Source organism: Carya illinoinensis, chromosome 13 (assembly GCF_018687715.1).
Source record: "Carya illinoinensis cultivar Pawnee chromosome 13, C.illinoinensisPawnee_v1, whole genome shotgun sequence".
Taxonomy (NCBI): domain Eukaryota; kingdom Viridiplantae; phylum Streptophyta; class Magnoliopsida; order Fagales; family Juglandaceae; genus Carya; species Carya illinoinensis.
The window spans coordinates 5,346,781-5,406,450 of record NC_056764.1 but is presented as its reverse complement, the minus strand read 5'-3'; the positions used below and the strand labels follow the sequence as shown (position 1 = coordinate 5,406,450).

Here is a 59,670-nt window from a genome sequence, read left to right as displayed (position 1 = left end):
AATCATAATAGCATAATTTGATTAAGAAGAAAAATTTTAAAATTCGAATTTTACAAATCTGGTGTTTATCGGGTGTTTTTGACATGTTCTAAACATTAAGTGCAAATAAAAAACAAAAAAATGCTTGTCGGTGCAACTATATGTCACGTTTTTCTTAAATTCACCAACCTACATATTACTTCATCAAAAATTTAATGTACAGTCACTTTTGCGTACTTTTTTATGTATTCTACTAATGTGATTAGTTGTGTATTTAAAAAGAATTGATGCAACCAATCACATCAATGGAGTGCACAAAAAATAAACAAAAGTAACTATACGTAACATTACTCTTATCTCATATTAGTCTTAGGTGTTGGGATATAACCGAAAACACTAGCCTTTTTGCTGCCTAAATTAGGGTGGCTCTTTCCAATGCTCTTTTTATTGTATGCATTCGATCAGCATATATAAGGTAGCCAATATTATGCAATGTACTATTGCAAAGAAATAAAAAGATGCAATAAGAAGAAGAAAGTTACCCAAAATGATGGTGTTTGTAAGGACTTTGTCTTTGTTTAAAAATACAGTGATGAATGGAATCATACACCGTTTGTTTAAGAACGAAGAATTCCATTGAACCTATACTTTAAAAGGATGAACAATATTATAATTAGAACTCATTAAAATTATTATAAAGAATAAAAACTTCTCATTCATAAACAAATAATGTCATATCTAACAATACATTCACTAGATTCCTCTACACAATCTAGAATATTACATAAATGTTATTTCATCTAACAATGTTTGGTTTTCTTCTTTCATTAATCACTCCATTAGGAGGGATTGCGCAGCCCCTCATTACACAACTTTACAAGAACAGAAAGAGTACAAGAACTGAAAAAAGCAAGCAATAAAACAACAAAACCCCGCCCAAACGAAATGCCGTCGGTAATCAACACAAGGGAAGAAATAGCTGGGGACGTAAAAAGGGACCTAAAGATCGATAATAAGCCTCTGTCAACAGCTCATTTGGTGCCATTCCCATAATGATCTTCTTCAGCATCTTAAGAGAACCCCGCATGACCCTCCAGTGCACCACCGGTCTTGATCCTAGGCAGAACCCTCTCCGCTTATTTCCTAGCCGAATGGTGCTACCCTTCCACTGCCTAAGCGGCCGTCTGCGTTGCCGCCACCATCCCACCATCACAGTAGAATTTGGTAACATAGAAATGGTTAAAGAGCAGAGCCTTTCCTCAACATTGCTAACTTGTGGTGTTGCTATGCTGTATGTGCTTTGTTCATGCCTAACTGTTTGTATATAGTGTGCCTTAAAAGATGGAATCATTGATGTTAATCATTAGGCTCATAATGGCAGCAATTATAACAATTTAGTGTGCAATAAAGTATTTGCCAAGCGATTTTTAAAACCATTTTCTTGTTTGAGCTTGTGGTTGTCGTGATTACAAGAGTCGAGCTTCTAGCCATATGAAAATGAGAGAAATGGAACCTTTTAGGTGAGGTGTACTGCTCTTGCATGTGGCAAACTGGAAAGGAGAACCAAGTTCAACTTTACTGACACTCCCTTAGTTTAATGAACAATAAGTTGAGAGACATAAACAAAAAGAATTCAGATTCCTAATTGGCATTTAATATTTAAAAATAAATAAAAAATAAAATAGGTTTATGCTGCATTTGTTTTGACATAAAATGAGAAAATACTTCTGATCGAAATTAATTTTGAAGGAACCCACTCTTTTTTTGTTGTCCGGTCATGAAGATCTGCTGGCCCAAAACCGTCAACCGCGCCTTTAAAATAAGCCTCATTAACAGCAAAAATTGTAAAGAAAAATTATAAAATGGACCCTAAACTATATACAAGTTTCAACTTGCACCTTCAAGAATTTAAAATATAATTGCTTCTCAATTATTTCTAGTATTGCAAACAAAGTATTTGAACGTTTCCTTAGATTTTCCTTTTCCTCTTTTCCTCTTTTCCTCTTTTCCTCTCTTTTAAGTTTTATTTTCTCATTTGCCTGCAGATGATATTAAAATACAAAGATAAAGAATATGAAAGAGAGAAACTTCTGCAGTTCTTTCAAACCTCGGCTAGAATTCCTTAAAATATGGTGCTCGCCTAATGATTAACGTTTTGGAAGAGGAAACTTTTGAAATGGTAAGAATGTATTACATTCTTGACCGGTTATTTGCAACACAAACACATAATCTGAATGACTAGCAGTCATACCAGTGATGAAACTAAGGAAATTAAGCGAGGTATGCATACGAAAGATGCTGCGAAATGAAAATATTGTCTTGCTTCAACAGCTAGAATTTACAAACACATTTACACTACTGCTACAGATTCTAGCAGTCCTGAATTTTCAAGTCTTATGATTCCTAAAATAGATTGACGAAACAAAGGAAAGGGCATTATATGAGACATGCTATTCAATAACAATAGGAGATGCCAAACTCTCACCCTCAACCTTGTCTAAAAATTCGGACGGGATGTCGCCTTTGAGAATGTGGACTCTGAGTATGATTTTCGTTCTGCAGGACTCCATGAGTTCAAACACACATGCATCTCCAGCCTTGAGATCATTGTCATCCGCAAACGCTTTCCATCCAGAACCAAGCCATTTCACACACTGTGATCCTTTATATAACATCTCCCAGTTCTTTCCCCGATAGGTCAGAACCATGGGGATCATAAGAGGAGGAATTATTCGATTTAATTTTACTGGAAGTGCCTATAAATCAACAGACAACGATTCAAACGAATTAAGTTGAACTTAATTTCATGAATAACCGAGCTCAATAAAAGGACTACAACTAATAACGGAATGTAGCCTTGAATCCCCCTCCACTAAAAAGATAAAAGAAGGGTTTGGCAGGAACCAAGATTATCTTATCTCAAGAGTGTTCACAAAATGTTGTGTATGCAACCCAATAGAGTGACTATCATTTGCCAATCATACTATTATCTTGTCTCTTAACATTTTTTCCAATGAATTTTAATTTGTTTACAGCATCCAAAACTTTAACATTCTAGTCACCAACTCTCCTAATTTTACAGGAAGTGTGAGATTACTAGTTATGAGAGAATACAAGGTGAGGTGGGAACTGAATTCGGTCAATCGTAACACAAAAGTGGAAGGTAGTTGATCTATTCATTTCGCTTCTAGTTTTTTTTGTTTTTTTCCAGCCCGATGGTTCAAACGAATGAAATTAGGACTGCAGATAATCAAAGGGTCTAAGTACCATTTGATACCGGGGCCCGACATGGGATTTTGCAAGAATGATGTCACAGTATGGCTTCCCAGAAAGCGGCAAATATTCATCCCCTTGCAACTTAGTTGTCATTGGATTTGGTTCAGGTTCTTCTGGTGTATCCTCCATTTGGGATCTGCTACTTCGACGCCTGGGTTAGCTGCCAAAGAGTCCACTAGAAAAATGTATGTTAAGCTGTTGACTATGTTCCAGATAAACATAGACTCAATTATACAAAGATAGCACACAAGGGGGGTCACAGAAATAGTTCCAAATTCAATAGCATCCATGAGAACAGAGAAAATGAAATTTCAAAATCAAGCACTGGGTATAGAAAGTTACATAAAAATTCGGGCTAGTTAGTCGATATATAGCATCAATGCAGATTGGCAATATTATTCAGACAGATGAGTCGGCACAGAAGGAAAAAACATAATGAAATATGGATTAGTCAGGAAAGCTCAATGGGCAATAACAAAGTATTAATGAGGAAAAAAGAAGATTGAGAGCACCCAGACGAATGAGTTCAATCTTGTTTGAAACAGTCATGGAGAGAAAGCAACGACTCCTCCCATGAAAGGAGCATTATGATTCAAGTGAAGGACGCGGAATTAGAATGATCTCGAATAAACAAAAGAAACGATTATTTGTCCATTATTAAAAAATAAAAATAAAAATAACCATGAAGGGGAATGTCCTGCTCCATGTTGGTTAACCATATTGACGTTAAAAGGATATAGAGACCTAAAAGGAGTATACGAACGTTCATTTTCTTCAGTGTATCAAATGCATTTTCTTCAACATGTCAATCATTTGCATTAACCACAACCTGATGTTTTCACCCAAATGGAGAATATAAGAGAGAATAAGATCCAATCAGAAGCGTTTAAAGAAAATAATTAAGCGGAAGCAAGATAAATTTGTAGGGATGATTATATAGGAAATAGAATTAATGAGGTGTTACTCGGATTTCTGGGAAACCAAACAGGGAGTCAAGTGAAGGACGGTCCACTCACCGATGAGACTTGAGAGAGATGGCGCCTCTCTCTCTCTCTCTCTATCTATTGTCTCTGCTGCGAGTTCAGGGCTTTGCTCTGGTCCCTGGACACCTGCACGCAGAGCGAGCAGGCTTTAATCTGTTGACCTATTGGGTCTTTGATTGATGTCTCGAGAAAAAGGAACCCAGCCCAGCAGAAGAACTCTTTGCTTTTAGTTTAGTTAGTTTAGGGTAAACCTTTTAACACTGTATTATAAATATTAATATTTTTTAATTATTATTTCATATTCATTCTCATGACCAATGTTTCTCTAATCATTATGATCTTATAATTAGCTTTTATTTAGAAATTCTCTTTACAATTCGTAGTGTACATTTAGATGTTAAGAGTATTTTAAATTATCTATAAATAATAATAAATTATTTATTTGATAAATAATTAATAAATTATTTATAAATAATAGTGAAGTAATTAGAGATGGTCTAAACTCTCAACCACAGCTTAAAAATCATAAATAGACGCTCTCCATTTTCTAGGAATAAATTGCCAAAAGTTAATGGTTATTTTTCCCAATTTTAAGAACATATTTTCATCATTTTCATGTTTTTAATTAGCATATATGAGAAATATTCAAAAGAAGGGTACAAAATATATTTTACTACGAGGCGCCTTATAAACAAACATGACATTATCATGTCAATCACAACACTAACGTAATAATTCTTGTGTCTAGTATGATATGTCCATATTAAAAATAAAATATCAAAGAGCATATTTCAAAGAATTTTGCTACATAATCACTCTTGTGTACTTGATTAGCTAAAACAGTTATTTTATATTAAAAAAAATACTGATGCAGTCAATCACATCAGTGGAATGCGAAAGAAATATATAAAAGTGACTGCACATAAAATTTTATATTTCGAAACACCTAGGTAACTAATTTAATAAAAAAAGAAAAATTCTTAAGCGACCGCTACTACCGCTACAAGGGATCGGTGGTTGGGGTGATCAATTCACCCAACCATCCGCGAAGAAGTACTGACTACGTACCACACTTGAGATGAGCAAGCTGTGCCTTGTGGGGCTGCTCGCTCCTTTGATATATGCACCTCTTTAATCCGAATTTCTATTTTATAATTAAAAAAATTGGAAGAAGAAACCAGATTATTTAATTGGGATTCAAACTAAGAAACTAGTCACTAGTAATACTGTAGATCGAATATAATAATTTGCACACTTGCGACATTGTACGAGGTATCTTTTTATCAGGATCATTGTGGTTCTAAAATACATGTCAGTGTCTATTCTTTCTGGTCGATAATATTTCGATCGTGTCAATGTCGAAGCCTCAAAAGGCCTTAAGAATTCGACAAAGTTACGTATTAAAATCATCTTTCGGTCCATATTGCATGCCAAGTTTGGTGCTATATATATATATGAGTCCAATTTTCATTTGTAATGATAAGAATAAGATGAAGAAAAAAGATCGAAAATGGAAAACATAAGTAGCTAATTTTCAAACACTCGTTTTAATCAAATATGCCGGCTAGCTTAAACAATATTATTGTACGTCAATCAGAAAAGGATTGTCTCCATTTGGGTTAACACGACATAGTGACTCTAATTGGGGATTCACAATGAATGCGCCCACCCTTCAAACAAAAGCACTTGTGTTAGAATTATAGAGCTATATATTTTAATTTGAACAATGCTATTTTGTTCATCCGTTTTGCCTACTTATTTTGAAAGCTTATATATTTAAATTTTTTTAAAATTTTTTTCTTTTACTTACTAATTAAAAAAGTAATTATTAGTGTATTGATATTTTTTTAAATATATTTTTGAAGAATATTTAAAAATAAAAAAAATTGAAAAGATAAATTTTGTCTAGAGACATGCCAAGCGGTCACTTATGGGCGGCACCCTAGCAGCACTCATTTTAATTTTCCTACTCTACTTCGAGTTTTGCTAACTTTGGACGGATTGAGATTTCTTATACTTTTATGTTTTAAATATATATACTTTTTACAATTTGAATAAAGAAATACATAACATGTAGAATATTTCATTATAGACGTTAATGCAACATTTAATATAAGAAAAATATTTTAATCACAAAGGGATATTTCATAAAAGTAAACTCATAAACTAACTTGCGTAGTTTGATATGGTATATTAGATTATAAAGCTAAATTTATTGTGAAATTATATTATTTTATGGATTTATTTTTACAAGATATTTTTGTAATTATAGCATTTCTCTTGCTATAATAGAGTCCACATGATCTTATGTTATATCAGACGTCTAAGTTGTAAAAAATTTTCTTCATTCAATTTTGTAATTAGGAAATGTCTCCCAATTTCTGAACAACCCCTATAAATTGGGTCTGAAATATGGTCCAGCACCGGTATAAGAGAGAGAATTACACGAATCAGACAAGCAAAGAATCATGATTCCATTGAATTCCAAACCTAATCTTTAGGACAACATGATGATGACTGGTACTACCACCAATTACACAGCTATTTAATTCATGGGACATGCATGTGCAATTGTCACCTCAACCCAATCTTCCCAAGTTTCATGAGATTTTTCTTTCTTTTCCTTTTCTTCTACTTTTTTTTTTTTTTTTTTTGGTTTAAAGCAAGTTTCTTGAGGCCAGGGTATTGAACGATCCCCACCACAGATAGTACTTTAATTTTGAACGAAAAGTGTCCCAAATGAAACAACTTTGATGCCAAAACTTTTCTCTTTTATACGAATTCTACAATGATCGGAGAGCGTTTTAATTAGGTGGTTGATCTTTTGTTTTGGCACGTCTTATCTAAACTTACATGGCCTATTAAACCGATACCCAATATGCTGGGAGACGGCGGCTGTCGAAGTTGGAAAGACACTTCTCCACGTACATTGCAAAATGTGACACGATATATATTTCTTTCACATTATTTAGTGATGATCAGGAAAAGCATTTTTTTTTTTTTAATTTCCGGGAAAATAGAACGCATATTAATAGCTTACATGATATGGTGCGGAGAGGTGAGATGTAGCTTTCAATGCCGTGGATCAACTTCATCTCTCCATAATGTTCTTGTTAGCAGAAAGGACACCATTATAGAAAAGTAGAAGAAAATTCATATGGGATAAGTTCTCAATATGAAGTCAACAAATCAAGAAATTCGTCAAATCTTGCTCAAAAAAAAAAAAAAAAAAATCAAGAAAAACGTGAATATATATGGATATATATAATATATCACTGCCATAGATATCTCATTGGTCAGATGGGATTCGATTCACTCGGCCAAAACAGTAAAAAAAAGCTGAGAATAAATGCCAAACGCGCCACCCATATACATTAGTCTCCATGCAGTGAAACTTGAAAACCCTTGCTTTTTAGGTCTATCCTCAGTCTTTTAGCATCATGAAACCCTACCGCACCTAAAACACCCATACAGCTATATATATGTGTGTGTGGGTGTTTTTGATACACAGAAAATCAACAGCTCCCGGTGACATTATTGTCGGTGCATGTGATGCTGGTCTGGCTTTTCTTCTTCGAAACTGCGTATTTGACAGCGTTAAGTTCTACCTTTCTGAGTGCAGCCTTGCCGAGATCAATGCCGCAGATATCGGAGAGCTGGACAAGATAGAGCAGAACATCTGAAAGCTCTTCACCCAGGTGCACTTTCTCCTCCTCTTTCCAATCAGGCAGTCCCTTCGGAACCTCTCCTTTCCACTGGAATATCTCAGAGAGTTCTCCAACTTCACCCACCTAGCGATCAGGACGACAAATAATCACGATCCCATAAACATGAAACCGCCTTTTTGACCGTTAATTTTGTTATGCAAATGGTACGACATAAAAGCAAAAGAGAAACTGGAAAAAAAAGTGGGTTCCAAAGATCATAAGTAACAAAACAAAAATGATGATCTGTTTTGCTAGGTTGGTCAAGTTTGACTCTGGTTAAAAAGTATATTTCACCTTATCAACTTAATCGGGACTTTAAGAAAGTAAAACGAGAAGGTGCATAATAATAATGGAAGCTCGGCCACTTGCAAGCAGCAGCAAGATACCCCATTAGAAAATAAACGGAGGAAACATTAAATCATTAGTACTTCCCTGACAATTCCACCAACTTTGACTGTATTTTTTGGGGTCAAATCTTCAAAAATCCATGAAGAAAGTAGGAAAAAAAATGCAATGTTTCTCCCTCTTCATGTAAGAAATGGTCTTGAAACAGATATGAACCAAACAGCGATGAGAGAGAGGAATAATAATTTCAGAAGGGTTTTTATGCGTTTGAGGGAGACTGCACATACCAGAGCCAGGAGGAGGTTTCTCGGGCTGTGGAACTGCTCCCAATCTCTTTCCTTGGCGAACTCAGTCATCTTTTTCTTGAGAAGATCGAGAGTAACACTTTCACCTTCTGGAGCCCCAGTCATCTCCGTATAATTATCTCTCTTCTTTTTTCCCTTCTCAAGAACAAACAACACAAAATCGAGGCAAAAAAAAGACAAAAGAAAATGAAAGTAAAAGAGAGGAAAACAAAGGGAGAGAAGGAGAGAGAGAGAGAGACTGAGTTACAGTTGGCTCAAACCCCAAAAGCCAGGACAAGGCTGCCCTCAAATTTTCTTGGGGACTTCGAATATAAAATGAGCAGCCTCTGAGAGAGTACCTGTAAAACGAGGGTTGCTTTGGAGGAGCAACAGAAGCTTGATACTCGCGCTTTTTTTCTGGGGCTGCAACTACCGGCTATTGCCGGTTAAACTCACGCATAAGTAGAAGGACACGTGTCCATTTCCTTCCATAAATTCTCGGCTCGATCCTAGGTGAGTGAGGCTTGCTTAGGGACCACGTGTTCTGCTTCTTTTTTTGTTTTTATTGGCTTTTAAAAAAATTGTATAGTAATATTAAATTAATTTTTTAATATATAATTTTTTATATTTTATTAATATAATTAATTAAACTAATTTTTTTAATACAAAATTAATTATATTAATAAAATAAATAAATAAAATATACAAAAATAACTGTATATAAATTTATATATATATTATATATCCATCTAAGGGGAGTGGGATCCACTTTCCCTAATTCCTCCGGAAGCTTCCAATCACCCGGTGACGTCTGTATCCGCCATGTCATCACTATATTCCTGTCGGTTCGGTAGCTACAGTATTATTGAAACAGTAATTTTAAGAGAAATACTTTTTGCAGTCGGGAAATACAGTCGACATGCAATTGTGGAGAAAAAAGTGAATTAATACGGGATCTACATGAAAAAAAAATTATTTTTATAACTTTTTTTTATTCATGTAAGTCCCTCTGAATATAAAATAATTTTTTTATAATTTTTTTTATTCATTCCGTACAGCCGACTGCACGCCGATTGCATTTACCGACTGTATCTAATAAAACCCTAATTTTAAACTTTTATTACTTGTCATCCATACTTTTTCTAAAAGAAAAAATTGATTTTATTATTATTAAAGTAATTAAATTCTTCTTATTATTATCTATATACTCCACATTCGATTAAAAAAAATGTGATATATAAGAATAATGAATAGAATTTTTTATAATTTGAAGTATAAAATTTATTTGGTTATATTTTTTTTTTAAAATAAATTATAAATAATAAATTTTATAATTCTTAACATATCAATAACTGATATGCGAAGATGTAATTTTTTAAAAAATATTTTCTTAACTATATTTAATATTCTCCTTTTTTAATTAGGAAAGATTTTATAAAACAAAAATTATAACTTGATATAATACGTTTTATTATAAATGATTTATTATTGTAAAGTAAGTATCATATATTATACAAAATTACATCAACTTATAAGCTTAATTTTAAAATATCTTTTTTTAAGTAGAAAAATTCTAAACGTCAGCTCTATACTTTTTCACATTATATAAATATGTGATTTTACTATTCTACTTTCTTTTATTCTATATTTTAAAAGTCTTGATATATTAGGTGTGAGGCTGCTATGTAGCACGTATCAATCTTTTAAATATATCAATTCTTTATTAATTTTATTATTTTAGATAACAATTGACATGATACATTAGTTATTAGTCAAATATAATTAAGAATAATAAAGTTAGAAACAAAATAATAGCATTGCTTTTTTATGAAAATCCAAAACGTCCCCTTCCAACTTTCTTCATTTACTATTATTTTGTCTTAATTCCAAGGATTTAATTTACCATTCTCCAATATTGCCTCGCTCGTAAATAAATGGTCATTTCAGATTTTAATTGATTATATCGATATTTGTATGGATATTAAAGTCAATAATATAATATAATATTACTTACACGAGGTTTTTTCATGCTTCATAGCCCAATCAATGTGCTTTCGACCTTAATTCGAACCAAATAAAAAGGGTACTGCTAGCAGGCCGTACCGCTAGTTTATTTTTAAAAATATTTTTTTAACACCTTCAATTATTAAAAAAAAAAAATTAATATAAAATTTCATTAATAATTACTTCTTTAACTATTAAAAAAAATACTTAAACTTTAACTTTGAGCATTAAAAATTTAAATAGCATTTACTAAATAGAAATATTTAATGCATGAAATTCACTTATTATCAAAAACATACTAATTTATACTTTTATTTTATTTATTAATAACAGATAAGAAGTTTCAAGGAAAATAAATAACTTAGCCTAGCTCCCAAAAACCTTAAAAAAAAAATAGAATTTATTTTTTAATTTTATTTTAAAAACTTTATATAACAGCGAAAAGATAAAACTATTTTTATTCTCCCTTGAGTGATCATTCATCTCAATCTCAGGGAACAAAAAAAGTTTGAGACAAGATATTGACAAGATTTATTTATACTTTATTCAATATCAAATATTTAGTAAGATTAATTAAAAAGCTTAATAAGAAATATAAATATTTCTGACGTCATATATATTATGAAGTTCTTTATTAATATATGGAATTGATTTTTTTTTTAGTTGTAATATATATATACATATATATATATATATATATACATACATACATACTAGATTAATATACATTATAACTTGTACGTCCTTATATTATAATATTAGCTATATGTATTCTTGAATTCCTTAATTTTACGCCAGCATGAGCTCATCGTATATAAGGGCCTGTGCTGGGTTCATTTATCCCTAGACATGCAAAGCTCTACATTGTTCCAATAAAGACTAAAAATCACTTCATTTATTTTATTAAAAAATAGAAGAAATTAAATCTGACTGGAAATTGCCATTTTACATGTGCTAGCACTGCACATACACAAATAGTACTTTAATATATATATATATATATAATATAGTATATATGCCGAGAAAATATACAATTAATATTCCTAATTATACATATATATAGTTAATATATATATTCTTCTCAAATTTAATATATAAATTATTACACATTTTTTCTATAGGAAAAATATAGTTGCAAGCATAATTGTGCACTAATCTGTGTACCAATATGATGTGATTGTTTAAAAAGAAGATTTTATTGAAAACAGTGTTAATTTAAATTTTAAATATGAATGAATCAGTATTAGTACACAGATTAGTACACGATTGTGCTTGTATATAGCAAAACTCTTTCCTATATATATAACCTATGTAGAATGCATGTGAATAAGTTATATATATATATATATATATATGTTTGTTGCTTTCTTTCTGAACCTTCCATGAATCTTTATGCAATTTCATCTGTCTTGATCAATGTCCCGGTATTAATTTCAAAGGTTATGAGAATTGCAACCAGTTCAGAGAAAAAAAGTGCTACCATCTTTAGAAGAAAACATTAATAACCAACGGGTATGTTATGCTCGTCCCACACAGGCACACCTTATACTATATATATTTTATTTAAAAAAAAAAATGCTTGTTGGTGCAACTATATGTCGCGCTTTTCTTAAACTCATCAACCTACATATTATCTCACTAAAAATTTTATGTATAATCACTTTTACGTATTCTACTGAAGTGATTGATTGTATATTTAAAAAAATTGATGCAACTAATCACATTAGTAAAGTATATAAATAGTAAGCAAAAGTGACTATATATAACATTACTCGATCTCATCTCATATTAGTATGAAGTGTTGGGATATAACCAAAAACACTAGCCTTTTTGCTGCCTAAATTAGGGTGGCTCTTTCCAATGTCTCTTTTTATTGTATGCATTCGATCAGCATATATAAGGTAGCCAATATATTTATGTATTGATTAATTAATTAAATTGTTTTACTTATTATTCATACATGATTATATACTTATTATGGAAAAAAAAATTAAAAGAAAGGTAACGTATGTATATCTTATGAGATGCAAGTAGTAGAATTAATATTTATGATTAAATTGCCAAAATTACTTGCTACGTAAGTACTTCGGCCGGTAAACATGGGTTAATCATCGTGTTATCAGTCGTCATGATGACTCACAACTAGAGAGCCATCTCAAAAGTACTGAATATTCCAGGAGTTTTGCTACACAACCACCCAACACCTCAATACCCCACATTTTTTTTAATTTTTATTATTTTATTTTTTATTAAATATTTAATATATAAATAATAAATTAATTAATTAAATTAATTTAAAAAGAATAAATTCAAAAAAAATATTAAAAAAATGAAAAAGAGTGGGATGTTGGGATGTTGGGAGGTTGTGTAGATTTTTTCATATTCCAGATCTACATAATGGCTAACCTAACCATGGTTTGAAATTTATGTGCGGAGATCCAAGATATTATCGAATATTTAGGATCTGTAAGATATTAATTTGGATTATTTTATTATTATTTACAAATTATTTTATTACTATTTACAGATAATATAAGATATTATAATTAACATCCAAATGGATCTTTAATCGTGCACACATGAATTTAGAGGGCTGAAATGGTTCTACCAGCGGCCTATATATTAATTTGATCCTGGCTACAAAAGTATTCGATCGAAGAATTTTGTAGCAAGCGGGAAGAATCGATGTTCCTTTGCGTCAAGATAGAGAAATTAATTAAGTAAATTTGTTGCTTTGCATGCATGCATGGCAGTAGCTAGCATGCGTTAATGGTAATGAATTGGATCCTCCCGTGCGTACGTACGTACGTTGTAATCCATCCATAATATAATGGACATGATGATCTCATAATGTAATTGGTATTTTAATCTTATATTAATTCTTGGTTCATATTTCATTGATTAAATATAAGCATCTAATTAACAACAAAGTGAAGAAATTGATGAATTAATGTCAAAACCCTAAACGGCTAAACCTATCTAGCAGCACTCAATATGATCGATCGTATACCTAGGCCTGGGCTCCGACTCCGACGGAGTCGGAATCGCCAATTCCGAACTCCGACTCTGACTGGAGTCGGAACCGGAGTTTCACTCCGACTCTGACTGGAGTCGGAACCGGAGTTTCACTCCGACTCCGATACCTTGTTCGGAGTTTGAACTCCGATCGGAGTTCCGATGGATTCCGAACGGAATCGGGCTCCGACATCCGCCCGATTCCGATTCCGAGTTTTTTTTTTTTTTGAAAAAAAATGATATATATATATATAATACATAATACATCTTTAAGAAACTCTTATACAATTGTCCAAAACATTGATAATAGTTTAAATGCTATTCCGAACATCTTCCAAATTCCAATACCAAAATAAAAACATCTTCCAATACATAGGTGCTCCAAAACATCTTTCAATATATCGTGGTTTGTCGTTGACTCGTTGGTGATACCTGAAATTAAAATAAAAAGTCACAATCAATAAAAAGAAAAAAAATGATTAAATAAAAATGATTCAGAAAAAAATGATTATCATTTCTCACCAATATTTTTTAATCGCGAGTTTATCAACTTAGCCACACTCCAAGTATCAGTCATCGGCAAGTATGCTAGGATTCACAATTATATCTATGAAATCATAAAAAGTATAAGGTTAATAGATTTATGAAATCATAAAAAGAATTAAATAAATCAATTGAAATACTCAAACAAAGTTACCTGATTCAAGCTTATAACTATCAGCATCAAAGCCAATGGTATCTAGTCCAATGGGCGTATCACTCAACCAATTCTGTGTGCAAACGAGGGCCTCCACAGTTGACGGTGACAATGAACTCCGATAAGAATCCAATACTCGACCTCCAGTGCTAAATGCTGACTCAGAGGCAACTGTAGTGATTGGAATGACCATCACATCTCGGGCAATACGAGAAATGATCTGATACTTTGTGGAATTAACCTTCCACCAAGTTAAAAGCTGAAATGACTCGCTAGGTGCCTCGACCTCTTCCATAAAATACCGTTCAATTTCAGAAGTACACTGCATAATATTGACAAACTTTCGGAAGCCTCTTTTATCGACTGTGGTAAAAGGCATCTCATCTTCAATTATCATCTCTGCAAGCATATCCCTCACCAATTTCTCACTGTATTGAGGGATGACCATTTTCTTCATCTGTGTACCATCAGTGGCCATAGAAGCTTCGTAACTAAGCTTGGTCTGATCAATGGCTGCCTCTCCCTTCGACATTTTATATCGCTGGCAACCTTGGAGATGGGCTATTAAGACAGCGGTGCCGTGCTTCTTTGAATGACATTTGCAGAGTTGCCCACAGTGGTGACATTGGGCCTGTGGGTTCTCAGGATTACCAGGAATCCTGGTAAAATGCTCCCATGTCCAAGACCTTTTTCTAGTATTTCGTGGTTGAGATGGAGTTGTAGATGGAGGTGGTAGATCCCCAATACCCATCTCCTCATCCTCATTAAACTCATCCTCCTGTTCTATGTCTACTGGCATTGGAAATCGGCTACTTGCACAAGAAGTAGCTGCTTTAGAAGTGGGTCTAGATCTCGGTGTCGATGACGGGATTGTGGGGCTTGGATTCTCTTCTGACCTTCCACTAGGTGAAGCCTCCATATCTATAAAAAAATAAAATAAAAGAAATAGTTAATATAAATAGAAAAATAAAATAAAAGAAATAGTTAATATAAATTCATCTATATGCCACATGAAAATCACCATGTATCTTGTACCATTTTTAAAATAGTTATTTTCCCCCTTCACCTTTAATAAAGTTCTCATGGTGCAATTTATAGAATAATGAAGATTATATTTAATGATTCACACTTTCTGTGGTGTGATAGGGCCCCATTTGGCAAATCGAGTTGGGATTCACATATTGATAGTTATGGGAATGAGTTAGCACATAAGTTACCTACACATGCTTGGAATATGAAGGATTTAGATATGTGGTGTGAGAATGTTCCCAAGTTTGTTTCTCAAGCCATGTGGCTTGACAAAAAGTACTTGTAATGTTTCTTTCTATCAATGATATTGGTTTTCCTATTAAAAATAAAGAAATAAATAAAAGTTGTAGGGATTCCAAATCCTTTTGAAGTTGTTTCATTTTGAGGTGGTTTCATTTTGAAGTTGTTGCATTTTGAAGTTGTTGCATTTGTTGTGTTTGTTGCTAGGAATGCCTAAAACTTAAAAAAATAGAATACCGCATTTAGAAGGGCATTATTTAGGAAAAAAAATATCTATTTTCAAACTCATTTTTTGATACATGAATATTATATATATATATATTATTGATGTAGAAGTTTACTGCTAATATAAAAATATATACATTTTGGATTTGTTCAAGTATGATAAATTGCATATTAATTAGCTAGGAACTCCACAATAAATTGCAAGTGCAAGTTTACCTTCAAAATTATTTACTTTCAAAATACCCAATATATTATTTTTCTAAGAGTTGAATCAAGATGGACAGAACCGACTCTGAGATAATGTTAAAATAATAAATGAATATGCTACGTACCATGCATGAAAATTTCTGAACGTAGAGATAATATATACCCATAGTAAGAACTTGATGGAAACACGTCAGATCAATGTGGTCTGCATTATATATGCACTTGAGACTTTTCTATATATATATATATATTATTACATAAATTAATAAGGACTCATGATCGTGTTGATCAGAAACAAATGGCATGCATTAGTCTGGAAAAGGAAAAGGAAAGGGAAAGCTGGGAAAGTTTCATCATTTTCTATGACTTTACGCACGGCACATAATTAAATTATTGAAGGCAATTACAACCGAGAGGGAGATACATTAAGCTATTTTCAATATTTTTTAAGCTATTTTCAATATTCTCTCAAGGCTAGAAATTCTAAAAAGAGAATAAACATTAAGCTATTTTCAATATTTTCAACATTCTTGAGTAACATTCACGGAGATATAGATGGACAGAACCGAGAGGGAGATACAGATGGACCTTAAAGCTTTTTCAGGCTTTGAGGCATTTATTCAACCACCTGGCGCAAGAATTCATTTACACCTCAACAACATATGATTCTTACTGTAAATTTATCTTAGATACATCCAACAATTTTCAAAACACATGCTGTAAATAGGACCTAAATACATCCAGCAATTTTCATTGCCAAATTTTCATTCCTAAATACAAAGCTTACGGGCCTACGGCTTACCAGTTTGTAATGGTGAATCGATGTAGGCGACTCGGCGGGCACTTTGTTGACGGCTTGGGAGAGCTTTGACTTTGAGGCGTTGAACGGTTGAAGATTAAAAAGGAGTCCGAGATTGAGAGAAGAAATGGGGATGTTTCGCGAATGGAAGAAGGGAGTCGAGACGAAGAAGAACTGAAGAACCAGCCTCGGCCGGAATCTATACCCAGCCCGCAGCCATACGACGTCGTTCCTAGCTTAAAGGAACATCATCGTTTAAATTAAGAATGTAAATAACACAGAAGCAAAACGACGTCGTTTTGCTTTTGTGTTGTTTTTTAAAAACATCGGAGTCGGAGTTTGGAGTCCGGATCTACTCCGAACTCCGATTCCGACTCCGACTCCGTTTTCAGAGTGGCTCCGATTCTGATTCTGAATTCCAACAACTCCGACTCCGTCGGAGTCGAATTCGGAGCGGAGTCAGAAATCTCGAAAATTTGCACAGCCCTACGTATACCTCCTAGCTAGCTAGGATTCTTGGCTTATAAAAATATAAAGGCTACTTGTAATTATTAGGGCAGGTTAATTTGGAGTTTGAGATGAAATGAGATAAGAATTTTGTAAATGATAATAAAATAGTATATGAATAGTAGTGAGATATATAGTTTGAATTTAGTATATTCTGAGTTTTGAGAAATGAGAGAACAAATTAAATAAAAAATATTATAAAATTAAAATATTATAAGAATATAGTTTTATAATATTATTTTTATTTGAAGATTTAAAAAAGTTAAATTTTTTTATTTTTTATTTAAAAATTTAAAGAAGTTGTAATGATTAATTTAAAAATTTTATATTTAAATTATATTTAAGAATAAGATATGATCAGATTATATAAAAATTTTGTGTCTCGATCCAATGGCCAAACCCGCCCTTTGCATTGTACCAAAGAGTAGTCCAAGCCTACAAGCTACAAGGTTAATTAATTCGACAAAGAAATAGGAAACTAAGAACAAAGTATTAAAAAATAATAAATTGAATTTTAACTATGTATCGATCCCACATCAAATAATGTTGAGGATATTGTTGAGGATATCACTCCTCAATCAAAGTCCTTCCATATATGTGAGAGTTGATTGTCGTGATTGTGGGAGTCTTATTTGTACATTGTTTCCTTTTATTGTAAATGTATTCATTCGTATTATCATTGTACACTTTGCAAACAATTATATAAAGCAATGCAATTCACCACCGTAAAGTAAGGTGGATTTCAAACATTCTCATGGTATCAAGAGCATACCTGGATTAACCTCCTTCGATCCAAATGGCCTCTGATCTCGCCCCCACCCTCCTTCCCTTCAACACCTTGATTCACATGCTCACCATCAAACTATCATCATCCAACTACCTCCTCTGGAAGAGTCAACTTCTTCCCCTTCTTGAGAGCCAAGATTTGCTCGGTCACGTTGATGGCACCCTTGTGCCGCCACCCCCATTTGACCCACCAACCTCTCAGACGCCAAACAACAAATACCTGGCGTGGAAGGCTATGGACCAGCGCCTGCTCAGCCTCCTTCTCTCCTCCCTCACGGAGGAAGCTATGGCCGAAGCTGTCGGTCTCTCCACTGCTCGTGAGGTGTGGCTTGCCATGGAAAACACATTCAGCCACCGATCGAAAGCACGAGAACTTCGCATTAAGGATGATCTCCAGTTGATGAAACGTGGGACTCGTTCTGTAGCCGACTATGCCCGTGCGTTCAAATCACTTTGTGATCAGCTTCACGCTATTGGCCGGCCAGTTGATGGCACCGATAAGGTGCACTGGTTCCTCCGTGGCCTAGGGCCTGATTTTTCGAGCTTCTCCACCGCTCAAATGGCCCAAACCCCTCTCCCCTGTTTTTCGGATTTAACCTCCAAGGCTGAAAGTTTTGAGATTTTTCAGAAATCTCTTGAGGGTTCTTCTTCCTCTCCTGCGGCTTTTACAGTCACCAAGCCCTCTCCCCATCGTGGTGGCTTTGCTCGAAATTCTTCAGGACGCCCAAATGGCCATGGCAGCGGCTCCTCCAGCCGCGGACAGGGACGCTCCAGCTCGGGTCAGCGCCGTCGTCCTCCACGGTGCCAAATCTGCAGGATGGACGGCCACTATGCTGATCGATGTCGCCAGCGCTACGCTCGGAGTGAGCAATCTGCTCAACTAGCCGAAGCCTTCACCGGTTCTTGCAACCTCTCTGAAACCGTGGGGTCCGACTGGTTTGTGGACACAGGGGCCTCGGCCCATATGACTATGGATTCAACCCACCTGGATCAGTCCACAAGTTACACGGGTAAGGATTGCGTAATTGTTGGGAATGGTGCGTCACTTCCCATTACTCACACCGGTAAAATTTCTCCTATCTCGAATCTCCATCTTCTCGATGTCCTCGTTGTTCCTCGCCTCACCAAAAATTTGCTTTCCATTAGTAAATTAACATCTGATTTTCCTTTATCTGTTACATTTACTAATAATTTGTTTACTATTCAGAATCTCAAAACAGGAGCGGTGGTGGCAACCGGCAAGCGTGATGGTGGCTTGTATGTGCTCGAACGCGGCCATCCTGCCTTTATTTCTGTCCTTAAAAATAAATCGCTTCATGCATCTTATGATTTATGGCATGCACGACTTGGACATGTCAATCATTCTGTTATTTCTCTTTTAAATAAAAAAGGACAGCTTTATCTTACTTCCTTGTTGCCTTCTCCTGCTTTATGTAGCACTTGTCAAATTGCCAAAAGCCATCGCTTGCCTTATTCTCGAAATGAACATAGGTCGTCTAATGTGCTTGATCTTATCCATTGCGATCTTTGGGGTCCCTCCCCCGTCAAATCAAATTTAGGTTTTGTCTACTATGTTCTTTTTATTGACGACTATTCTCGCTTCACATGGCTCTATCCTTTGAAATTGAAATCTGATTTTCATAAAATTTTTATTCAATTTCAAAAATTTGTGGAAAATCAATATTCTGCTCGTATCAAAATATTTCAAAGTGATGGTGGTTCTGAATTCACTAGTAATTTCTTTCAAGATCATCTTCGCTCTTCAGGCATTCATCATCAGCTCTCATGTCCATACACACCCGCCCAGAATGGTCGTGCCGAAAGAAAACATCGTCATGTAACTGAGACAGGCCTCGCCCTTCTTTTTCATTCTCACATCTCCCCTCGTTTCTGGGTTGACGCCTTCAGCACTGCAGCCTACATCATCAACCGTTTGCCTACACCGCTTCTTGACGGTAAGTCACCTTTTGAGATTTTGTATGGTCATTCTCCCAATTATGAAAACTTTCACCCCTTTGGTTGTCGTGTCTATCCTTGCTTACGTGATTATATGCCTAACAAACTTTCTCCTCGCAGCATTCCTTGTATTTTTTTGGGTTACAGTACTTCTTATAAAGGATTTCGCTGCATAGATCCCATCACTTCTAGGCTTTACATCACTCGCCATGCTCAATTTGATGAAACTCATTTTCCCTCCCTTGCCACCTCTCAAGCCCAACCTCTATCCTCCCTTACTTTTTCGCATTTCCTTGAACCCGGCCTCCTCCATGCCGATCCGCCCCTCTCTGACACCTCTTTCCCGCATATTACTCAATCTGGGTCTAATCCGTGTATTATGTGTACTGATTCAGTGAATGAGTCCTTGCAGGTCCCTAATTCTCTTGCAGGTCCCTCTTTGCCCCACTTGGCTCCTCCACCTGAGTCCAGTACCGTTCCTGCTCCTACTGTCGTGGATCCGCTTGGTTCTCATCCTATGGTTACACGAGCTAAAGCTGGTATTTTCAAGACTCGTCACCCAGCACATCTTAGCCTCTTGGGCTCCTCTGGTCTTCTTCCTGCTCTTCTTGCATCAACTGAGCCTAAAGGTTTCAAATCTGCTGCTAAGAATCCTGCTTGGCTTGCTGCCATGGATGAAGAAATTCATGCCCTTAAGAGTAATCGTACCTAGATTTTGGTCCCTCAACCTATCAACACCAACATTGTGGGCTCCAAATGGGTTTTCCGGACCAAGTACTTGTCTAATGGATCTGTTGAACGTCTCAAAGCACGCCTTGTTGCCAAAGGCTATACACAGGTACCTGGTCTTGACTACACTGATACTTTCAGTCCTGTAATCAAGGCCACCACTGTTCGCGTTGTGCTCTCTCTTGCTGTGACACAGAAATGGCCCCTTCGTCAACTTGACGTCAAAAATGCGTTTCTCAATGGTACTCTCACTGATCAAGTTTATATGGAGCAGCCTCCAGGGTATATTGATCCTCGCTTCCCTGATCATGTCTGCCAGTTGAAGAAATCTCTCTATGGTCTCAAGCAAGCACCTCGTGCCTGGTTCCAGCGCCTTAGCTCCTTTCTCACTCACCTTGGTTTTTGTTGCAGTCGTGCTGACCCCTCTCTTTTTATCTTTCATAAGCAGTCAGATATTATTTATCTACTTCTTTATGTTGATGACATCATTATTACAGGCAACAATTCCTCCCTTCTTGACAGCTTCACTTGTAAACTCAATTCTGAGTTTGCCACTAAGGACTTGGGCTCCCTCAGTTACTTCCTTGGTCTCGAAGCTTCCTCCACTTCTGATGGTCTCTTCATCAGTCAACTCAAATATGCCCGGGATATTCTTTCTCGAGCTCAGTTACTTGACAGTAAGCCTGTTCACACTCCCATGGTTGTTTCTCAGCATCTGTCTGCTGATGGTCCTCTGTTTTCCGAGCCCACTCTCTACAGATCTCTTGTTGGCGCCCTCCAGTATCTGACCATCACACGTCCTGATATTGCTTATGCTGTCAACTCTGTCAGTCAATATCTGCATGCTCCAACTGAAGATCACTTCCTGGCTGTTAAACGTATCCTCCGCTATGTCAAAGGCACCCTTCATTTTGGCTTAACCTTTCGTCCCTCCTCCTCTCCTGGTGCTCTCGTTGCTTATTCTGATGCTGATTGGGCTGGCTGCCCCGATACTCGTCGTTCAACCTCTGGTTACTCTATTTATCTTGGCGACAACTTGGTTTCCTGGAGTGCTAAGAAACAGCCAACTGTCTCTCGTTCTAGTTGCGAATCTGAGTATCGTGCCCTTGCCTCTACTGCTGCCGAACTCGTTTGGCTCACACATCTTCTTCATGACCTCCAGGTATCCATCCCACAGCAGCCTCTTCTCTTATGTGACAACAAGAGTGCCCTCTTTTTGAGCTCCAATCCGGTTTCACACAAGCGAGCTAAGCATGTTGAGTTGGACTATCATTTTCTCCGTGAACTTGTTGTCGCTGGCAAGCTCCGTACCCAACATGTCCCCTCTCATTTGCAGGTTGCTGATATTTTCACCAAGAGCATTCCTCGACCACTCTTTGAGTTCTTCCGATCCAAGCTCCACGTCAGATCCAATCCGACGCTCAGCTTGCGGGGGGGTGTTGAGGATATTGTTGAGGATATCACTCCTCAATCAAAGTCCTTCCATATATGTGAGAGTTGATTGTCGTGATTGTGGGAGTCTTATTTGTACATTGTTTCCTTTTATTGTAAATGTATTCATTCGTATTATCATTGTACACTTTGCAAACAATTATATAAAGCAATGCAATTCACCACCGTAAAGTAAGGTGGATTTCAAACATTCTCAAATAATTATTATTATCCACCACTTGTAGGACATATGTGAAGACTAAAAAATTAGTCATAAAAATCTTTTTTTTTTTCTTGTTATCCACCACTTTACACTATTGTTATTATAATGAAGTGTTTGTTGGAAAACCATACCTGCTTCTCGTATATCATCTTTTCTAATGAAGATTACTTGCTTATTTAAAAAAAAAATTGATCATTGATGATGATTTTAAAAGACTTATGTATAGCATTTCATTTTTTTCTCAAAGAAATGATATAATTTGTAATCTTTTTAAATATCATTTCTTTAATCATTTAGGATGTACGTACACTATCTATCAATTAAATGATATATTTTAATGAAAATAAGAAATGGTTTTATAATCATTTGATATTAACTAAAAAATGTTAAAATAATGATGATGATGATTATCAAATTAACTTACCTGATGAATAACTTTAACAGTATTCTGGCTGTAGCTCTTGTCGGTGCATGTGTGGACGACGTCGTAGCTAGGTAATTTGACTTTTGACGAAACCTCGATCGTTAAATTTGTGCATTAATTGTCTGTTGATTTCCGTCTCGATGATCTGTTTGTATTTGAATGATCGATCTTGATCTTTAATTTCTTGCATGTGAGTCATGCAGTACCGTGAACTCCAACGTAAACGAAATGACGTTGGTTGTTCTTTGCTAGCTAGCTAGCTGGTGCAAAGCTGTAAACAAGTAAACATTATCATCAACAGATCATGAGATCATCGATGATCTTCACGAAGACTTGAAGTCCTTTCTGTGCATGGGTGGCACACCGCTCACAGCTCCCTAGTACCGTTAGTGTGTTTTTTTTTTTTTTTTTCTATTTTTTATATGTATTTTTTTAAAAACTTTAAATATTATTTTTTTTAAAATTTACAATATTATTAAAAAATATTTTATTAATCACGAAGTTAACAAATTACAGCATGGTATGGAGCTGGGGTTTAACATTTTCCTTATATATATATATTATATACAAAAAATCTACACAGCAGTTTCATACTTTTTTACATCATTAAAAAATATAAATTTATTATTTTATCCTTTTCTATTTAACACTGATGTGTTAATTATGGGGTTGCTGTGTAGCAGTGCTCTATTATATATATGAATGAACTGTGTGCAGTCATGTTATTCATTTAAATTTTTTTGCATGGCTGGGTCATGTATGCAGGCCTGCAGACAATTACCTATTAATTTGGCTATAATTACCTGATCATAGACCGTGACTTTTTGGTAGAAGTAGATCACCAAAATAAGGTCGATATATAGGATAAAGCTCATACCTAATTCCCACGGAAAAATCCGTGAAAACATGCATGCATGCATGCATTATGCATAGTGTTTGAAAAGAGAGACGAAGATGGATGACCTACCCAGCTAGCACAAATTCATTACAGCTTTTCCGCAATGCTTAAATATTTGCATGTTCTAACCAAAAATAAATTAATACATCAAGATTCTTGAACGATTTTGCCATTAATCTCGTACACATGCAGTACATGATGCGACAATTAATTTTCTTTCGGTGATCATTGTACCTTTTTGCTTGTACACCGACAACAATATTGCTATTTAATTTCCCTACTTGTATAGTTTAATTCTTTCTTCTTCTGCATTCACGACAAAGGTGTAGGGAAAAAAAGGGTATAGACCAGTTAATCATGCATGGGCTCGAATGTTACAAGACATATTCGATAGTGTACAGATTCAATGTTGTACTGGGATGAGACTTGGGAAGCACATGGGATGAGACCAAAGTCTTTTGAAAAATGGAGCTGCTAGCTAGAGATATAAAGAGATTTCATAAATGGATCTTAAACATTGATGTGTACCCCGTGTCTTTTTTTTTTCCTTTCTCCTAGTGCTTTTCCCCTCCTTTTTTTCTCTCTCTCTTTTTCCCTCATTTCCCTCCTCACCGGCTCAGATCCCGACCACCATAGATGGCCAACAAATGATGACCGTTGACCATGCAAGCCATTGGCTCAAATCCCAGCCACCACGCAAGCCATCGATGGGTTGACCACGCAAACGGTAAAATGTGTACCAGTGTGCATAGTGAACTGCCGTGAGCTCCACGCCGACGATGCCGCTTGGATTGTTGGCATTGGTCCCCGACCACCATGGCCCAAAGAGGGAGGGGGAGAACAAAAAAATAGGGGGGGGACGGTGGGCTGCCATGAGCTCCACGTCTGCGGTGCTGCTTGAACCACTGGCTTCTTCTACCCACCATGAGGTGGTCCCTACCACCATTGTCGATGCGGGGAAAGGGTTTATGTCATATCAATGTGTGGAATCATTTCGTAAGATCCTATTGTGTCTATAGTATTTTCCTTTTCCTTAGACTATTGTACTCATTTGTTAATAATTTAACAAGATATATATGATGCATACGGATCTTCAAATCCTTTACTAAAACATGCATAAATTAACAATACGCTGAGCTACCTTTGGGATTGCAGAAAAGAAAGAAGAAAAAACAAATAATTTCTACTGATTGATCAGAAATTCAATTTTTAGTCGGGGTCAGTCAACGACGTTATCAGATCACTTCAGTCCAAATCTTGGCTGCATTTTTTTACAATATCTTCAAACCAAGTAGATCTTATATATATCATCCAAATATATAATATCACACATTGAAAATATATAACCTAATTAATCTCAATGCTTTAAGTAATGATCATACCGTTCTTTGATGATTCATAACATGATGATGAATTCGATCCATTTTCTTTTCGGTGTTCACATTATAATCATTGTGGTCCTCACTGGAAAAACCAAAATATAATCATGTCGGCCATGTTTGAGGCATCTGATCGGTATACATTTTTTACAATGGGGCACTAGGAATTAGTTGGCATCCGAATCAGCTTATTGTTCAAATGGTCATCTTAATTTCGCATCGTCATTATAAAAAATTATTAAAAAAATATATAAACACAAAAGATATAGAGAGAAGAAATCAGAATTTCAGTCTTTCTTAATGAATAATGTTATATATATTTATAAAGTACATAAATACCGTACAATCATTTTAAAATAAACGGAGTTCACTATTATTATTTTTTTTTTGTGCATCCCTAATTTATTCTTTTTTTTTTAAATAATTACACAACGCTTACGCACTTATGACAACAATTATCATTTTTCTGTTACAATATATATATATATATATATATATATATAATATGGCTATATATATATATATGAGCTTTTGTAATGAACTATTTTAATTACTTTCTACACCATGAAACCGACATATAATTAATGGGTGTATATATATAAATTGATAACATATATATTAACGAGTTTTGGTACATACAAGTACAGTCACGTACTAATCTGTGTACTAACACTGATTTATTTATATTTAAAATTTAAATTAATACTATTTTCAATAAAATCTATTTTTTAACTAATCACATCATATTAATGCACAGATTAGTACATAATTATGCTTGCAACTATACTTTTCCTATATTAACTGTCGATCGACATTAATCCATCTTGTTTACGGCCTTGTTTCTGGATTTCTTCGTACGGATCGAGCGAGACGTTAATTAACCAGTACACACGCAAAATAATTATGTTTTTACTTTAATCTAAGTACTTTGAGACATGATATTTCTGTCCCACATTACTTAATTAACCAATAACACATATTATTGGATAAATAAAAGAAAAATTGTACTTAGCAATTTTACACCACATTAGTACCCATGCTGATAGAAAATAAATAAATTTTTTTTTACTCAATAAATATTTAGCGTAAGACTGTCTACTCCTTCTATCAGAAATTAAATAAAAAACATTAATGACTCTTCCTAGCTGTCAATATCTTTATGATCAAGAAGTTTGAAGGAAGTAGCCAATCCGAGAAGACCAATATTAATGGACCTCTTAGTTACGTACGTACATGTGGCCCCTTCCCATAATTCTTTATTAATTTCCTAACTTCACGGGCCATTGCAACACACGTATAGAAATCAAGTCAGAGAGAGTATTATAAGGATTTAAATTTCCAATTTTAAAGGATATTGTAAATCAATCGTGCCATATCAATTATATAGATATATGGTGTATTCTTAGAATGACCACTCTTTCAAAAAATTATAGTACTTTTTATTCCAACCTTCACACACACAGATATAATATATATATATGTATGTATGTATGTGTATATACAAAAAAGATATTCTACCGAGAATGTCATGCAGACATGTTCTCATAGATAACGATTCATGATATATATACACTAGATAGAAGATACCTGAAAAAATAAAAATAAATAAATAAAAAAGGTAATAGCGAGCCCTTTGCTAAATGCTGTCTCTGCTTTCTATTAATTCCATGTATCCTTTCAAAGTTACCCTCATAATCTTTAAGGAAGATATCAAATCTTGTCGCTATCGATCAAAATCTAAAACGTTATCGTGGCCGAAAGTGAACTTTAATTGAATTGTAAGTATCCGTGAGAAATTTTTTCAAAGATCCTCTCTGTTGGGGCTAGCTAGGAATGTGAGATCATGGACACTGATTTTCGGCTTCAGAACAAAAGTAGTAGTTAAAAGTAGCAGTACTCGGATCCCGATTATTTTATTTATTTAATTACTAAAGAATTATTTTTAATGATATTGTGAATTTTTTTATAAAAAAATATTTAAAAATAGCCTAATAAAAAAAAACACTAGCGGGATCCGCCATGTGGCTGTAGAAGCCACTCAAAAAATTATTTGAGAAAGGGGGCAGTTGACCCCATGAGCCCGGCTGGCTAGCTAGATGCGTCAATGTCAGCTAGAATTAGTCATATCGACATGTCCGAATCTTGTGGCCGGTGTGGGACTCATGGGAAGGAAGATCAATCATATAATATATATATATATATATATATTAGTCAATAGATCACAGATCTGAGTAGGATGAAAGATCAGGACAAGTTTGTGTTCAATGGCTTATGCAGAACGCGACACTAGAAACCGCGTCAAACTGGAAAATTAAAGGATCTATGCAGAACTCGACCCTAGAAACCGCGTGAAACTGGAAGATTAAAGGATCGATACTATATTTTTCAGAGCCTCACACGAAACACGTCATGTGATCCGTACTACTTGTGCATGCATGCAGGTTCAGCTTTGTTTCCCCGAAAGCCGTACGTGCATGAAGACTTGAAGTTCAGTCAACTTTTACGGTGTATCAGCCATAAAAAATGAATGAAAGAAAAAATATATGGCTTTGTTGCAGAAGGTGAATATATTCTAGGCCGTCAGCATTAATATTTGAGCGAAAAAGGGTAAAAAGGATGGGAAAAAAACGCATTTGCTGTGGCCAATAACTACATCTCTATCCTGAGTAAACTTGGTAGTCCAAAATATATGATGCTCATTAAAAAAAAGAATAGAACAAAACAAAATATATAGTACATTGCGTTTTTATGATGTTAGAAATGGTTTTCGGGTCATAATGAATGATGTTTAGCAGAAATTCTGAACAAATCGAGTTTGTATTCTCGGAGTGCTTTAATTTGCATTCATCTTGTAGATATACATTCATAAACACACACTCGATTGTATCAGAAGGGAATGAATGAATAAGGTACCAGGAGACGACTTGGAAGAAATTAAAAAGGGAAGGAAAGAGAGAGTGTTTCCTTGTAAGTCGGTAGTCGGTGGAGTGCAGAAGGGAATCATGCATGCAGAGATTCTCTTTCCCTCTGGACCACTTTCTCGAATACGAAATGTCATGCAAGTTGAATATTGAGACCCAACGCGTGCCTTTTTCTTTAATTTTGAGCCACTAGCCGATCGACTGAATACCTCAAGGGGCAAATGATGTCCCTTTCTTTCTGAACCCCCTTCTATTTCCCTTCCCTTCCCTTCATCTGCATGGATTTCAGTAATTCAATCATAATCAATTACTTCCCTTCCCATTGTAGTTTCTTTTTAAGCTATCAAAATCAGGGATAATGAGTTGGTGGGACGAATTAAGTTCTGCCACCACAAAGCAAAGTCCAAGTTCTCCATTCCTATCTAACTCACGAACCTTTTTTTTTTTTTTATTTGCAATTCTAACTCACGAACCTTAAGTGATACATCATACATACATTAGTAAAAGCTAGCTCAACAACACGTGAAAGCCCTGAAAAGAATAAGGAAGAAACAAGGTGTTGACCACGTGTTTCGTGGCCTGGGCAGTTGTGCGGGCCCTCTCTGTGTACCTGCAAGAAAAGCGGAGGATGGACTCGATGGAGTTTGTTAGTCCTCCAATGGTTTTGTCAGTAGGTGTTTCACGTGTGTATAAAATGGATCAACCAACCTTTTTTGTAAAGGGTTTAGAGCTTTTATACCTGTCTAAACCCAGTTAGTTAGGAGAGGTGTGGGATTCAGAGATATGTCTGAGTTAGACCTGTCTTGTCTCTTACTCGGCAATGGCTTGTCATGCTGTGGTCGCGTGAGGGTATACTCCGCCACATAATAAACACGATGTGTTCTTGGCTTTCTATGACTAGGCTAGTCATAAATACGACGTGTGTCCTGTCCACTCAGGCGTGGAGAGGTGTGTCATCCTTTTTTGGGTGGGCGCAACCATCTTGAAAAACCGACATAAGTAGGGCTTTGGAGTTGGGGAAGGGGGGGGAGGGAGGAAAAGACATCAGATTGGAGATGGGCTTTAAGCTAAACTGAGGCCTAGGTCTCAAAAGTTCCTACACCCAGTTTGGTTCTGGGCTGCTGGATTGTTTTGGGTCAAGCCACCTGGCCCCAGGGTCAAGTCCCCCCACACAAGTAAAAGATCAATATTCACGGGACCTTTGTTTGGGATAGGAGGGATATATTAAAACTAGAGGTGTGTGGTGTTGAACTCAAGATTTCAAGTTTTGTATAATTATATATTTACACATAGATTTTGATGATAACTAATGAATTCAAAGAATGAAGAAGTCTCAAACTCAAGTTGTCTACACAATGGAGTCAAGCACATCAAGGAAACAAGCATGAACAAGAAGGGAACAAGTTCACATTAAAATTATAGAGTAATTTTGTAAATCTCTTCAAAATTCGAAATTAAGATTAATGCTCAAAATTAATATTTTATCATAAAGTATTAAAATACATTTTTCATATGTGCATGAATATTTTTGAAAATTAAATTTAAAAATTTTGAAAGATGATTGATTGTCATCTTTTACATGTGAAGGGTTGAACTTTGAAAATATTAAAGATGATTGATTGTCATCTTTCACATGTGCATGTTTTATTTGAATATTTTCAAAAGTGATTGATGTTTTTTTAGACTTATACAAAATGTAGATGATTTTGTTTGAAAAATTTGAAAAATAAAGTGTACTCATTTTGTCATATACAAAAAGTAAAAGATTAGGTTTGAATTTTTTGAAAAGGAAAGTGTGCTCATTTTGTCATATGCCAAAAGTAAAAGATTAGGTTTGATTTTTTTGAAAAAGTGAATGATGTTGTCTTTGACAATTGAAAAAGAAGAACCTTTTATTTGAATTTTTTGAAAAAGTGAATGATGTTGTCTTTGACATGTGAATCTTTTTAAATTTGAATATGAAGTCTCATATGCCTATAAATAGATCATTTGAGAGTTTCACATTTACAACACCAAGAGCATACAACATTCATTCAAAGCTTTCATTCTCTCTTCTTTAAGCATTGAGCCTTAATCCTTGTTCATTTTGAGAGATATAGTTTGCGCTGTATTGTTCTTATTTCACTCATTGAGGAGTGTTTTCTGATAACATACCCACTATCAGCTCTTGTATCAGAAAAAGGATGTGTATAACCCTTGTGTGTGTAGAAAGTATTCTACACGGGGAATAGTTGAATCACCAAGTGTAAGGTGATTGCAAGTGTAGAGGGTATTCTACACGGATCCTTTGTAGCGGTGTTGTTCAAAGGTGTAATAGGTTTCTATCTCCACCTGAAGGAGGTTAAATAGTGAATTTGAAAATTTTCAAGGGGTAGCTTGAGGCGAGGACGTAGGCAGTGGGGCCGAACCTCGTTAACATACTGAGTTTGCTTCTCTCTTACCCTTACTCTTTATATTTATTGTTATTTCATATTTTGTTTATATTTTATATTATATATTTGATTTATAATTGTTATTTTTTTAATACAACTCAATTCATCCCCCTCTTGTGTTAGTCATCTGGGCAACAATTGGTATCAGAGCTAAGAGTTCTATTATAAGATTAACTATCTTTTGAGTTAAGATCTTATGGCTAACATTGCAGCTTCATTTGGTGAAGGTCAATCTAGTAGTCGGCCTCCACTCTTTTGTGGAGATAATTACTCATTCTGGAAAATTAGAATGAGAATATTTCTTCAAGCTCAAGGTAGAGAAATCTGGAAATGTATTGTAAATGGACCTTATATTCCAACAAAAGTGTTTGGTGGAGTAAAGGTCAAAAAGGAAGAAGAAGAGTTTGATCGTGAAGACGATAGACTTTATACTTTAAATTTAACTGCTATGAATTTATTATATAATGCTCTTAATGGAAATGGGTTTAATAGAATAATGAATTGCGCTACGGCAAAGGAAATTTGGGATAACTTGGAAGTAACTTATGAAGGAACTTCGCAAGTCAATGAATCAAAAATTTATATTCTTACTCATGAATATGAAATGTTTAAGATGAATGATGATGAATCTATTTCTAGTATGCACACTCGTTTTACTAACATCATAAACAGCTTGAAAGCTCTTGGCAAAATTTATTCCAAGGTGGAGATAGTAAGAAAAATTCTCAACTCTTTACCAAAACGTTGGGAATCAAAAGTTACAGCGATTCTTGAAGCTAGATACCTCAAAAAACTCGAAGTCAATGAACTCATCGGGTCACTTATCACCAATGAGTACACATTGAAAAGAGGAGAATAAGAAGCAAAGCCAAAGAAGAGCTTAGCACTTAAAGCTGTTCCTCATGAAAGTGAAAGTGATGAAGATGAGGAAAATAATGATAAAGATGAAGAAGTTGCGATGATAACAAGAAGAATTCAGAGGTTCTTGAAGAAAAATAGAACTCCTCCGAGGAAATCTTTCAAAAAGTTTTCCAAGAAAGATTCAGGTAAAAATGACACTTTAATTTGTTATAAATGCAATAAACCTGGTCATATCAAGCCAGATTGTCCTCTGCTAAAGAAAGATCGAAACAAGGGCAAGAAAGCAATGAAAGCTACATGAGATGATGATTCAAGTAGCTCAGATAGTGAAACAAGCAATGAAGAATCAGCAAATCTTTGTCTTATGGCTAAAGATGACATTGAGGTAACAAATCTTGATAATATTGAAAATCCTTCATATGAAGAATTGCAAAATGTTTTAGAAAAGATTTATGAGGAATTTGAAAAATTGGGTATCAAGCGTACTGTTTTGAAAAAGAAAAATTCTTCTTTAACAAACGAAATTGGAATTTTAAGAAAAGAAAGTATCATTTTGAAAGATGAAAATCTTGAATTGAATAAGAAGAAAACCGATTTAGAAAATATTGCTGAAAACTTTACGAATGGAAAAAGAAATTTTGAAAAACTTCTTGATAGTCAAAGATGTATTTTTGACAAGGCAGGTTTGGGATATATGTCAAAACAAAAATACAAACCTTATAAAAATTTCTTTGATAATCATTATACATCAAAGACTAATATTCAAAATTCTTTTCATAAAAATAATTTTGTCAAAAAAGGATATTATTATAATCATTCAAGTTTTTCATATATGTCACATGCTATTTGTAATTTTTGTAATAGAAATGGTCATAATTATTGTACTTGTCCTATTAGAAGAAATCATACAATGACTATTAGGGCCATATGGATATCTAAAAATCTTGTTTCTTCTAATACTAATAAATAAAGGACCCAAAGAATTTGGGTACCAAGAAAAATCATTTCAATTGTTTTTATAGGTATGCATGAAATCATCAACAAGCAAAAATAAGTGGTTTTTAGATAGTGGATGTTCAAGACACATAACGGGAGACAAGACTAAGTTCTTTGATCTTAGATCTAAAGAAGAAGGACACGTGACATTTGAAGACAACTAGAAAGGGAAGATCGTGGGAATAGGTAAAATTGGTAATGAATCTTCTCTCATAATTGAAGATGTTCTACTTGTTGAAGGTTTAAAACATAATCTTTTGAGCATAAGTCAATTATGTGATAAAGGATTCACAGTTACTTTCAAAATGGATAAATGCATTATTTTGAATGATCATGATTGTAATATTTGTTTTATTACTTTTAGAAACAATAATGTTTATACAATTGATTTTAAAGAAATTACCTCACAAGATGCTATTTGATTTTCAGTTCAAAATGAAACTAGTTGGTTATGGCATAGAAGATTAGGTCATGTCAACATGGAACTTATTTCCAAACTTTCAAAAAATGATCTTGTGAGAGGTTTACCAAAAACAAATTTTCTTAAAGACAAAATTTGTGATGCATGTCAATTTGGTAAACAAACAAAAACTTTTTTTAAAACTAAGAAACATATTTCCACTACTAGACCATTGCAACTGATACACATGGATCTTTTTGGACCAAATAGAGTTGCAAGTCTAGGAGGAAAATATTATGCATTTGTTATTGTTGATGATTTCTCTAGATGTACTTAGGTCATCTTTCTTCCTCATAAAGATGAGGCACATAATGCCTTTACCAAGTTATGCAAGACAATTCAAAATGAAAAGGGTTATACTATTTCAAGTATCCAAAGTGATAGGGGAAAAGAGTTTGTTAATAAAAATATTGAAACATTTTGTGATGAAAACGGTTTTGTGCATAATTTTTCTGCTCCTCGAACTCCTCGGCAAAATGGGATAGTAGAGAGGAAAAATAGATCTCTTCAAGAGATGGCAAGAACAATGCTCAATGAGAACAACTTGCCTAGTTATTTTTGGGCCGAAGCGGTAAGTACTGCATGTTATGTTATAAATAGAGTTATGCTAAGGTCTAAGTTAGATAAAACCCCCTATGAGCTTTGGAATGAGAAAAATCTCAACATTAGTTACTTTCATATATTTGGATGCAAATGTTTTATTTTGAATGACAGGGATAATTTAGGCAAGTTTGATGCAAAATCTGATGAAGGTATCTTTCTCGGGTATTTTACTAATAGTAAAGCTTATAGAGTATTCAATAAAAAGACTTTGACTGTACAAGAATCTATGCATGTAGTATTTGATGAATCTAATTCTCCACTCTCCAAGAAATCTATTGATGAAGAAACAGAAGGTATAAATAATACGAAAAGTCTCAATCTCAACAAAGAGAAAACAATAGAGGAAGTTCAACATGGAGCCATCAGGAAAGATCATCAAAATTTAATACAAGATGCAACCAAATAGTGGAAATCTGTGAAAGATCATCCAGTGGAACAAATTTTGGGAGAACCTTCACAAGGTGTAAGTACTCGATCATCTCTTAGAAATATTTGCAATCATACTGCTTTTCTATCTCAAATTGAACCTAAAAATATTGATGACGCACTTCTTGATGAATCTTGGATTCTAACTATGCAAGAAGAGTTGAATCAATTTGAAAGAAATGATGTTTGGACACTTGTTCCTAGACCCAAAAATCATACTATTATTGGAACAAAATGGGTTTTTAGAAACAAGAAAGATGAGTCCGGAGTCATTACTAGAAATAAGGCTCGATTTGTAGCCCAAGATTTTAATCAAGAAGAAGGAATCGATTATGATGAGACATATGCACCTGTCGCAAGATTAGAAGCTATTCGAATTCTACTTGCATATGCTTATTATAAAGATTTCAAACTTTTTCAAATGAATGTTAAAAGTGCTTTCTTAAATGGTTTTATAAATGAAGAGGTATATGTTGAGCAACCTCCAGGTTTTGAAAATCATATTTCCCCAAATCATGTTTTCAAACTCACAAAAGCATTATATGGACTTAAACAAGCTCCTAGAGTTTGGTACGAGAGACTCAGTGGTTTCTTGATTGAAAAAGGTTTTTCAAGAGGAAAAATCGACACAACTCTTTTCATTAAATATGAAAATGATGATATTCTTTTGATTCAGATTTATATTGATGATATAATATTCGGTGCCACTGATGAAAATATGTGTCAAGTTTTTGCTAAGACTATGCAAAAAGAATTTGAGATGAGCATGATGGGAGAACTTACATTCTTTCTCGGATTACAAATTAAGCAAGCAAAAAGTGGGACATTCATCAATCAATCAAAATATATTAAGGAATTACTGAAGAAGTTTGGGATGGAAAATACTAAGGAAATTGGAACACCAATGAGCCCATCAACTAAACTTGATAAAGATGAATCCGGTAAGCCAGTTGACTCGAAGATATATCGAGGTATGATTGGTAGTTTATTATATTTAACAGCCAGTAGACCAGATATTATATTTAGTGTGTGCTTATGTGCACGCTTTCAATCATCTCCAAAAGAATCACATTTAATTGCAGTTAAGCGCATTTTTAGATATCTTAGTGGTATAATTAACCTAGGGTTATGGTACCCTAAGTACACATCTTTCGATCTAATCAGTTACACATATGTAGATTATGCTGGCTGTAAAATAGATCGAAAAAGCACTAGTGGAGCATGTCATTTCTTAGGTCATGCATTAGTTTCCTAGTTTAGTAAAAAATAAAATTCTGTTGCACTATCTATTGCTGAGGCAGAATATGTTGCTGCGGGTAGTTGTTATGCTCAAGTTCTATACATGAAGCAACCACTTGAAAATTTTAAACTCAAGTATAATCACATTCCAATCAAATGTGATAATACAAGTGCTATAAATCTTTCAAAGAACCCAATACAACATTCTAGAACTAAGTATATTGAAATAAGGTATCATTTTCTTCGAGATCATGTGCAGAAAGGCGATATAATATTAGAGTTCACAAACACACAAGATCAGTTAGCAGATATTTTTACAAAACCTTTACCAGAAGATAGATTATGTATGATCAGAAGAGAAATAGGTATGATGCATGCTATGAATATCTCTTAAAAGATAGACCAGAGTCAATAAAAATAGAGATAGATTTTTTAAATACTTTTACATAAACTTGAGATTCTTAACCTCATGTTTGAGACGCTCATTCTCTTCATACAATATCATGTCATTTTTATCCATGGGAACCGGCAAGCGGAATGAAGAATCTAATAAAAATTTCAACTGTTTATTCTTCTGCCGAATGATTCCTTCCCTTGTATGAGACTCTTGAATAATTCGTTGAAGTACAACAATTTGTTCTTTGAGCTTTTCAATTTTATGATTTTTGGCTTGTAGCCGCTGAGAAAAAGCAACAATAGAGGAAGAGTAGCGAGTCCCAAGACTCACCAAGTCATAAATAGCATCAGAATCTGACTTATTAGTCAGATTATTATTTTCCTGCTGTAACATGGCACCAATGGTAGCTGCAGAAAGGACAGGAGGTTGAGATGCAGAATGCCTCATGGATGGATCTAGAGAAATGTTAGAAGAATGAGCCATTGAGAAAAGAATAGAAGACTTAAAACGAAAATGTTGAAGGAATGCAAATGAGTTATAGAGATGAGATGAAAACTTGATGCGGATTGGATGAACTTCAGGATTGATTTTATAAAGAGAGCATAAAGAATAAGACAAGCTATCATCCAAGTCAAAGAGCAATGTATTTTTTTTCTGATCGGTGAAAATGACATTTTTTAGAAATTTGGAGCCTTCAATCTCGTTTGTCAACAACATCAGACGATTTTTTCAAATCTCTAGCCGCACTTGTCGGGTCACGGACGGATGAAATTTATTTATTTATCTACAGTGCCTACTAACGCACCGTTTTCTTCAGGTCCATTTATTTGTTACGGATCCTTTTTAATGATGCCAAAAGGGAGAGAAGTGTTATACTAGAACATTAACATTGTTTGAATTGCTAAACTTATTATATATACTTGGAATTATATTTATACTTTTGCTTGAAAAACTAACACACATTCTCAGAGGGAACTTAAGTATTAATACAGCTTTCAGGTTCTATCAAGTATTTGTCATCATCAAAAAGGGGGAGATTGTTGAACTCAAGATTTCAAGTTTTGTGTAATTATATATTTACACATGGATTTTGATGATAACAAATGAATTCAAAGAATGAAGAAGTCTCAAGCTTAAGTTGTCTACACAATGGAGTCAAGCACATCAAGGAAACAAGTATGAACAAGAAGGGAACAAGTTCACATTAAAATTATAGAATAATGTTGTAAATCTCTTTAAAATTTGAAATTAGGATTAATGCTCAAAATTAATATTTTATCATAAAGCATTAAAATACATTTTCCACATGTGCATGAATATTTTTGAAAATTAAATTTAAAAAGTTTGAAAAATGATTGATTGTCATCTTTCACATATGCATGTTTTATTTGAATATTTTCAAAAGTGATTGATGCTTTTTTAAACTTATACAAAAGGTAGATGATTTTGTTTGAAAAATTTGAAAAGTAAAGTGTGCTCATTTTGTCATATACAAAAAGTAAAAGATTAGGCTTGAATTTTTTGAAAAAGAAAGTGTGCTCATTTTGTCATATGCCAAAAGTAAAAGATTAGTTTTGATTTTTTTGAAAAAGTGAATGATGTTGTCTTTGACAATTGAAAAAGAAGAACCTTTTATTTGAATTTTTTGAAAAAGTGAATGATGTTGTCTTTGACATGTGAATCTTTTTAAATTTGAATATGAAGTCTCATATGCCTATAAATAGATCATTTGAGAGCTTCACATTTACAACACCAAGAGCATACAACATTCATTCAAAGCTTTCATTCTCTCTTCTCTAAGCATTGAGCCTTAATCCTTGTTCATTTTGAGAGATATAGTTTGCACTGTATTGTTCTTATTTCACTCATTGAGGAGTGTTTTCTGATAACCTATCCACTATCAGCTCTTGTATCAGAAAAAGGATGTGTATAACCCTTGTGTGTGTAGAAAGTATTCTACATGGGAAATACTTGAATCACCACGTGTAAGGTGATTGCAAGTGTAGAGGGTGTTCTACACTGATCCTTTGTAGCGGTGTTGTTCAAAGGTGTAATGGGTTTCTATCTCCACTTGAATGAGGTTGAATAGTGAATTTGGGAATCTTCAAGGGGTAGCTTGAGGCGAGGACGTAGGCAGTGGGGCCGAACCTCGTTAACATACTGAGTTTGCTTCTCTCTTACCCTTACTCTTTATATTTATTGTTATTTCATATTTTGTTTATATTTTATATTATATATTTGATTTATAATTGTTATTTTTTTAATACAACTCAATTCACCCCCCCTCTTGTGTTAGTCATCTGGGCAACATGTGGGTTGGATTTTTTTCTGGTATGGTAAGATCAATATTAAACTCGGGCGGGTAAGATAAAACCGAATCCAGTATGGACCGGTTACAGATCTAGTTATATAACCGATTATCCATAATCAGGTCTTATTTTAAAAAAAAAAAAAAAAGAAACACAAAAACCAATTCTTTTTCAAATCTCAAAACAAAAATATTATATAAAATTTATTTTCTAATAATTGTTGAATTCAAGGTTTCAAGGTTTATATAATTATATATATATACACATGAATTTTGATGATAACAAACAAATTCAAAAAATAAAGAAATTTCAAACTCAAGTTGTCTACGTAATAAAGTCAAATATATCAAGAAACCAAGTATGAGTAAGAAGGGAACAAGTTCACATTAAAACTCATAGAATAATGTTGTACATCTCTTAAAAAATTTGAAATTAGGATTTATGCTCAAAAATTAATATTTTATCATAAAATATTAAAATACATTTTCCACATGTCATTAATATTTTGAAAATTTTAAAAGATGATTGATTGTCATCTTTCATATGTGCATATTTTATTTGAATATTTTCAAAAGTGATTGATACTCTTTTTGACTTATGAAAAAGGTAGATGATTTTGTTTGAAAATTTTGAAAAGTAAATACTAATAATACTCATTTTGTCATATGCAAAATGTAAAAAAAGTAGGTTTGAAATTTTTTAAAAGTGAATGATGTTGTCTTTGACAAATTAAAAAAAAAAAACTTTTATTTGAATTTTTTGAAAAGTGAATGATGTTGTCTATGACAAATTGAAAAAGAAGAAACTTTTATTTAAATTTTATGAAAAGTGAATGATGTAGTTTTTGACATATGAACTTTTTTAAATTTGAATATGAAGTCTCATATGTCTATAAATAGATCATTTAAGAATTTCACATTTACAACACAAAGAGCATACAACATTTATTCAAAATTTTCATTCTCTCTTCTCTAAATATTGAGTCTTAACATTTGTTCATTTTGAAAGAGATATAGTTTACGCTGAATTGTTTTTATTTCAATCATTGAGGAGTGTTCTCTGATAACTTACTCACTATCAGCTCTTGTATCAGTAAAAAGATGTGTATAACACTTGTGCGAGTAGAAAGTATTCTACACAGGGAATAGTTGAATCACCACATGTAAGGTGATTGCAAGTGTAAATGGTATTTTACACGGATTTTTTGTAGTTGTGTTATTTAAAAGTATAATAGGCTTCTATTTCTACTTGAAAAAAGTTGAATAGTGAATTTGAGAATCCTCAATGGGTAACTTTAGGTGAGGACGTAGGTAATAGAGTCCAACCTCGTTAACATACTAAATTTGCTTCTCTCTTACTCTTACACTTTATATTTATTGTTGCTTTATATTTTATTTATATTTTATATTGTGTATTTGATTTATAATTATTAATTTTTTAAATACAACCCAATTCATCCCTTATTGTGTTAGTTATCTGATTAACAATAATATTTTAACTTTATAATATTTTTATTCAACTTTTTATCTCCTCTCTCTCAAAACTCCATAAAATATATTAACTCAAATTATTTATTATTTTTCACAAATTATTTCATTATTATTAACAAATCATCTCATCTCATTTTATTATCCAAACCAGGTAATCTCATCTCAACATTCAAAACCTCGACTTAAAAGAGAAAAGTTTTCCTAAAAATTCACATCACAGTATAAATTTAGTGCGAAATTTACGTTGTCCCATAAACTTTTTGTGAAAGTAAGAGACTTTCATTAACGTATCTTTAAAGCTGAATTTCATTAAAATTCCCGACGCCATCGAGACTCACTAAAGCTCTATATGATTGTTTGGAACTTAAAAAGATGAATAAAAGGAAAATCAAACACTAATGTTGTATTTTTTGGAGAGTAAATTAAATCAAACACTAAAATTACTTATTATCTCAAAATATGTAGCTTTTAGTCTCATTTTATTCTTTAAAGATCATATTTGAAATGTGGCCATATTAATATGATTAAAAATATCTTAGTTTATTTTTTTCTAAAACATAGATCATGAAAACAGGGCTCGGTACGTGTTGGTTTGTTTGAAGTTCGCTGACAAGAGTATCATACCAAGTAATTACTAAGTAAAATGAAACAATCAATTAGGATAAGTTTATATTGGAGGTAGATAGCATTGAGTGTTAGATCTTGATATTGTTATGATGTATTATTATTTATTTTGTTCTTTGTAAATTGATATTTTGCAGTGTGATGTAAACAACAATGTAATATGTAATATGCATGTATTGGATGTGTTGATGTATTATTATTTATTTTGTATAAAAAAATAAAAATATAAAGAGCTATAAAAAAAGCCTTTTGAATTGTTAAAATATTTTTTAAGAAAAAATAAACGTTTTAAAAAGTGTTTGAAATATATTTTTGAAAAAATCTGGGTATTAAACATGATATCTGAATATTAAACACAAAAACTATACAAACATTTTTAAAAATTTTAAAAAGCCTTTCTAAAAATAAAAAGTTAATAAACCTGGATATCTGAATTTACATCCGGTTATTGCCTAAATTTTTTTTAAACTAATTCAGGTGAATAATCGCTCGATTTTTAAAACTTGAATCTAGATCTGGTTATAGCCGGATATCTAGATCAGGATCCGATTCTACACCCTCTACTCAAAACAAACTTGTTAGAAAAGGTTTAAATGTGTACATTAGAGCGCTAGCTCTGCTTTTTTAACGTGACTACGTGAGTCAACTTCATGTTTCTTCGTTTAAACAACAAAGTTTGGAGATTTTTATATTCATTCTGCTCGTTTATCCTCCTAGGTAAAAAGTGATTTGTATAGTTAGGAACCAACTGAAAAAACTTATCTCTCTCTCTCTCTCTCTCTCTCTCTAAGTTCAAAACTTGCAATTGTATCCCTATCATAAAACTATCAACTTTCTGAACTTGACGATGCATATTTTTGGGCAATTAAGTATGGGCTCTACGGGATGGGTTACACATGGGCCTTTCTTTGGGCATCCGAAATTTATAGCTGGATGCTGTGGTTCATTTGCAAACCTTTCCACTTGGAAATTGTCGCTGCGACAACAGGCTCTTTGCAGGAGGAAACAAATACCTGGGTGCGTAGTACTGTTTCATGCCAATAATTATTAACCAGCTTTGCAATACCGATACGTCGACGTATCTCCATTCTATTATATTATTTCGTATCTGTGACAAGACGGAGTATGTTCTCTTGGATTCATTCTTAACAATTTTTTTAGTTCCCAAAAAAAAATAAATAAATAAATCATTGTTTATCAATGATATATCTATATCTACAGGGCGGCAAATTGATGCTTCTTGCAGTATATTGTACAGATGTACTCTCGTTATATGTGTTTCAGAGTCCAGTCAGCTTTTAACGAATTCCTTTTCTAGCTAGTTTCTACGTACCCAAGAAAAATACACAAGAAAGAAAGACGGACTCTAAGCGAAAGGTCGCAAAAATTGAGCCAGCCGTGTTGCAGTACTGGTAGCTTTTGCCTACTGCTTTACTCTGAAAATGGGACCTCCATGCTCGTACGAATGTTCTGCCTTAAACTCAGTTTTGCCATTTTGTGCAAGTGAATGATTCCTTGGTCGCTTATGTCTAATTTTTGGGTCCACCTCCATGTTCCCACCCTGCAGATCCCTTTTTTCACTCTCGAAAACTCTGCCTTTTGAGCTCACCCAGGAGCCACTCTTGTTGTTTCTCTTCCAAAACTTTAGTCACATAAGAATTTAAAGAGCATATGTGCTTGAGTTTAGATGGTTTTTTTTTTCTTATCTAATTCTTGGGAACCTAAGATGATTAAGATTTCCAGTATGGTTTAAATGTAATTTGAATGGAAATGTACTCTAGGATCATATCTTGTAATGGAAATGGTTGAAACAACAAGAAAATCATGCATTAATAAATCACGAAAGTGATAGATTATTACTTTATTGCCCAATGAAATTATAAAAAAAAAAAAAAAAAAACCATCTCTAACGTATGATAGGGTTCAGATATTCCTGAACTCATGTTTTGATTTCAGTCATATGGAGTTGCAGTTTCCAAAGAGAATTTGGCAGCTTAATCAAAATGGGTGAGAGAGAACAGAGGGCATGGAAATAAAGAAATTGACAAATTCATGATTTTTTCTTTTCTTCCTGCTATCATCCAAAACTCAAAAGAACGCACAAGAACAGCTAATGTACATTTGACAACCCTGAACTCACCCATGAGCTGACAAAACGATGCTCAGCGCCTCAGCCTAAGTACGCAGAGAGAAAAACTGGAAGCTATTTACATACTGTCCGTGTACGTACGTACATGAAACCGCACCCGCCATTAAACTTGATTTCAATATATGGCTAGCTTTGAGAGATTACCTATGACAAACACATCTGTAGTGGTATGCACTATTGATTGGGTCATTTCCCTCTACGGGCACTTGCTCGGCTCTGCACCTGTACTTGCACCCTCTGCATTCATTGTAAGTACATATTGGCGCCGTGGATCCTATCATCAATCTCCTTGAGTTCCTCCTCATGATTCTTTCACTAGCAGCCTAAAGGCTCCAAGAGATATATAATATGATGCAAAAAAAGTTAATAAGGACAAAATTTCTTGAGAGTCTCAATGAAAAGTTAAGCAATTTAGAGCTGTGAATACTAGCTGAATTATCTCTCACCTTCAAGTGTAATGCTTTTGTTGGTCCTAATGGAAGAAAGACCCTTAGACGATGCAGTTCTGATTGACTTCCAGATCCTGCAAGACTAGAAAAATAGCATATTTAAATCTGGCAAAAACATAAAATAAACAGTGCGATAATGAAGGCTTAGGAGGAGGAGGAGGAGGAGGTGGAGGTGCCCAGGAGAATTGCTACTGGTACTAGTTCCCTGCAAGGCTTAGGCGTATCTCGTCATGAATGGCTACTCCGTGCAAGAAACGAAAACGGAATCTTAATTTGAAAACACATTCCATGCAGTATTAGTACTAGTTCCACTAGCTAAGATAAGGGAGGAAGCTCAGAGAAATTATGCTAAAAATTTCGCATTTGGCACAATCTCAGAGATTTAGAACATTGTTAAGGGAGAAAGCAGCTATTGAAAAACAGCGAATATAATATAAATATATATATATATATGTACACACATTAATAACAGGAACTCCCTGAGAAAATTAAGAGGAATTCAAGAAATTAAGGCAATAGCGAGCTAATAGCTGATTAAGACCTCTTATAACATACGCTGCTGCTAGGGTACTTAAGAATAGCAACAGTAAGCTGCATAGTTTAATGTTGGCCATTTTCCCCTTCGTACTGGAATTATCACTTTGAATTAAAGAAGTTATTCCTGAAAGTGGTGTTCATTCAGTCCATTTGAAGCCATGTAAATAACAATATGAGAGAGAGAGAGAGAGAGAGAGAGAGAGAGAGAGAGAGAGAGAGAGAGAGAGAGAGAGGTGGTGTGGTCAATTAAGGACCATAAGAGAGATACTGGCAAAACTTTGCAGCGACTAGATCAGGAGCGCACCAATTAAGAGGTCCCTAAACGACAGAACGCTTGCTATATTGTGGCTAGCTAGCTATCTATCTCGTTCCAAGGCAAGAAACGAATGTCCTTTTCTTTTTCAACATTAGACGTTTTACATGATGTACGTGAACCTTACTTTACAAGTAATGATTATATATCGGGGTTAAAGCTGGAAACATCAAGGAAGCAAAGAGAAACAATTTGCAGGTTAAGTTTGATCGGGAGTAAAACACATCGATCTCACATTCTCACCCACCCAAAGCATGCACGCAGCGGAGATAATTCCAGCCTTAATTAATAACAAATTATATTTCTACCTCGGTGTGTATATATATATATATATATATATAGACACACACATAAAAAGCATGTACTCAATAACGACACGACTTGATTTGTAAGAAAAATTTTAATAAATTAAGTCTTGTCATGTCAACGGTACGAAAGCCCAAAGGTAGGTTTACAAAAAGGTTTAAAAATAGAAAAACTTTAATTAATATTATTTATATGATTTCTCGAAAGATTATAATATTAAAAATGGTTAATAAATTAGATGACTGGAAAATGCCAAAAATCCAAGGCTTAAGAATGCTAATACTATTTTCCAACAAACCCGTTCTGATCAACAACTTAGTAGGTTGGGAAATGCTGCATGCTTTCTGAACTTAATTTCTTTCCCACACACACACACACACACACACACACACACACACATATATATATATATATATCCTTAATTTTCTTTGTACAGACCGTGAAAGAGAGAATATTTATCAAAAACGATCAAACACCAGCCAATTAATTATCTACAACTTCTAATTAGCAACCACTTAATAAAAAATATATATATATTCCAAATTTTCCTTTACCTTTGCCTTAAAATTGAACGTTTCAACCTAGCCCTCATGATCTGGCTGGGTAAATTCCAAATATCAATAGTGATTTCACATTCTAGACCTACCTTCATAATTCGGGTGTCATGTGGGGATAGTATATATATGGAGGTTTAAAACAGGTATCTATTCTTGTGAAATACTAGGTAAATTTTATTATTTATTTTATATTTTTACACTCGCTCTTACATATGGGAGAGACTCCCCTTCAATGGATGGTCCAACACTAGAATATTTAATATTTAAATGAGGTAGAGTGTTGAGTGATCATGAGCTTCTCTCAACTATAAAAAGCTAGTTCAAAATATGAAACTTTTTCTCATTTATAATTGACCATCAACTCTTTCGACAATTGATGTGGGACAATTTTAACAATCTCTCCCTCACACATTGAGCCTTGGGTTGGAGCATGTACAACCCGTTTCTCCTGCTGACTATTGATAAACTTGAATTTTGATATCCTGTAAAATCATCACATATCCTAAAAAGTTAAATTGATAAAAAAAAAAATTATTATTTATTTTACATCTTAACTGTTCTCAATTAATGGGAATATTTTGCCCTCTTACCAACTGATCCACTCTCCCCAGATACATTCTTATGAGCTTTATCTGCAGCAATTGGAGAGGCCCGGTTTTATTGTGGTTAAAACTTAAATCTCGTAGCTATATATATATTCGCCAGAATTTTCCTGCGCAGGGATGATCAATTATCACACTTTTAACTCTAAACTCATTATGAAGTAAATTAATCCGTTTCAACATTATAAAAAGATGCAAATATAAATATATATATATATATATATATAACTACCAAAAAACAAGAAAATCAGCTTCCACGATGCATGGTTTGTATCTCAGTTTTGTTTGGATAAACTATATATGACGTGCGGGTTACATATATATTTGATCTTTTTATAAGTCTCTGTTAGTCGTCAAAATTATATAGTAGGAACATGTCGGATTAATATGTCCTCAGTGCTTTTTTTTTTCTTATGATCTCGTGTTTTTTTACGTACTAATATAAGATTTTAACCAATAAAAATTAGAATAATGCTAAATATATATATACATATATATAATTATAGAGTGCACAAATATTGTATAATTATATTAGAAAAAGTAAAATCTACTATTAAAAAATTAATTTTTATTTTTTCATGTAGCCTGTATTTATTAATTTTTTTAAAAGTGATTGTACTATACTTTCATACTCATGAATGTAAATATCATTTCTTTTATCATTAATATATACATAAAACAATTATTCTACATATAGTTAAGGGGTTTTGCTATACAACCTCCCAACACCCCAACACTCTACTTTTTTTTTTTAATTTTTATTATTTTAATTTTTATTAAATATTTAATATATAAATAATGAATAAAATAATTAAATTAATTTAAAAAGAATAAATTCAAAAACAATATTAAAAAAAATTAAAAAATTAAAAAATGGTGGAATGTTGGGGTATTGGGAGGTTGTGTAGATTTTTTATAGTCAAGTGGTGCAAGCGATGGCGAGTCAGTTGACGCCACATTCAACAAACAAAAAAAAAAGGAAGAGACAAAACCCTCGAAATAGGGAAGAAAGAAATCAAAATAGAGCTGGGCTGCGTCTAGCTTTTAGGTGGGTCTTCTTCTTCTTCTTCGTGTTCATGTTCGATCTTCTGGATCTTGCATGTGTGTTAGTTCTTCACCTTCGTGCTCATCTGATCTAGTTGATTGAAACCCACATTGCTCTGGTTAGTCATGTTGAGATCACAAGTCATTATTTTCATTTTACTTAGAATGGAAAGAGAAACTTGTACACAAATAGCCTCACTCCAAGAAAAACTCAGCCGTGGCCATCAAGTTGCGGAGGAAATGAGAGCATGCCTTGTTGGCCATTACAACAACCATGACTATAGCACAAAGTCTTCGCTTTGCAATCTTTTTTGATAAATTACTATACAGAAAATCTCTCATGGATTCATTGCACTTTGATTTCATTTCTTGTATAGTTTCATCCATCATCTCTTCGTTTAATTTCTTTTACAAATTTCGTCCATCATCTATTCGATTGGTTTCTCTCCTAGTTTCGTTTCTTTTACACTTTCATCTCTCTTGGTTTTAGAAAAGCTTTGGTTTTGTTTCTCTCTCACTCTTATCATAGTAGAGTCTCATATTTGTGTCGCGTTCATCTATCTTGGTTTGATGTCGAAAAAAGAGATGGAGGGGAGGCTTCTACTGGGTCATCTTCAAGGGAGAAAGAACTCGAGAGCTTTATAAATGCAAAGAGATGGAAATGAAAACTGAGGGAGTGAGGGAATGAGAGTTCAAAGGGAGGGGGGAAAAAGATTTGGGGGTCAAACGGTGTGTTTCTATTTTCCAGCTAAATGGTGCGTTTGAATTTTGCCACATCAACTGCATTTGCCCTACGCTTACACTAGGTGACTGTCTATAGCTTTTTTCATACATATATATATACACACAAACATGCATGTATTAGAAAACTATACCCAAGTTAGCATTCTAAAATTATAACATCCATATATGCAACAATGAAAAATGCTGGATGCAGTTGTAAGGAGCAAACGACGCACAAACGGCTTGATGATGTGGCAGCCCTTTATGGAAACGGCGTCGTTTCTGGGTTCTTAGTCCTTAGACCCATTTTCTCCTTAGACCTTTGCACACCACCACCCTCAGAGAATGCCAACAGCGGCAAACCAATGACCTACGATAGAAGATGACCCACGATAATTGAAAAGTACCGAGAGAGCCACTGCCTAGAAATAAAGAAATCACTACCCAGCACTATAGAAGTGGTCGACCACCACTCAATCATCACCAGAAATTGCCGACAAACTCAGATGTGCGCAGCCACCACGCAAAAAAAAAAAAAAAAAAAAACCACCGAGAAGGAGAATAGATTTTCGCAACTCTGTAAACCACCAAGAAAAAAAAATCTGATAGTCACCAAAACTCAAACCCACAAAGTTTGTCATCGCAGAACGAAGTGACTCCCACGAATAGCAATAAAGAATTTGCTGGAATTGAAAAAAAAAAATTCTCTTGGTTCTGCTTCGTTCCCCTTTTCGTTCTCCTCTTGGTGTATTTTTGAGAAATAAAAATCGTCTAGGTTGCAAAGGATCTAAAATCAGAAAGAGAAGAAACTTTTTGTAGAGGATCTAAAATCGAAAAGAAAAGATCTAAACTCCATTGGTTGCATTTTTAACGTTTCTCACCATTTCTAATCAAGAGAAAGCTAAGAAAGAGATGGCAAGAAAACCCACGCAAAATCGAAAGGAGAGAGAGTGAGAAAGTCCTGACTTTTGTTTTATTTTTATTTTTTTTCCATATGAGCACTTACGTACAATTGATTACTCCCCACTTGCAGACCCCGCTTGTCCCTAGCAGAGCTGGTGCAACAATATTGTTAACATGATAAATAGTTAAATCAATAATTAATAATAATTAATTTGGCAGATATATTAATATTTGAGTTTTGCTATATACAAGTAAAGTCGTGTACTAATCTGCATACCAGTACTGATTTTTTCATATTTAAAATTTAAATTAACACTATTTTTAATAAAATTTACTTTTTGACCAATTATATTAGATTGGTATACATATTAATACATAGTTATGCTTGCAACTAGATTTTTTTAATATTTTTATTGAAGATGATTACAAAGTGTTATGCTTCAAATGTTACTATATACGTATTCGAGCTATCTTCAAAGTGTTTCCTAAGGAATGAAGTTAATGAACTTTATAATTTTTTAATTTCATTCGTCCTTCATTGTTGATACTATACCTTCTATGCCACGTTAAATTAATAAAAAAATAATAAAAAAAACAATGGACCGATGCAGCCTAGGCAACGTACGGTAAAGTACTTTGGTTGATAAACACTTTTGACGTTGGGAGTTGGAACAGTCTGCCGCGAATGCCCAACCTTCGAAGAATACCAAACCAATCTTTGCCTTCCACCAATCTCTCCGTCTCTCTTCCTCCTACGTTGTCGAAATCAAAACTGGGAAACTATCCCTTTCCTTCTCCCTCGATCTCTCCCTCCTCGGCATCATTGCCCAAGCAAAGCATCCAGCCTCTCCTCTATATCACCATCAACCATGTCTCATCCAACACACAAACCTCAGCTCCCGAAACCTCCCGACCGTATTCTTCTGCTTCTTTGTTTTTCTCTCTTTACACCTCAGAATGACCACGGAACAACCGGGGAATCCCATGCCGGTGGGGGTGACTCGTTCGAAGTACTCGAACCGGGTGGTCTTGAAAACTATATTGGAACGTAGTGATAGCGGACTGGAACTGGTTGGTGTGAGAGTTGTGATAGGAGGGTGGGTGAAGGCTTCCAAGGAGGTCACGAAGGAGCCTTTGCCGCCGCCGCCTCCGCCTCCGCCACCTCCACCGCCACCGCCGCCGCCGCCGAAAAAATTGAGCTGGTGGGAAATTCTTCTGGAGCCTTTTTTACCGTCCAACCAATCGAGTTCACCTCGCCCCACTCCCCCACCCCCACCCCCACCCCCGCCCCCGCCACCGTCCTTGATTGCTTTCTTGCAAGTTAGTGATGGTTCATGTGTTGCAAGTCTTCAGGTAAGTACTTCAATTGGTTCTCTTTTCCTAAGATAGTGTATGCATATAAACAAGTTTTTCCCCGTTTGCTGTGATATGATACCTGTGAATGCTTATGATTAGTTTCATGTGATACTGTGAATGCTTTTTTGAATATGAGTTTTTATTTTTTAGAACTTTGTAATTATTGAGAAAAAGAGTTGTGTTTTTGATGGTGTGCAAAGTAGAAAACATGTTTGAGAAGAAAAAGGTTTTGAGATGTGTGTTTTTGTTAATAAGAGAGTGGTGAGATACACTGGAAATTTGGTTGGAAACAATATTGTTGTGAGACGTGTTTTATCAGGGATTTTGTGAAAGTAGTTTTAGTTGTTTTTTTTTTGGTTATAAAAATTTAGACTTATAAAAAGACGAAGTATTTTTCAGAAATTCTTTTTTTTTTTTTGGTTGCTTAAAAGATGCATAGATGAAAACTGAGAAATTTTTAAGCACCCAACGATATGAAATGATTAATTTTTTTTAATTATGGTGAACTGTATCCTGTGAACTTTTCACGCGTCTAAACCCATGGTGTGATTGACTAAAAAAAAAACCCATGGTGTGATTCGAAGACAGTACATGTAATAAATGAGCTAATGAAGAACAATACACTTACCTCTGTGTGGAAAATAGAAGATGCGACATTACTCTCGGCTAATGTCATACCCAGGGTCTCAGACTCTCAGCCAAAGCACCAAAAAGTCATTTACGTATTATTAGAATATATTATTTTTATATTAAAATTTTAAAAAATTATATTGAAATTTAAAAAAGTTAAATTATTTATTTTATTTTGTATAGTAATTTGAAAAAATTATAATAATTAAGATGAGATGAGATGAGAGTTTTGTGAAAGTAAACAAGGCCTAAATTCCAATCTTTCCTTTTTCTTTCAAGTTTTTGGGGGGATTGAGTATTCTGTCCTTTGCTGGAGGCAGATTATCGTAATGCATGCTAAATAATTTATTTATTTCAATACGATAGATAGGACAAAGTGGCAGAGTATCAATGTAGCTGCATCCAACTACTTAGAATTAAGCTTAGCTTACTTTATTTGAATCATGATACTGGCTCTTAGAAATTATAGTATAATCTCTGATCTGACTGGAACTAAAATCTCTCAGGTTGTTGTAGAAGAATCTATAGCTCCCCTCAGCCAGCTCCTGCATATTGGAACCTGTATACTGGTGGAAGGTTTATTGGGGAAGCCATCAGTAGAGGGAAAACATGTAATCGAGCTTAAAGCAGAGAAAATTCTTTATATAGGGACAGTGGAACATGACAAGTATCCGTTATCAATGAAAAAGTTACCAATTGAAAGGTTGAGGGATTATTCCCAGTTTCGACCTCGGACTACTACGGTAAATTGAAAATACCATTGCTATGTTATTGTAGTCCTTCCTGGATATCTCATTGTATTGTCTTTTAGATGCTATCATCCGCAGTACCAGGAAAGTTTTAGAAGTAGTCCAATTTTAACTTGTTTATTCATCCTTTCTACTATGGGGGGAGTACTTTTATGTTTACAAATTGTCTTACCAATATGGATCCAGGTACGTACAGACATCAGGACCATAATATAGACAACTATCAGCAACATCAAATAATTTAGGGGGAAGTATGCCATAAGTTTGCTGTATTACACATTGCCGAAATATGTTTCCACTAGTTCTACATGTTTGAAGGGAATTCTAGAATGATTTCTATGCAACATATTGGAAATATAACTTACTTTGTATCATGCAAGATTTTCAGAAGTACAGCTTGCTAGTTTTACCATAACAAATTCTAACCTTAATAGAAGTTTCGAACACGTCTCTTTTTGTTACTATAATTGTAGTAATTGGATGTTTATGCACATTTTGACTACGTTCCTCATCATATAGGTGGCATCTGTTACAAGAATCAGTAATGATCTGACTATCGCAACTCACATATTCTTCCGCAACCAAGGGTTCCTTCACATGCATGCTCCTGTTATCACGACCACAGATTGTGAAGGATTCACTGAAAAATTCCAGGTGACAACACTCATTGACAAAGTAGATAAAACGGAGAAGCCAAATACCGTTATGGGAACTGAAGGTGCTAGCCTTGAAGTCATCAAGTCTGCTGCAAAGGAGAAAACTATGCTAGTTGAAGAACTGAAGAGGAGTGGAAGCAATAAGGAAGCGCTGGCTGCCGCACTTGTAGACTTAAAGAAAACAAATGAACTAGCATCACAGTTCGAAGCAAGAGAAAAATCAAAACCCGAAACTTCACCAAAGGCCATTAAATTAAACCTTTCTGAAGATTTCTTCTCCTGCCAAGCTTATCTGACTGTTTCTGGTCGCCTACACCTGGAGAGCTATGCATGTGCCCTTGGAAATGTTTACTCAGTTGGACCAAGATTTCGGGCAGATTGTGCCGGAAATGTGGCAGAGAGGTCAGTGATTGAGATTGAAATGGCATTTTCACGGTTAGAGGTAAGGCTCATTTTCTCTGTCATTTTGAAGAGGTCCTCTTTATCACATGACATACCTTTTAACCATGGTGTCAGTTTGCATATCAATTCTAGTTTGCAGATCACAGCAAGCAACTTTATTGAAAGTTTATTGAGTGCATCCTTACTAGAAATATATATTTTCTTTTTATAGAAGCAGAGGACCTTTAGATTTACTGCCAGATGGCTTTAGATCTGTGAAATTGAAATTGGAAGCATGATAAATTCGAATTATTCTGTCTACCTTCATTTATACTGCCAGATGGCTTTAGATCCATTCATTTATTATGGATGGACTTTTTTCTGACAGTTGGTATTTCCGGAATTTTCAGGATGCCATGAGCTGTGCAGATGACTTTTTCAAGTTCCTCTGCAAATGGGTTTTGGATAATTGTCCCGAAGATATGAAATTTGTTTCAAAACGAATTGACAAAACCTGCATTGATCGACTTCAGTCATTGATATCCGATATAGTTGAAAAGATTTCCTATGCTGAAGCAGTAGATGTTTTAGGAAAGGTATATACTGTAATAAAGTTCCTTGGACATATAATTTTGATGATCCTTTTCACCTCGATCGTTTTTCACCTTATAAATGTTTTTGAGCATTTCCTCCCAGGTTGAAGATAAGAAGTTTGAAATAGAACTTAAGTGGGGGTCTGCTCTCACACCAGAGCATCTAAGGTTTGCCTATTTTTCTTGCATGTCTGAAAGGTACGAAGCCTCTTACTATTTTAAGCGCTTACCGTCTCATTATGATGCTATTACAGTTATTTGGTAGAGGAGATCCATAAGAAACCTGTAATGATATACAATTATCCAAAAGAAGTTAAGCCATTTTATGCACGCTTGAATGATGATGGAAAAACTGTTGCTGCATTTGATCTGGTTGTACCAAAGGTGGGCTCAGTATTAGTCGAGCTTTTTGGTATTTTTTATACGGTGAAATGTATTTCAGTAAGGTTTCCTCGTAAAGCTGGATGATTTTCCTTTTTGCAGGCTAGAACGTTAATTTCAGGTAGCCAAAATGAGGAGCGTTTGGATATATTAAGTTCAAGGTAACGAAATTTTTATCCCTAGCCATTTTTTAGGGTATTATACTACTCATCATCTCACCATTCACCATACATATTTAAATTATTTTATTTTATTCTGATTAAACTAATTGAATTATTTTACTCATCATTCATTCACCACATATTTGTTATGAGAAAAAGAAAAAAAAAAATTAAAAGAAGTGTGGTGTGTGGGATGCTAAGTAAAATTATTCCTAATTAAAGAGCACACTTACCTTCGATTTGCCTCGTTCCCTGGCTATTGTGCTGGAGGCCCTTGTATGTGTATCTATAAATTAAAATTGGATTATGGGTATTTGGTAGTTAATACCATGGATAAGTTGTAGAACCTTCACCTTGATCAAATGGGATTTGCATTTGGCTTCACAGTATTCAAGATTCATGTTCAATGGCTTTTAAAATCAAGAGGTTTAATGCTGAAAATCCCCAGTTTCAAAGGCAGCTACCATGATCCAAATTCTTTATGTACTTTATACACAGAGAATGCTTTTGTTTGTAGCATGGACGAACTAACAAGAAATTCAGGATAAACAACTGAAATGAAAGTATCACTGGACTGAAAACAAATCCTTATCGACGACACTTGTGTTGCCTTGGTTCAATTTGTGGCTAATATTTATGGCGACGCAGTCTTATGGCCTCAAACTTGTACCTGTTTTCTCATCAAACTGCTAACATTAACTTCTATTTTCGCTGTATCTGCTTACAGAATAAAGGAATTGGGGTTGCCAAGAGAGCAGTACGAGTGGTACTTAGATCTTCGCAGGCATGGAACAGTCGAGCACTCTGGATTCAGTCTTGGGTTGGACCAAATGATTCTATTCACCACTGGGCTGCGTGATGCTAGAGATGTTATCCCTTTTCCCAGAAGCTATGCCCGAGCCGACAACTAATCGGGTTTTGGCGAAAACTTCACTTCAGAACTGAAGAGGCTCCGCGTCAAACTGCCCTAACATTTAATTCAGTGATCTCGGATTTAGGAAGGATTAATTTGTCCTCAACTTGTTTGTTTGTTTTTTTTTTTTTTACTACGTACTTATATAAGATTTTAACCAATAAAAAAAATCCTACTTATAATCATAATCTACGTATGTGTGTCGTATAGTTATTTAAAAATAAATAAAATTTATTATTAAAAAATTAATTTTTTATATAAATTTCATATTTATTTACTTTTTTAAATAGAACAGTATTATTGTGTTTCTTGGAATGCTTTTAAGATTGTCCCACCGCAAAGGAAAATTCCGTAGGATAAAATCTTAACGAAAGAAAAATGGTACAGTCTGTCTGATTATTTTCTCCCCATCAAATATATGTAGAGCTTCAATGTTTTTATGGTGAAATATCTTTGCATTGATGTATCCCAATTGGTGTACCAACTCTTTAAATGATATAGTTAGTAATATTTTGGTGAACAAATTCGTCATATTAATTCAAGATCATTTTAACATTAAATTCATTATTCTTTTAGAGTTGTGCTCTTCTAGAGTTCATATTTATAACATAATTTTGGCGAAATATTCATTATTCTTCTGAAGCCATTTAGGCCAAACAAGTATTACAGGATATTCACTACTTTTATGGAGTTGTTTAGGCCAGACAAACGCTTCAAGGCTAAGAAATTTAAATTTGTCCATTGGAGATGTTGTGTCAATTGAGACATTATGAAGATTTTTTTAAAAACTTTGAATTTCTATTTAAAGAATTATCCTTTCTCATCAGAAAGTCAAGAGAGAAGGATATTCGCGAGAGAAGAAATCCTCACATTATTTTTTAATCTTGCATTTGTTATCCATAACAATATTATGGCTAAATAGTTTCCTTCCATCAATGTTCCATATTTGAATCATGAACAATTCGTGTCTCAGCCTCCCATTTACTTTTCTGAGAATGTTAATCTTATGATAAGAGCAGAAATGCATTTTTCTAAAATGATTGATTTTGATGTTGTTGCAGAATTAAGATTTCTTATTGCATAATATGTTGTCTCTGTTACGACCATGTTTATGAGGTTATTAGCAAGAATCAATGAGATCGACCAACTCAATAATCAAGTATCTGAGTTGTGTCAGAAGCTCTCTGTGAAGAGCTGTAAGAACGAGAAGATAAAGTAGGAGAATAAGGAGCTAAAATTGTTTGCAGAATGGTATGTTCGTGATCTTCAACTACGTATAGAAGATATGGAAAGAGATGAAGCTCAAATACAAGATCAGTAGCGGCGGATATCTGAAAAAACCTAACGTCTTAGAGAGTAGGGACAAGCCCTATTTAATTTCGCCACATATATTTGAAAAAGTTCAACATCTTAAAGAGTAGGAACAATCTGCATTTAATTTCACAGGCCTAGTAAATAATTGCAGGCTATCTGTGTTTAGCGTATCATGTATCAAAATATATAATTTTGTCTTAATTTCATAATTTTCTATATAAATTGAGTATTCCATTTATCTTCATTCACATCTCATTTTCTTCATTTTTCTGTAATCAGTCTGCATTCTTACTCAGCAAATTTTCTCTGCATTCTTTCTCTACAATTTCTTTTGTAATGGCTCAACAATCTTCTCGTGATCAATATATGAGGTATTATTCACCTCAATCACCAGTTGTTTCTGCATTTGCCATATGTACTATAATGCAATACGAAAATGATCTAATTGATAAGTCATATGATAATACTATCTATGAGCTTGTGAATCTCGGCACCAGATACTCATCAGCTATTGTCGCATTCTCTCAGTGACTACAATCAAGAGCTAATAAGGTTTAGAAACACAACGAGAAAATTTACATCATTCAATAACCTCTTCAAGAGTCCAACATAAAGTTAGCAGTAATAAAGTAAGAGAATAAGAATTTAAAATCCTTATTTGACTATTCTTTTTTATTACCTACTCCTTTAAACATGGATAACATACAAATCTATGAAGATGAATATTGTTTAAAGAATGAGGCGAAGAGCCTCAAATTTATGAAATTTTGTTTCGAGATAATAAAATAATATTTTATAAATATTTATACTGTATTTCTATCTTCTAGTAAATGTTTTGTGTGCTCCAATTTATTTCTCTTTTAATCATGCACATTTCTTACAAAAATTGTAAGATGAATCTAAAACACTAATTGCATTTAAGAAATAGTATTTCAGTACCAATAATTTCATTCATCTCACCCTTGAAGTCAAAAAGATTTCTCATTTAGATTTTAAATATGTGCAGTTTTCATGAGCTCGTCTAGATATAATGCAATAAAAGCTAATCCAGATACTGAAAATATATGAACAAAGTGGATTATTCTCAAATAGTTTGTTTTACATGCGTTTAGATTGTTTTAGATCATATAAAGATTTTTGAGGTTTGGTATAATAAATATTTCAGGACTATATGCTTCATGCATTTCATATCTATTGATCCATATAAATATGCAGTTAATCATATATACCCAAGCTCTCTGTAACTATTAAGCTAATTAAAATCTCAATGTAATTTTATCCACTTTAGGGACATATCTATATATGATTTTTGCGAGAAACCGAGCCGTGATTTAGATACCACATTTTTATTTCATTTATACAAATACACAATAATATTCAACAAGTATCACCTCTTAGATGTTTGGATTACAGATCTATATATATCACATTATACTAGTGATATCAAGTGTGCATGAATTGTTTATTTCTATTTTGACCAATATTTCTACGTCAATATTTTTGAATAGTTTTTTTGTTTATTTTTCATTATTACTTTTGGTGACATCTAGTAAAAATATGTTGTCGATGACAATTTTTATTTCTATAAAATAATTCTCCCATATTTACATATTGTACGAGATCTCGTTAGTTTAGATACATTTTCCTCTTTAGAAGATAACTCTTCAGAAGTTTCCTCTTCAGGGGGATTACTTTTTAGGAGTCTCTTCTTCATGTGATTTTATTCTGGGAGAATTTTATACAAAAAATTTGGATGAATCTTATAGTTCTTATTACTTACTTTGTGGATACGGCTTCTTTAAGAGCACCAATTTTTTTTTATTTTTTTGTAATTTTCTCTTTTGGGATGTTTGATCCTTTGTATCAATAGGTCTCTTATGCTTTCAGGCATGTCTTATATTCATTTTACTACTAAATTTTTTAATTGTCCTACATGAATTTCAATACTCGCTGGAATATTAGCAATTAAAATATGAGACATTTTTATCTTCTTGCATCCGTCAATTAATTTACAATGAATGATCATCTGAACTTCTAGTTCACATAAATTTATATAATGATCAAAATAACATCGAATTGTTTCATCTAATTTACTTTGGTGCTTCAGGAAAATTTTCTTCCCCTTATGGTGGAAAGACTTTATAGTAAAAGAATCTTCTAGTTATTTAATAGACGTTCATATGAAAATTATTCGATTTATCATAATTGATTTCAAATGATCAAATTAATCATGAAAAAACATAAAAAAAAAAATTTGAACCATAGCACTTTTGATGCATCACAATATTTGATTCAATAGTTGTATAATATAATCCCGATAAGAAAGCTGACAGTTTTTTCAATAGGAGTTTCTGGCCCGAAGTTATAGAAGTAATATAAAGATATTCATTACTGCCTTCATTGATGGTTTCAATATTATACCATTACGATGAATATCTTTAAAACTTAGTAATTTTCTTCTAGATTTTGAAGAATGCAAAGTATTATCAATACAAAATTTTATTCCTTCTGACATCATTATATTTTCTCTTCCAGAGCCTTTAATTAGGCTCAAAGGACCGGGTATAATATTGACATTAGCTCTATTCAACATTAATATTGAAAATATTTCTTATATTTAAGAATTGTATGTGTGGTATAATTGTCTGCGAGACATACATCTCCATTAATTTTCTTTATATTTATCAATTCTTCAGTAAAATCCATGTTTCTTTATAAAAACAAAACAAATATAAAACTTTATTAATTTAAAGGGAAATTGCAATGTCTTGAAATACAATCTAATTACAAGGCAAAGAATGAAAATTAATTGTCGTAACCATAATTTTAACCAATCACTAAATTTGTATTTTCATTGGAGTTCACAAAGAAATCAAAATTATCTAAGTGGGTGAGATCCATTCCATTTGGAGTATAAGTTGTATCTATTGGATTCTTGTGATCAATAAAATTCATTTCGACCCTCTTTCCATTTTATAGGTCTACCAAATATTTTGGTGTACAACATGTACATGACCAATGTCTATTCATATCACATTTATAATATTTATCCTCATATTTATTCGCAGGCTTATTCCGTAAGCATTTATTTTCATCCTCCTTTATTTTTTTTTTAATTTTTTTTATCTCAGTGTTGTTCCACTTCCAGTGGTATATTGAGTTCTTCTATGAGTAATATTGAGTACAGTCTTCTTGATTTTTATAACTTTTCCTACCACGTCCGCACCTCCAGCCACGTCCACAATCTCCTTAATGATTATAAAATGAGGTTCCATTCTCTTCAGGGAATGGATTAGAATCAGTTGGACGAGATTAATAATTTTTCAATAAAAACTCATTATTTTGTTCAACCACTAATTAATAAGATATTATTTTAGAATATCTTGTGAATTTCGCTCTCGATATTATTGTTGCAGGAGCACATTTGATGCATGAAATGTGGTATATGTTTTTCCTAACATATCATCATCAATAACTTTCTCACCACATAATTTTAGCTTTGAGCTTATTTTGAAAAGTGCATAATTGTATTCAGATACTATTTTAAAATCTTGTAACTTCAGGTGCATCTAATCATAGCGAACTTTTGAAAGGATTACGATCTTCTGGTACTCGTATTTCTCTCTCAAACTATTCCATAGAATCAAAGGATTTTTTATAGTAAGGTATTTAGTTTTCAATTCTTCATATAAATGATGGCGAAGAAAAATCATTATTTTGGCGCGATCTTGTAGGGACGATTCATTTCCTTCTTGGATAGTATTTCTAAGGTTCATTTCATCAAGATAGATCTCAGCATCCAAAATCCAAGATAAATAATTGTTGCAAGAAGCATGAAGAGTAATAAATTCTAATTTTGAAAGATTTAACATTCTTTATAACAAATATATTAAATATATAACTGGTATGTAAACTATGAGAATAAAAATTCATCACATATATAATTAATATGTAAACTATGAGAATATTAATTCGTTACAAATAATAATAATCAGGCAGTATAACCGACCATATGCATGATATAATAAAAAGTAAGCATAAAAGTAAAAAGTTGTAAGTGAAAATACTTGTTTAATTGTATCTTATTACCAGTAATTAGAGATTTGAAAAATACTATAGCTGGCTAGAGTCTCATACTAATAACGTGTTATAAAACTGAAGAGAAGTAGCAAATGATTAAAAGATTGTAAAAGATAAGTATGAAGATTGAGAGATTGTAATATATTTGACTTTTCAAGGTCGAGATATCATTCACTTCTTTTTTTTCTTTAATATGTATTACAAATGATTCTCAAGACTAGGCCTGTGCAGAAAACGTGGTGGGTCCGACCTGCCCGATAGACCCGATCCAACCCACCCGATAAATGCGAGTTAAAATTAGATGTGGGTTAGACGGGTTGTCTATCGGACAAAAGTCACGAAACCATAGAACCCGTCCCATACTCTTTCAGACTTTCTTCCTGCAAGAGAAAAAACCATACTCTCTCTCTCTCTCTCTCTCTCTCTCTAGACTTTCTTCCCGCAAGAGAAAAAATCCTAGTCTCTATCTCTCTCTCTGATTGCAGCCTCAAGATCGTATTTCTTCTCCTCGCCCATACTCCTGTTAAATCTTCTCTGGATTCGAAGACAACATCGACTCGATTCGAGCTTCAAGAGCGTGACTTTTGATGGTACTCTCTGGTAGCTAGAACAACAGAAGTGGGATCTGAATGTATGCCAAGTTAGTGTTCTTGCTTTAACAGAAACTCATATTGTAAATCACAGCATATTAATGCTTATGGTTATTATCGTTTATTATTCTTCTTCTTCTCGTCTTTGTTGTGGTCGATCATGCAAGGCAAGACACATGTTTGGATGCGGTAAAACTCATCTCTTAAACGACCTATAATTTTGGGCTATTTTACCAAGGAACTAATTTTACCCGATCCAAATGAGGTCGGGTCGGTTTCCTTTGACTAGATCTGTGTTATGGGCCAAGTCGGGTCGGCCCAAAATAGAGTTAAGACAAACTAATGTGTAGGGTTACTCAAGACATCATTTTATAGGCAACTCCATAGTAATTTATTGTGTCA

The 59,670-nt window shown here is 33.9% G+C and overlaps 5 protein-coding genes and 1 long non-coding RNA gene across 9 annotated transcripts; 1 reads left to right on the top strand and 5 right to left on the bottom strand.

Moving 5' to 3' along the window:
* Positions 1-668: 668 nt before the first annotated feature.
* LOC122291247 lies at positions 669-2,138 on the bottom strand. The gene has a single exon (XM_043098903.1). It carries the CDS (start codon positions 1,328-1,330, stop codon positions 938-940), a length of 393 nt encoding a protein of 130 aa, XP_042954837.1. The 5' UTR covers positions 1,331-2,138; the 3' UTR covers positions 669-937.
* Positions 2,139-2,275: 137 nt separating this feature from the next.
* Positions 2,276-4,419, bottom strand: LOC122291246 (B3 domain-containing protein Os04g0386900-like). Of its 3 annotated transcripts, none has more exons than XM_043098900.1 (3): positions 4,272-4,419; positions 3,247-3,430; positions 2,276-2,735 (listed from the first exon to the last, which is right to left on the bottom strand). In XM_043098900.1, exons 2-3 carry the CDS (start codon positions 3,382-3,384, stop codon positions 2,430-2,432), a joined length of 444 nt encoding a protein of 147 aa, XP_042954834.1. In that variant the 5' UTR covers positions 3,385-3,430; positions 4,272-4,419; the 3' UTR covers positions 2,276-2,429. The 3 variants fall into 3 exon arrangements, with proteins under 3 accessions (XP_042954834.1, XP_042954835.1, XP_042954836.1); XM_043098901.1 differs by having other exon boundaries at positions 3,247-3,415; positions 4,272-4,411; XM_043098902.1 differs by lacking the exon at positions 4,272-4,419 and adding an exon at positions 3,598-4,012.
* Positions 4,420-7,471: 3,052 nt separating this feature from the next.
* LOC122291238 (dCTP pyrophosphatase 1-like) lies at positions 7,472-8,960 on the bottom strand. The gene is made up of 2 exons (XM_043098889.1): positions 8,578-8,960; positions 7,472-8,029 (listed from the first exon to the last, which is right to left on the bottom strand). Exons 1-2 carry the CDS (start codon positions 8,698-8,700, stop codon positions 7,754-7,756), a joined length of 399 nt encoding a protein of 132 aa, XP_042954823.1. The 5' UTR covers positions 8,701-8,960; the 3' UTR covers positions 7,472-7,753.
* A 5,009-nt stretch (positions 8,961-13,969) lies between these two features.
* On the bottom strand, positions 13,970-14,407 carry LOC122291653. Its single transcript, XR_006236724.1, has 3 exons — positions 14,291-14,407; positions 14,116-14,200; positions 13,970-14,025 (listed from the first exon to the last, which is right to left on the bottom strand). It is a non-coding gene; the product is annotated as an uncharacterized LOC122291653 (long non-coding RNA).
* Positions 14,408-41,901: 27,494 nt separating this feature from the next.
* On the bottom strand, positions 41,902-43,298 carry LOC122292521 (EPIDERMAL PATTERNING FACTOR-like protein 9). 2 transcript variants are annotated; one of them, XM_043100923.1, is made up of 3 exons: positions 43,021-43,298; positions 42,477-42,561; positions 41,902-42,353 (listed from the first exon to the last, which is right to left on the bottom strand). In XM_043100923.1, the coding sequence occupies exons 1-3, from the start codon at positions 43,074-43,076 to the stop codon at positions 42,171-42,173; spliced, it is 324 nt and encodes a 107-aa protein (XP_042956857.1). In that variant the 5' UTR covers positions 43,077-43,298; the 3' UTR covers positions 41,902-42,170. The 2 variants fall into 2 exon arrangements, with proteins under 2 accessions (XP_042956857.1, XP_042956855.1); XM_043100921.1 differs by having other exon boundaries at positions 42,477-42,553; positions 43,021-43,283.
* A 4,827-nt stretch (positions 43,299-48,125) lies between these two features.
* LOC122291248 (asparagine--tRNA ligase, cytoplasmic 2-like) lies at positions 48,126-53,766 on the top strand. The gene is made up of 8 exons (XM_043098904.1): positions 48,126-48,817; positions 49,957-50,193; positions 50,719-51,297; positions 51,647-51,832; positions 51,933-51,997; positions 52,084-52,213; positions 52,313-52,371; positions 53,099-53,766. The coding sequence occupies exons 1-8, from the start codon at positions 48,422-48,424 to the stop codon at positions 53,280-53,282; spliced, it is 1,836 nt and encodes a 611-aa protein (XP_042954838.1). The 5' UTR covers positions 48,126-48,421; the 3' UTR covers positions 53,283-53,766.
* Positions 53,767-59,670: the final 5,904 nt, after the last annotated feature.

Bases quoted from the DNA above. Each gene is read 5' to 3' on its own strand.
- LOC122291247 (XM_043098903.1), bottom strand. From the start codon at position 1,330: ATGATTCCATCTTTTAAGGCACACTATATACAAACAGTTAGGCATGAA.
- LOC122291246 (XM_043098900.1), bottom strand. From the start codon at position 3,384: ATGGAGGATACACCAGAAGAACCTGAACCAAATCCAATGACAACTAAG. The intron at 2,736-3,246 runs GTACTTAGACCC...GTTGATTTATAG, and splicing joins TCGGGCCCCGGTATCAAATG to GCACTTCCAGTAAAATTAAA.
- LOC122291238 (XM_043098889.1), bottom strand. From the start codon at position 8,700: ATGACTGGGGCTCCAGAAGGTGAAAGTGTTACTCTCGATCTTCTCAAG. The intron at 8,030-8,577 runs GTATGTGCAGTC...CCTGATCGCTAG, and splicing joins GAAACCTCCTCCTGGCTCTG to GTGGGTGAAGTTGGAGAACT.
- LOC122292521 (XM_043100921.1), bottom strand. From the start codon at position 43,093: ATGGCCAACATTAAACTATGCAGCTTACTGTTGCTATTCTTAAGTACC. The intron at 42,554-43,020 runs GTCTTAATCAGC...CTAGTCTTGCAG, and splicing joins AGCAGCGTATGTTATAAGAG to GATCTGGAAGTCAATCAGAA. The intron at 42,354-42,476 runs GTGAGAGATAAT...TGGAGCCTTTAG, and splicing joins CAAAAGCATTACACTTGAAG to GCTGCTAGTGAAAGAATCAT.
- LOC122291248 (XM_043098904.1), top strand. From the start codon at position 48,422: ATGACCACGGAACAACCGGGGAATCCCATGCCGGTGGGGGTGACTCGT. The intron at 48,818-49,956 runs GTAAGTACTTCA...AAAATCTCTCAG, and splicing joins CATGTGTTGCAAGTCTTCAG to GTTGTTGTAGAAGAATCTAT. The intron at 51,998-52,083 runs GTTTGCCTATTT...ATGCTATTACAG, and splicing joins CTCACACCAGAGCATCTAAG to TTATTTGGTAGAGGAGATCC.